Raw genomic sequence first — 72089 nt, 5'->3', positions numbered from 1 at the left:
GTAGGGCACTTTCTGTCCTTCAACTCTGGTCTTGTCTCCCATTGATATCCCTGGGATATGTTGTGTTTTGGTCTCAAGATTAGAGCGCTCTACATTCCTAAGAGTCTTTCTTCTTGGGTAACTTGGATGCCTCTTTTCCTTCTTCCCTAGCATGATCTTGTATCTCCCTGCTGTCATCTCTGCAGTCTGGATGTGATTCCCCAGTTTCTGTCTCTGATCTTCTCTTATTTTTGTAACTGTGCTTCCTGAAAGTATTAGAAGCCATCTGCCACTGGTTAAAAGTGACCTGTTTCTCTTTACCCTTCTAGTTCAGATCCTTGATCATACTTCCTGAGAAGTTAAATGTAATTATTCTGCCAGAAAGCAAGTGAGTCCTTTGAGTGCTTTAAGAGCTCTGAGGCATCAGGATACCATAATGTCATACAACCATTTTGAACTGATCATCCAGTGCAACGCACTTGAGGAACTGACATAGTCTTAATCAAAATAGGCCTCCATAGAGCCAGGCTACTGTGTTCATGTCATGGAGGTGAGAGCATGTGGTTCATTGACAGTTGTGTGTCTCTGATGGAGCAGAGGAAAAGAGAAAAGGATATTCCTTCTCTTCATTTCTCAGTAGATCTCTAACCCTCAGTAGAGTTGAGTGGGGCTTGATATTTTAGACCCCAGGTTCTCATTAGTTTGGAAAATCATACTTGAGCTTGTTATCCTGAGTCAGTGATGTCTTAAGGAAGAAAGAGCTTTTGTTCAGGCTGTGGCAGTACTTCAGACATGTCCTGTGGCAGGTGGCTGAGCTGTGCCCACATCCCCCACCAGACTCACCAGTAGTGCTGGTGAAACTGGTGTTGTTCCTCCTACCTGCCTGAGACACTGATTTTTGCAGTTCTCCACACTTCAAAAAAGTACTGTGCTATCTCAGAGAAAGATTTAATTATAGGTTTGGGTTTGTGGGGTTTTTTTTTTTTTTCTTTCTTTATATTTTTAAGATCCTTCTTACTCTTTCGTACCTGAAGGCTTTGTTCTTTAGAAAGGCTGGGCAGGCTATGGAAGACTGCAGAAACAGTTTCTCTGCCTTCCCCATTTATGTGGAAAAGAAAGAAATGTGTTCTTTTCCAGTGAGCCAGGGTGGGTTCAAGTAGGTAATGTCTCCTGACCTGACTTTGCAAACTGACTTTCTGGATCTACTGAGTCTCATAAGATCCTGTTCATAGATCTTGAAATGGTGACCATTATTTTACCAGTGATAAGAATTGCTCTTCCATCTGACTCTCTGAATCCAGGAGGATTCATGGAAACCACACCTCACATCCAGGATGTGAGCAAAAGATGTTGTTTATTGATACAAAAGGAACAGTTAAAAGATGTTAGCAATTGAATTAGATGGCATCTTATGCTGCTTCTGATGCTGGGAGCCCCAAAGTGACAGCATTGGATGGACCCCATTTGTGGTATACAGCTCTCTGTGCAGTCCCATCTGCAATGAGGCATGGGCTGACAGGGCTTCCCTGCTTTTATTCCAGCACATGCTCTTTTTACGCTTCTTCCTTTGTAGCACAAACAGCTTATATACCATGCAGTTGCACACTGTTTATACAGAACTAAGTATTGCTAAACTAAGCTAAGTCACTAAGCTAAAAGTAAGCTATTTTTGCCTTTTTACATTGACTCTGACTCTATGTAATTTTTGGTGTGTATGTGAGGGAGACAAAGCAAAACTCAGGCTCCCTGGTATTTTAACATTGTGACCATCCTGCCGAAAATATTTTTGACATCGGAACACTTCAATTTCTTCCTGAGGTCTAGTTAACAGATCAACTGGCAGGCTCATCATAATACTGGAGTACTTTGTTTGTGGTAAGAGAAGTGTGAAGAATCACTGGAGGAACTGCAAGTGCTATCCGTCTTTCAGGTTTATTTTAATCTTTGTAGAAGCAATTCTGCTTCATTGTCACTGAAGTTCTTGTGACAGATCCACAACATAAATAAATTCTAGCCCTTTCCATAACGAGCTTTCTTTTTATCTCAAAAAAGCAAGCTTAAGGGAAGATGGTGAAATATTTCATAGAATCTGTGTGGAAGAATGCCTTTTTCTTTGCTGCTGCCAAAAAAGAGAAAGGAAGAATAAAAAACCTTCAACCACTTCACTCATTCCTCCTCCTCACACTTCAGATTTAGCAATAATCTAAATGAAGTTGCAGCCCATTGAACCAATAGGATTTTTTTTTGCCATAGACTGAAGAATCTCATGTCTTGTTTGCAGTTCTTTATATTCTTCTCCTAAAAATGCAAAGAATCATCAGATCTGCTTTAAGAGTAAGAAATCCCTCTTTAGATTCCACCAGGGAGATGCTGGTTTTCAAGTTACTACCACTGCTGGTGGGAAGCCTATGCAATGATATGTCTCTTTGCTATTACACTGGACATTCAGTATAGTGACACATACCCCAGAGCTCAAAATTTCTTTCTTCCTCAGCTGCTGGTAGTTCTTGTGTCAGATTAAACAGGATTTTCCTTAGCTCCAGCAGAGTTCTAGAAACACACACCTTCTACACCTGTACACCACTCAAAATATATAAAGTTACAGGAAAAAGTCTTCTCCAGTCCATAATAAAGAGTATCTGAAAAGCTTGAAATCCCTTCTCTTCTATATCCAGTGGGCAAGAGGGCAGAGACAGCAAAAAGTGTGCTTCTCCTGCTTTAAAATGTATAAAGTTTCACACCTTGCTGGAAGTACTTTGTAGCAGAATCAGACCTGAAGAGAAAGGAAAGAAAAGGAAACAGATTGGGATGCAGCTGATGATAAAGGCACAACAGAGACTCAGTTTATTTTGCAACATATGCTCTTGGTTCCTTTACATGCTGTAATAAAACTGGGGGGGAAAATTACCTCTAATGGTACTTCAAGAGGTCATAAGGATGCAGGAAAATGGGTAGATGTTAGTTATGATTGTGAATGATAGTGAAACCTGTTGGAACAACGCAGGAAATCATGTATTTAAGATACCAGTAACAGATGCATGATCTGGATAATGACCTAAAGAAAGGGCCAAAATCATGTCAGATTAAGATCTCTGACTCCTTATCTTTTTGGTTACCGTGTGTGCTTTTGGTGTACTCCTCTCAGATGGAAGAATAGATTTTCACAGGCTTTGCGAGTGAACTGAAGAAACTTGTGCTTTGGAGATCTGTTGGTCAAAAGTCAAAAAAATCTTCTCAGTTTGATATAATATGGTCAAAGAGTTTCTTGCATGATGTTGCTTTGCACTGAAGGTCTCCCCAGGGGAGACACTAACAGCCCCAGCACATTCCTACTTTGTAGTTTGTTATTTTCCCCTATATAGGCACAAGTTTCAACATGTATAAACAATAGTAGCGAGCAATACCACCAGCTCTGTGTTCTCAGAGTGCTTCTGAGCTCTTCCCATAGGAAGTCCGGATCATACTGGAGCTAAAGTGATTCAATTCTGTTATGTGACCACAAAGAACACAAATAAATTAAAGACTGCTGCATGCTCTGTAAGGCTCCTAGAAAGAAAATGGATTTGTGGTCTGATGCTTATTCCCTGAATTTCCGTTAAAGAATGGATTTTTTCCTCACTTCTTGGGGCTGGGAGAGAAGGAAAAGGGCCTTGTTCAGGTCTCTGTAAGTGCCCCAGAGATGGCTTACCATGGGCCTCTTCTCCAGAGAACTTTGACACGGTTTGGGACAAGCCAGAGGGTTACATTGTAATGGGAAGTGAAATGTTTTCCTCTTCTCTCCCCTTCTGTCTTGCTTCCGCTCGCCACCACCCCCTGCCCCCAAATCCCAATTGTTAAACTAAATTATTAGATTACTAAAATAGTTAGGATAAGACTGTTCTGCCTGGATAACTAGGCATGCCATAGCTGAAAAATACCGCTGAGGGTAGAAATATGATTTCTTAACTTGTGTGTTACCTTGTATTTCTATCATATGATCACCTATTATTTTGTAATTAATACAATGTATTAAGACACATTTTCTGCAGCTTCCAGTGCCTTAATGCAGCAGAACCATATATGACAGAGTCCTTGAAAACAAAGCTGTAGATTAAGCTGTACTTCAAGCATATACCCTACTTTGCCTGGTCATCACTAGTGTAAATCTGTATAACTTATCGTAGAATCATAGAATGCTTTGGGTTGGAAGGGACCTTTAGAGATCATCTAGCCCAACTTCAATAAACTTCAATAAAGCCAGTAGATTTCTAGCAGCAGATTTAATCTATATATATTATTAAATATAAGAATGAATGCTTACTGGTATGCCTAAGTTTGCTATGTAGTTAACTGAGTCCGGATGCTTTTAAGGAAGCCAAGCCTGTAGGTGCATGCTTGGTTAGAGTGGCTTTGTGCTTGCATTCGTGCTACCTACAACTAAATGTTTTGACCTTGGAATTGCCTAGGCTGTGGTTTTATATTTGCACAATATACAAGGCTTTCAAATCCAAATAGTAACGTCCAAGAAAAGGATCTATATGTAAAAAATGAATGAGAATTAAGCAGTAAGGTTCCTATAAATTGCATATTATGTTGAGATAACCCAGACCTCAAAGGTCATTCATGAACCAATTGTCAGTGACCCGACAAAAGAGTTATCTCACATGAACACAGTCCTTGGGGTGTGCTGTTGGAATAATTAACTGGCAACTAGAAAAAAATACTGTGTGCAGGACTACATGTAGATAATATTTTAAGAAGCATAATTTAATTCTCTATTAAAAGTAGTTTAACTGAAACTTTTAAATTTTGCTTAGGGGAAAAAATGTACACAGTTTAGACCAGATTCTTAAAAGTATTCAGATGCTAGAATGACAATGAAAATCTGGCTCTCTGTCCATGTGTTTCTGTGGAAATGCAAATTATGTAAGTTATGTTCTGTTCACTTCTGCATAATTACATATCCCCCCAAGGAATAAGCTTTAGTAAGATCCATTTTTGCATATTAGTTTCTTAGCTAGAACATATAATCATAAAGTTGAGAAAAGAGTAACATTTAATCATATTAGAAAAATGGGAGCTTTAAGAAAGGGATGGTGGGGCATAGGGACACATCACCTAGGGAGCCATTCACCTTCGGGGCACTTGTTCCCACTAAGGTCTCCCTCGGAATAACCAAGAACAGTTTCTGTCTCACAGTGTTTCCTTGCTTGCTAGAAATGAACTTGTAGTCTCAAGCTACTTTTGCCTCAGCTGCGACCTGGCAGCTTCAGAAGACAGTCAAAAGCCTGGCTGGCTACAGAAATAACAGGGCTAGCGAGAGAAACTGGTATTCCCACCAGGGAGGGAAGCCTTGCTGGTGTGAGGGTGACTTGCTCCATTAAACTGCCCTTTCTGCAAACAGCCAGAGGACTCCAGTGCCCACCCACCTTCCACCAGCAATCTTCCTGTGTCAGCTCCTTATTAGGATTAATTTTGTCTGAGATGTCATGCTTACAGTCATGGATGTAAAAACAAAAACAACCACCAGACCATTATTTTTGCCCATGGCCTGTGGTATTGACAGGTAAATGCTGTTCCGTCTTGCCTGTATCCGCTAATCAACAAATGGCCTGTCCTATGCCCATCCTTGCTCAAAACCCTGCAGGCTTCTCAGCGTCACCCCTGGTTTCCCACAGAAATGAGATTTCATACAGTTTATGTGTGGACTGGCACCCTGTGCCTTTGGCCAAGTCCAACTCATATGGCTGAAGGGAGCTATCTTAGCTGTAGTACCCTCCAACAGATCTTGCTAAAATAGTTGGCTGGGTGGAGGAGAGAAAGTGTATGTGCCCTGACTGTGAGAAAGGCTGCAATGTTCACCTAAACAACATACAGAGTCCAAGAAACAGACCATGAGAGACAGCACAAGGAAGACCAAGGACATGCATAAGGATACCCCACTGCTTGCTGCCACTCTTGAAAAGGTTCGTATCTAACGCACATTTTTTCTGTTGTCAGCATGAATCGACCCAAAGACCGAAATCCAGGGGAAAGTAACTTACATTAGCTCTGCAGCTCATCAGTCCTCTGGTGTAATTGCTTCAGCAACGAGCCAGAGACACTATTTGATATGTCTGTGTATATTACATGAGTCACACTCTGAGCTAGTTAAGATATAAGAACTTTGCTTGGTATTTTATGAATCATACTGTTTAGACGTGTTAAATGCTATCAGCCACTTTCTGTCACCAAAGGAGCACAACCTTATCTTTTGATTTTCAGAAATAACAGATCCAAGTGTAATAAAACAAATGTATTTTTTTAATTACTGAGGCTGAGTAAAGCACACTTTAAGGACTCTAGAGCTGACAGTGAGAGTTGTATGAAGTAGAAAAATTTTATTTCTATCATCTTGCTTATATGGCTATGTCACATAAACTCAGATGAGGTCAGTGAAGCTAAGAGACAGAGCAAATGAGCATGAGAAAAATATCATAGAATCATTTAGGTTGGAAAAGACCCTTAAGATCATCGGTGCCATGTAGCGGGTTCTTCAGTCCTGAGTTAGGTTTGATGCCTTTGCCTCAAGGGAAGAAAACTAACAATTTGAAAAATTCAAGTTATGTGAGGTATAAAAGTACTTTTCAACGTGTGCCCTTTCTGCTGTACAACTGAAATGAGGTGGCATTCATGTAATTTTAAATTCGTTGCATTTTGAAGTATGGGTGAAATGAACTGAAACATGGAAGTACGTTTTCTTCTGTAGCACTCTGGAAAATAAGCTGTTGCAGTCAGTCATTTTCTGGAGGAAGAAAAATCCTACTATGCTGAGTTACTTATTTGATGCTGAGCTAGTCTGCTTGGCAGAGTTAATCAAACATTGATTCTTAGACTAATTTTCACTTTACTGTGTGAATGTGTGATAGCAGAGAGAATAGTCTGTACTGATGAGGTATGCACACTGGCTTGCTCTCTGTCTTCGCCTTTGCAAAGCTCAGGAAAGCTTTGAACTCAAGCCATGAGGGAGCTAGAAGGAATTAAGAGGCAAGTCCTGTGATCAGAGGCAGCAGATAGATAGAACTGTTATGTGCAGTCTAGACATTTGTCATGTAAGTATTTAGTCTGGGAAAAACCCCTGTGGCTTGTGTTGCTTTCTGATGTGGATGCCTTTTGGGGAGCTGTGTGTGCTTAGCAGCCACAGCTTTTCCTCTTTACAGGGAGGAGGATAATACTTCCTAAGCAACACAAATTCTTGAGATGGAGTTATTGCAACAGCACAGTACTCTGAGGTCTGGGCATGGCTCTTGGGCTGCAATTGTCAGTGTTGTCCCAAGTCAGGTACATGTGGAGTCATCCAGGTATCAGTTCATTGCTTGTTTCCTATGAGAAGCTGACCTGGGATACTCGGTGTCTGCATCTTCTCAGTGGGTGTGCAACATGAGCAAAACACTGCTCTTTGTGACATATAGTCATATAGACATTTAGTCTGGAGAAGAGGAGGCTGAGGGGAGACCTTATCGCTCTCTACAACTACCTGAAAGGAGGTTGTAGTGAGGTGGGTGTTGGTCTCTTCTCCCATGTAGTTAGCGATAGGACAAGAGGAAATGGCCTCAAGCTGCGCCAGGGGAGGTTTAGATTGGGTATTAGGAAAAAAAATCTTCACAGAAAGGGTAGTCAAGCATTGGAACAGGCTGCCCAGAGAGGTGGTGGAGTCACCATCCTTGGAAGTGTTCAAAAAACGGGTAGATGTGGCACTTTGGGACATGGTTTAGTCTAGTCTGCCCTTGATTGGTTTAGAGTAGACTTGGTAGTGTAGGTTAATGGTTGGACTGGATGATCTTAAAGGTCTTTTCCAACCTAAACGATTCTATGATTCTATATTCTTCTTGTAAATCTCTGCCCCATTGATTCATCATTTCATATTTTTTTGTCATAAGAAAACAAATCCCTTCTCCATCTCTATCTTTTGGTTCATCTTTCCCTCCAAGACACTGTAGCTTTTCATCCTTCAACTATTTTTTAAACTTTGTATTTGAGGCCTGAACCCTGAGTCTAATATTCAAAAGCTTGGGTTTCTGTCCTTCCTCAGTATATTTTGGAATTGGAAGTTGTTAAACCTGAACAAAGTTCTCTTAGGTGGTTTCTGAGTGTATGTTAAAAGAGACAAATTTACAAATGTTTTAATAAGATGTAAAATCAGTTGAAATGCTCCCAAGTGTCTGTTGTATGGTTCAGGAGAGAGTTTGTTTTAGAAGAAATAAATTTTCTCCTTCAGTGAAGACAGCATTTTCAGAACCCTGTAAGGAATTAACTAATAACAAAAGTTATCACTACTGGATGTTGTCCAACTGGAGGTAAATTGCAAACATTACTAATTAGATGAAAAGCAAAGATGACATTTCTTCTCATTTAAAAAAATATAAAGAGTTGTCACTCATAAGATTGAAGAGATAGCCCTTCTCTACCTGTCAGAGCTGATTGCCTTTGTAAGCACAGAGGCTCAAATCAAGGGTTCACTCATGTTCCTTCATTGTAACAAAGATATAAATAAAGTGCCTAGCACTCTCTTTCAGTGCTAATAATGGTAGGAATGTTCCTCCATTAGGGCATGAGGGATTTAAATCCGTAAATAACTTGAGTGAATAGAAATGATTTTCCATCCCTCAAGTGACCAAATTGATTTTTTTATAACTTACAAAGAGGGAAGGTGCCATTAATATTGAACGGGAACATATCTGGATGGATCTCATGTGATTTCTGCAAGAAAAGACATCCCCTCTCTGAAGCCAGAGGATGCCTGCTGTACGCTTAAAACACTTCACAGCTTTTATGTGCTAAGGTTAGTGGTGAGGGCTAAAGCAGCAAAGTCAGTACACTTGGTAGATTATATAAAATGCATTTATTTTTGTAAGAAAGTCAGAGCCTCACACTGCCAATATTTTAATGAAATATCACAGATGTTTTAACAAAAAAAAAAGTGATCCGTTCTGTATCATGAAACTAGAAGCTGATGAAATGAAGAATGAGGTGAAATGTCTTAAGCAAAAAAGTGTTTTATCACACATTCAAATGTAATACAGCGTGGCTTATTCATCCATCTTTCTGGCTGTATATAAGCATGACAGAAGAGCAGTACCCCAGGGAGCTGGGTTTCATAGCCTCTGTTCTGTTCCATATACACAAGCTAGCTGTAACCTTGAGATCCAGATTTTGGAGGACAGTTTCAAGATCAATTTTTCCAATTCAGCTTCTCTAACTCGAGCCTTAGCTGATATTACTTGACTGTCAAGGTTTGTTATATGGGGTCCTGCCAGCTGCTGCATTGGTATGAAAGGAGCTTTAAATGAAAGCTGAGGAAATGCGCTGTATTTTTATTCTGAGGCCATCTGTGTGGAAGGACAGGTAATTAATTCAGCATGAAAATTAAAAGGCATAACTGGAATCTGTTAGAGCAAGTAAACAGACTCGATAGCAGACTGCTGCCCGGGGGGGGCTCTGCAGCCTGACTCTGGCTATGAGGCCACCACCAGTGCAGTGCCTTCGCAGTAAAGTGCTTAGGCACCGTAGATATCTTCTGCTCACATCAGCAGGGAGACCAGCCCAAGATGGAAACCTGCCTGAGAGGCAAGGTCAGTACCCAGACAGTGCTGAATCTGTGGCTTCAGCTGCACTATCGGTACGTGAGCTAGCTAGTTAGGACATACCTGAAAGACACAAATTGTGGGCTGCAGCCTACCGCTGAAAATTGCCAAATCCAGATCTGCCTGCATTGCTCAGTCTGAAAGCAGCCGGTGGCTACACTCTGATCAATTCTGTATTACCTGTGACACAGGGCAGCTCAGACCTGCACGGCTGACCTGAGCAGTGACTCTTCTGGGAGTGATGGGTGCCACAGAGCCGTGTCTTCTGGAGAACAAAATTTCAGCTGATTTCTGCTCGGTGTCCTAAAATAGCAGCTTGCTGCCAAAAGCAACAGTACTGGCAGCTCTATATCTTTTCATTAATTCATAGCTGAGGTTGGTGAGGACAGCTTCTGCCCCTAGGTCTCCCTCCCTGTAGCCTCGAATCCTTCCATCTCTGGGACTGTGCAGGGCCAGTTCCTTCTCAGCCCTTATCAGCCTTCCCACATTGCATGGCAGTCTCGGCTGTAAAATCAGTCCTTTGTTTCCATGAAGATGAAGTCTCAGAATCTAATAAGCAGGAACGAGTGAATACAACACAACACTGATTCACCTTCATTTGCAGATTGCCATTTGCTAGTTTGTTTTTGTTGGTTATTTGAACTACTGTCAGCTCCTCTCCACAAGCAGGCAAAATCCACACACTCCTACTGCTGGTAATGAAGTACAAAACTAGACTAGCTGACAAGGTATTTTCTAACTGAAAGGCTTTTGTTCCAGGGTATTTCTTTAAAATGGAGTTGCACAGAGAGTGACACAGAGACCTAACAATGAGTTTCCTACTACTAAATAACCGAAATGCCGTATGAAATATCAGTGGAGATCTTGAAGTAATTATACCCACTAAAAACCTCCAATTAATACGTTACTTTCCACCAGAGACAATGGGCCAGATTCTGTATCCAAGGTAACTCCATTTTAGAGACAGACTGAGTTTGCCTTCCTCTTCCTCTTCCTCTTCCTCTTCCTCTTCCCTTTCAGCAAAAGATAGTGCAATCGATATTTTTAATTTCCTTTTATAGTAGTAGCCCACCGAGAACCTGGAAAGGACTTGCCAAACTTATTTATATGCTAAACTGAGGTAAGCTGAATAAAGGCATATTTTACAAGCCAAAACCTGTTGAGGAACATCCACCAACAATTGAGATTTCTCATACTGAACAGCAGCATCACTGCTGCAGCAGGTTTATTGGATTCTGTCTGTCATGCTCCTTGTTGAAACTGAAATCACTGCAGTTAGATATTTAAAAAATCTGGGCCATGACCTTTTTTAACTTACTGTCACAAGGAAGATGCAAAGACATAGAAGCTTCAGCCTTCACCTTTAGAGCATGTTCTGGGTGGCAACGTGAAATGCAGATCCACTACAGTTTATTTCTGTGCAGCACAATCCTTTAATTCCTCAATTCACATTATAGCCAATCCAGTAAATAAAAGATATATATAACTAGATGAGAAATATGGAGAAAGAGTGAGAGGAATAGCAAATTTAAACCTATACAAAAGTTATACCCACTTAATAAAACTTACATACTCACTTAATAAAACTCTACACAATGGATGACCTTCCCAAGACACTAGCGAACAGGATATTTTCACAGTCTTGCTAAAGTGGTTCCTATTAACAAATAATTTTGTCAACTTGATGCCAAGTCACACAGGACTCGGTGTCCGTGATTACAGGCAGGGAAGCTCAAGATAATAAGAGGGGGAAGATGTTGGGCGGTTACAGATGTTAAAACTGTATACAGGGTAGAGCTTCCCAGAAAACTACAACTCAATTATCTGAAAAAAATCACAACCTGTGTCACCCTATCCAGTCTGTACTGTGCCCTAGGAAAGTAGCCCTGGTGAAAGGCAAGATTCACCATTTTGGGGCAGCAGAGCACCTCGGACCCAGAAGTGAAGCGCTGGAGGGTGTAGAGGCACAGCTGGCACCATTCGCACTGCACCACATTACAGTAAGCCGCAGAGCTGTGGGTGGACATCTTCAGGGCATGCTTTTAACCTGACACTAGTTAGAAGCCTCTCACATTGCACGGATGAACCTGCACCATGAGTGCCTTTGCAGGCCTGAGAAGTTATGTCCAGTTGTAGTTTGTGTAAGCTGACAACCTCTGCAAACATAGGTGCAAGTCTTAGACCAAAATAGCAAAACCTGCTGTGAGCTGCTACAACTCCCAACAGCTATTACAGTGTGAGACATATTTTGAAAGAGCAGTTTATCCTACTGGGAATGGAAGATAACGGTATTTCTTAGGCCTTTTTTTCCCTTATGATGTTAAAATAGATTCTAACTGTATGTTAGGGTAAGCGTGGCTGATCTGTAATGTAGCTTGCTCTTGTGATGAAAGGTCTGGGACTGAATAGCAGCACCTCTGCAAGGACTAACAGGTATGAAAGTCAAACTATCTCAATTGAAGTATTTCTAGCAGAAAATGCAAAAACCATACACGCTTATAAAACCAGTGCTTTCCTCTTCTCTGTTGACACTACTTTCAGCCAGAGTCACATATGATCCTATGAAACTGGTTGTCTGCAATTTCTTAAATGAGTACTTAATTCTTTCAGTTCTGCCTTTTAACATTCCTTGGTAATATATATAGTTCACATTAGAAGAATTATCTGATCTCATTATTTGAGCCTATGCAGCTGCTTTCTTTCCAATTGCTTCCCTCACCTTTGAATTAGATAATTGCAAACTCTCGTGCTTGATATCCATTAATGACCTACTTGAAGTATTGATCTGCAGCCTTCAAGTCTCCTAGAGATGAGAAATGACCACCTAATGACTTGATTTCTGCAAAGACAGACAACTGGGAAGCATGCCATACTGAGAGTTTTATGTAAGAAATGGCATTACCAGAGGTTTCACCTGCCTCCCAGCTGTGTCTGAAATACAAAAAACATCCTCCAGAACCGCACCAACATACCCTTCTCCATGGCTCTTGGCTCTGGCTTTTGGATCATCCACCATTTAACAATTAGCAACACTACAACACTACATTTTTCCCTTCACAGCTTTCAGAAATTTATACATGAGTAATCAGAATAAAACCCTTGATGTTTTTATTTCCTTTTTATGTTTTTAAAAGAGTTTCATTAATGTGTTGGAATCAGAAACTCCTTTTCTCTTCATATATATACCCATGTAAATAAATCAGGGAGAGACAGAAGTTCAACACATGAACTGTCTCCCACAGAGATCCAATTAAAGCTTGCTGGGTTAGGTTTTATTCTGGAAAAAAAAACAGCCTCAGGTTTTCACAGCTGAATCACATGCATGTACTTTTCATAAAACATATGCATATACTCAGTGCTTTACAACCTAATTGTGGTGTTGGGTTTAAATGATTCGCATGTTGCACTGAAGTCTGCATTTCCAAAGGCATGCTGAAAAAAACCCCTCAGATTCAGGGCAGGCTGGAGAATTAGAAAGGTTATCAAGAACAAATTAGCACCAAAATTCTTCTGCCTTGTGCCGTGCATTATTAAACATTAATAAATGTATTGGAAAGTTTCACTGCTTAATTATCTGTTTTGAAAATTAATTATTAGTGAAACAGACATTTTTAGCTTTAACTAAGTAGGAGACCTTGTGTTGTGAAGACCTCTGTGTTAAGTCACCCAAGAGAGTGTTTTTGCCTGTAGTTCAAATGTAAGTACCTGCCTTTCCAATTATCTAATAATTTGTTTCTGCTGTATAGTCACCCCTGGGTGCAGGACATTATCACAGGTTAGAGACAGAAAACTTGGTGTGCTGGCAATTTTTAAATAAAATCCTGCCTTTGATTTATTCCCTTGCAGCTCAGCTTTTTATTTCCACACTCACCAGTTCAGAGGAATAAGGGAATTCTCCAGGTCTGATGTGTGTGATAAAAAGACAAGGCACCAAAAAATTGACATGCTATGACTGCTGCACTAAATTGGAGCAATGACCTCACTGAGCCAATAGCTTTTCTTTCACAGAAATCAAGCTTTGATGGAAGAGGCCTGAATACAATGGTGGAGAATTAGAGATTTACCTGCTTGCATAACTTCTACCCACTCTTTTCCCTCCACCAACTTGCATGATAGTTATTGTGGGCCCCAACAAAAGTTTGCAGTTGAGGTTAAACCGTTGTAATTAAACAGACAATGCAGTTGTGAGGTTCCTAGTACCTACATCCTATCCAATTGTCTAACATTTTTGTAAGATGCTACATTCTTTCCTCAGTTATATTTGTGGCAATACATTTCATGGTTAATTGTATGTTTACAAAATATTTCTTCTGCCTTTGAGTTTCACAGATGCTCCCTTGAGAGAAGGTAAATAGGAGAATCTAATTTACTTCTTTATATTGCATATTCTTTTATGTGCCAAACCCCTTTCTTAGGTTCCTCCTTCAAATTAATAGCCCCTATTTCTTTACTCACTTTTCACTCTAAAAACCTTTCATCATCATTGTTAGTCTCTGAACATGTTCTAATATCTGCCAGGCCCTTTTTCAGGCAGGGCTATGAGAAGCGCAGATGATGGTTAGATTGTACAATGGGATTATGGAAGGGTAATGAGAAGCAGTGAGAGCAGAGGAACAAGGCACTCTGCGGTAACAAAGGGAAGACCAAAAGGGAGTGAAAGGGTATAAGTGACAGGAGAAAACACCATACAGGTAAGAAAAATAATGGGGCAAGTAAATCATTAGCTACTATTTAATAACAGTACCCAGGAATACCAAGTGACTCTCTGTAGGAGGCAACAATGCCATGTCAACAGCCTCCCTGCACCCTCCCAGGGGCTCACAGGGCCAGGTTTAAATAATTTCCTGCTGGGAATGATTCCCCATTTCACTTTTGGGGAAAGTATTGGGCAAATGGTCACAAGGGGTCCTAACCAAACCACTGGTGGTAAATTAAACACCAAGAACTGGGATTAGGGGTCACAGTGTTGGTGTGTGAGGGGGGATATACTCTGAAGTTGATGAGGAGAGGTTGCATTGCAGTAATTTCTTCATTCTAACTGAAATGCCTTTGCCTCATTTTGTTATGCCAGTGTTATTAAACTAATATGTGTAGATGCTTAGCTGGTTGGCATGGTGTCCTGGGCAGGAGGTGGTGCACCGTTCTCCTGGCCAAGAGTTTTATACCATCAGGTCTCTTACAGCAGACTGCTGGATGGTGCCACAGCCAAAGCCCCCCCAGCACAAATGGCAGTGAGAGGTAATGGAGAGAAAGCTCTGTAGTTGTCAAGTCTACCGTTAATATGTTGGATGTAGTCCCTACAGAGGACTGAAAAAAAAAGAGGGGATTCCACAAAAAACCATGAGTCTAGTTGTGGAAGTCCTTATCACAAGATTACATAAAAGCTAAAAGGTTACATGGGATCAAGAGGAACCACAAAAAGTTCAAGGAAGACAAATCCACAGAGAGTTTTTAAATATATATAAACTTTCTCTACTTGAAGAAGAACCTGTGTCACAAAAGCTTGGAAGCTGAAGACTTTCAGTGGGAATATTATATATATTTGCCCTTTTCTTAAATTCTTTTGGCAGTGAGATGATGTGACACAGTACAGTAACTAATATATTCTGAAATGAGATGAAAATTTGAATTTATTATTATGTATGTACAAAGGATAATTCTTGTGATACCAAAATAAGCATGGATATATGATCACCAAAACTACCAGAAATGCCAAAAGGCAAATTATTTCTTGCAAAACAAGCAATCCCTCTCTTATCCTTATGTTCAGGGTTTAGGAGAGACCTAGACACTTTCAAGACAAGAGGCTGGAATCAAAGGGGATAATTCTAACAGGTGAAGGGCATGGACTCAGAAGAAATAGTAGTTTTACAGCACAGTAATTTTGCTACATCCCTTCTCATGCTAAATCATTGCTATTCTTTTCATAGAATCATAGAATGCTTTGGGTTGGAAGGGACCTACAGAAGGAAATGACTTGTCTCTTTTGCCATTTCACAAATGTTAATGATTTCATCATCTCTCCCCTTGCTAACATTCTCCTGCACTCAACAGGCAGCAGGCACCCTATTTACTTGAATTGCCTGTCTAGTACAAACATAATAGTTAAAATTAGTACTATTGCTCCCAAACTGTTATTAAAGTCTGCTGTTCCTGCTGCAGACCTGAGGAAAGGTTTGTGTGCATGAAAATTTGTCCGTTGTTCCACCCAAATTAGTTCTAAAGGAAAATATTTGTCCCTCTCTACAAGCTTTGCACCAATTAAAAAATACAAAACTTGGAAAAAATACGAAGAAGTGAGGAAACACAAACCCAAAGAGAAGAGGACAGAATACACAAATCATTACACAGCAGATGTGTTAGGTCCCTGTTAGTCTAAGAAAACAAAGTTAAAGACCAATGAGAATGAGACAGATGACTTCATCCTGAGGACTGACAGGGATTAGATATTGTCTCCAAAACTCCCCAGACCAGGCTGGGATTTAGAGGCTGGTATTATCAAATTAAAGGTAAAAAGGGAACAACTCTCCCCTTTGAACACTGTTCAGTCTTTCCATCACAAAACAGGCAGTGTGGGGCAGTTCAAATTAAGGGAGAAGCAGTATCACAGCTTCCTGCTGGAAATTACAGGATTTCTGAGCCAGGGCTACTTGTGTCAAATTGCCACAATGCTGGCATGTACTATCTCTTCCAATGCCAGTTTTTTGAACTGTTGTTGGGCAACGTGGCCACATACCACCAGATTCTGTCATCTCTATGAACAGGATAATCCACATGCACTTGGGACTCTGCAGGCAGACGGATTAGGCTTTCTGGTTGCTGATGCTCTGGTCATGTAGCTGGCAAAGAAAGAAGAGGAACAGGAGGGTGAAAGTGGTAACTTCTAGGTACTTCTTCAGAGCAAGTTCACTCAAGAAAAGGACACTTTCTGAACCATAGGAACCACAGAAGACATGCAAATTTTTCCCAAGTTACTCAAGCAGGAAGGTGCCTGAAGGGAGGGAAATATTCTTCTCCAGCAAGTTCCCTCTATGGAGATCCGATTCTGGGCTCAGCCAGCTAGTTGGTAATTAATAGTGCCAACAGGAGATGCTAAGTAATAAGCAGCCAAATGGTGAAGGCTGTGGCCACGCAGATCTCACTTCTGGACTTCAGAAGAATGGCTTCATGGTTCTGCTTGTTGTGGAGAGATGCTGTGTGACTGGACACTGAGTCGTAGCAGTGGCACTTGCTGTGTCTGCCCAAAGATGGGGCTTCTTTAATCTAATTTTTTATTGTCTGAAGGGTCTCTAGTTTAAACTCTTTTCCTACAATCATTATGTAGTCCCTAGAGAAAGAGGTACCTTTGCAGACCAATTCACTCTTTTGTTTCATATAACTTTCTCAGGATAGGCAGACATCCTCTGCAACTGCCTACCTGTCTCTTTGGCTATAGAGGAAGGGAGCCCGGAGAGCTGACCTAGACCAGAGAGCAGACATTAAACAAGGTGAATCCTCCTCAGTCTCTTGGCAACTGATGATCAAAATGCTCTTTTCTCAGAATTTTAGGATGTTTTGTCCATCTTCTTTTCTCTCTCTGGAATGTTTTGTGAGAAGGCCAGGTATTTTCAAAGTGATTTCCCCCTTGCTAAAAGTTTTCTGTAGCAGAAGTTGGGAGTCTGGGTGGCTGGCAGCCTGCAAAGGGCAGCGGGCAGGGAGGTAAAAAGAGCATTTTTTGTCTCTGTAGCCTGTCCCTGGAGCTGGAGGGTAGGTCTGAAGCAGAGGAACTTTGAGGTGAGCTGACCTAAGTTGTTTTGAAGGAAAACACACACGAGAAGTTGTCTTAAATTTATTGAAAAAGACAAGGTCAATTTTTTGCAGAAGCCTTTACAGTGGTAACTCATGGACTTTCTTCTGTGGCTTAAAAATAACTCAGTATGGTGTGTATCACTGCACCCTGGCATGGAAAAATCAAATTAAATGACAGAACCATGTAAGAAAAGGAAACTGATAAAAATTAGAGAAAGCAGAGAATTAAGATGTTGGTGTAAAACAAGAAAAAAGCAAGTGAATGTTTCCAGGTGAATTGCTTTAATTATGTTGAAAATATAAGTCCTTCCCAGCATAATAATCACTGCTTGTATGTAAGTATCTGCAGTAAGGAAAAGGGTCTCGTGTAATAGCGTGTAACATACTTCTCTCTGCAGAGGATATTGTACCCAAACAGGAAGTTGTAATGACAGAGTTACTTGTCCCTTAATAATTATGAAGAGAAACATCTAAATTTTATCTCAGGTTCTGCAACATGAGGGTCCAGCCCTCCTGCTCTCGATACATCCAAGTGTAGCCAGTGCTGTGGACCTGCACCCTCCTCCTCTTCTGTAGCAAGCTTTTAACAAGTGACATTTGTTATTTGTAACATGTAAATTTGCTAAAGCAGCACCACTTGCATGACAGTAACTGACTATCCACTAGTGGGTTAATTATCCACCAACCACACTGTGGCTTGTAGTATTTCTTCACATATTTTGCTGAGCTGAAACACAGCATACAGAAAAAAAAAGACAAAAAAAAAAGGAAATGGATATCATTCTAACTTACACAAATATATGTAATTATGTTCTGAGCCATTAGCATTAAATTAATTGCTGTTTCTGCTGGGAGATGAAAGCCAGCAAGTTTCAGAGCTGTAGCTATGCCTACTCCATCAGGCAGTGGAAATTTGTGTCGAAATTGGCAGTTGTCTTTGGTGATGTTCATAATGTGTTAATGGCTAAAACAGCCTTTTTATGGTGGATGTTTAAGTATTTAATACAGGAAAATACTTAAAAAAACAGTTTAGCCATCTTCATCATCAACTCAAGGGACTCACAAGGGCTTCTGAGATTATCACATTGGTCACATGCCCTATTACTTTTACCTTCAGATTGATATCCATATTACTCATGAAACCTGCAACTTGAACACTCTGTACTGCTTGGCCTAGCCCAGAATTACTGTAGATGAGCTAAGAAGAACTTAATTTATGCTGCAAATTTCCAACTTACTTATGCGTTTTGTTCTCAGCATTTTTTTAACATTTTGTCTCAAAGTCTGTGATACCAAGTGGTCTTTTTAAAGCCCCTAGGACTTGAATGCATGTAAGTAGAACTATTAAAAGCTCTACAGTTATTGTAAAAAGACAAATCAAGAATTGTGTATGACCTTATGTCTCTAATACTGCAGAAATAAGCACATTTCAGATCTTGACAATATATTCTTGTCTACTCTGTTTTCTATATGTCTGTGAGTTTGCTTCTACCGGTCCTATCACAAAAAATCAAAACTGCTTAAGCTTTTAGTCAGAAGGGGAATGGAATTTAAAAACATAATTTTTAGCTATTGTTTTGCATTTTAGGACTACTGTATGTGAGACAGGACAGGACAGAAATATATTGGCAGCCACTGCTTCAAATTAATTAATGCAAAAATAACCAAGATATGGTGCAATGCACAAGAGGGGAAAGGAATAATTCAGAATATCACCCAATATATATTATTCAGTTATTTAATTTACTATGTTCTTTATCCTATCATGCGGGAGCTATCTGAAATTAATGGAATACATGAAACAGTTTCACGTCCCAAGTCTATAAGAACTTTTTCTTTTCTCCATTCCAGTAAATGAGAAATCTGCCACTGATACCACTGCATCACAGCTAAGATTTTCTAAGACCTAGAACACAGCTTAGTCCCTGTGTTCAAGAGAAGGCCTAATGGAAAGGCAGAAGTTATTAATGGTATTAGCATAAAGATGGTTAGATGGGCTTTCTACCAATCAGGTCAGGGATGTGCTTCCCAGCTGAAGATGATGGTATCAGAAGCATCAGGAGCAGACCTTTAGAGATTTAAACCAAAGGAACCCACAGAGAAACCTGGGCCCCTTTGGTAGAACAAGCACATCATTTTCTGAGTGTTCAACCCTGGAACAGAAGCTGCTTTAGAGAAGAAAAAAGGGTAGGATTCACCTCCTCAAAGATGTTAAAAGATTGTGCATCTGGACCACTCTCCCTAGAACAGGCTCACTAGATGTCTGCAGAGAGAAATTAATTTTGCCTCCTTCTACAGGTTCCCAACTGTCTCTCCAGTTGTGTGTGTGTCTACGGATTGACTCCACTAAATCAGACATCCAACTTTAAGGGATAAAATGAGGTGGGGAAATTTCAGCACTCATTACCCTAGAATATTTGTCAAATATTCAATTTAACAGGTCACACTTCAAGCCTGAATGCTTTGGGAATGCCCCAGAGTCCTTGGAGTTGACTCAATTCATCCTCCATCCTTGACTGTCTCCTCTGCCTGCCATGCATAACCGTCAGTACTGCCTGTGCTCAGTGTGTGTTTCTACAAAATGAGAACAACAATCCTATAAAATGCTTGGAGGTCTGAAGAAAAAAGCTGACTTTTAACATACACAAGGTTATTATGAACATCTTTTGAAAAGTCAGTTTAAATCAAAGGAGCTGCCAAATGAAAACGAAATAAGAAAATTACTGGATATTTCAATTACATACATGACCAACAGAAGGGAAGCTTTCATACACAGAATTAAAAAAATTCATCTGCAATATGAACAGCTAGTTCTTTCAAAGCACACTGCAAAGCTGTTGGATTAATTTCCCACTCCAGATGACATCAGTAACGATTTTATTAGGTAGAGGCCTTTGGATGCTATCTTGATCCCTGATAATTAGTAATAATGATAAATTTATAGTGCTTAGACATTGGCTATTAATTTAACAGAAATTGGAGCACTTCACCTTATTTTACATGCCATGAGGTTGCTTCAGGCTGAGCTCACTTGCTCTTTCTTCCCTCTCCTGTTATGCAGTACTGCAGCCATTCGGAGTTTGTGGCAGAATCAACTCATCATTGATGCTTCCAAACTCATCCCCATAAATAAATACTTCATCAGCAGTTGCTGCTTTTGATAAGGGAGGAAGCCTCTCCTCTTTGCTCAGAGTAACTCACCATGTCATACCAAGGCTGACCTAGGTTTTGTCTCAGCTGGGATGACTGATGTGTTAAATATTTATAAACCGCTGATCATACTGAGTCATCTGCTGTCAGTACTTGAGTGTTTTCCTTTTTTTTTTTCATTGTAACTGTGCAGCAATTACTTGCTCTGTTTCTAGGTGCAATGCACTTAGAGAGTGTGGACTTCAACTGTGTACATAAAGGCAGCTCTGCAGAAGTTGGTGGAGCTCTGCTGGTTGACCCCCACCTAATCATAGAATCATAGAATCGTTTAGGTTGGAAAAGACCTTTAAGATCATCCAGTCCAACCATTAACCTACACTACCAAGTCCACACTAAACCAATCAAGGGTAGACTAGACTAAACCATGTCCCAGAGTGCCACATCTACCTGTTTTTTGAACACTTCCAAGGATGGTGACTCCACCACCTCTCTGGGCAGCCTGTTCCAATGCTTGACTACCCTTTCTGTGAAGATTTTTTTTCCTAATACCCAACCTAAACCTCCCCTGGCGCAGCTTGAGGCCATTTCCTCTTGTCCTATTGCTAACTACATGGGAGAAGAGACCAACACCCACCTCACTACAACCTCCTGTCAGGTAGTTGTAGAGAGAGATAAGGTCTCCCCTCAGCCTCCTCTTCTCCAGGCTAAACAACCCCAGTTCCCTCAGCCGCTCCTCATAAGGCCTGTGCTCCAGACCCTTCACCAGCTTCGCTGCCCTTCTCCGGACATGCTCCAGCACCTCAATGTCTTTCTTGTAGTGAGGGGCCCAAAACTGGACACAGTATTCCAGGTGTGGCCTCACCAGCGTCGAGAACAGGGGGACAATCACCTCCCTGCTCCTGCTGGCCACACTATTCCTGATACAAGCCAGGATGCTGTTGGCCTTCTTGGCCACCTGGGCACACTGCTGGCTCATGTTCAGCCAGCTGTCAACCAGCACCCCCAGGTCCTTTTCAGCCAGGCAGCTTTCCAGCCACTCTTCCCCAAGCCTGTAGCGTTGCATGGGGTTGTTGTGACCGAAGTGCAGGACCCGGCACTTGGCCTTGTTAAACCTCATACAGTTGGCCTCGGCCCATCGATCCAGTCTGTCCAGGGCCCTCTGCAGGGCCACCCTACCCTCCAGCAGATCGACACTCCCCCCCAGTTTGGTGTCATCTGCAAACTTACTGAGAGTGCACTCAATCCCCTCATCCAGATCATCGATAAAGATATTAAACAAGACTGACCCCAAAACAGAGCCCTGGGGAACACCGCTCGTGACCAGCCGCCAACTGGATTTAACTCCATTTACCACTACTCTCTGGGCTTGGCCACCCAACCAGTTTTTTACCCAGCAAAGACTATGCCCATCCAAGCCATGAGCTGCCAGCTTCCCAAGGAGAATATTATGGGAGACAGTGTCAAAAGCTTTGCTAAAGTCCAGGTAAATGACATCCACAGCCTTCCCATCATCTACCAGGTGGGTCACCAGGTCATAAAAGGAGATCAGGTTGGTCAAGCAGGACCTGCCTTTCATGATCCCATGCTGGCTGGGCCTGATCCCCTGGTTGACCTGCACTTGCCTGTTGAGTTCACTCAATATGAACCTCTCCATAATCTTTCCCAGCACCGAGGTCAGGCTGACAGGCCTGCAGTTTCCCGGGTCCTCCTTCCAGGAGGATGCAGTCCCCTGTGCCTCCACCAGCAAAGGTGCTGGTGGACAATTTCCTTGTTGGAGTTTGGTTTAAGCTTTGGATTTGTTTGGAAAGACTTGGTAATGGCTGTTAAAAGACCAAGCTGTGAACAGGGTAGCTAACAGAAGTACTTGCCTAGCAAACTTTTTCTTCTATCAATATATGCCATTAGGCCTTTAAAAAAAAAAAAAATCATCACATCTCAGAAAGACACCTGAGTCCCACACCAAGGTGTGGGCCACCATTCCTGGTGTTTGCTAAGTAATTTCTTCCTAAGCTGCCTCAGGGCTTTGCTGACTGATAAGCTTATTGTTATGTACTGTTGTAAAGCTATTGCTGTGCAGCAGCACTGCTGTTTAACTCACTGCCTCATAAAGCAAGGTGTTTTGCTTTAGGCAGTGCCAGTGAACTTCAGAAAGTAAACAAAAAATTGAACCAAGCACCAAACTGTATGCTGAGGTGGGAGAAAGAAAGGATGTAAATGTCATGGTATTGATATTCGGGGGCACAACCTGTGTATAAATGAGTATAAATTAATAGTTACAAATTCTGGAGTATTTCTTGCTTCCTGTGGGACCTTTGAGGATACCATCACAATTTTGATAGAACACACGTTTGGCAATGCCACTACATTGCTACGTTGACTGATGCTTGAGGTTTAGGTTGGAAATTAGGAAAAATTTCTTCATGGAAAGGGTGGTCAAGCATTGGAACAGGCTGCCCAGAGAGGTGGTGGAGTCACCATCCTTGGAAGTGTTCAAAAAACAGGTAGATGTGGCACTTTGGGACATGGTTTAGTCTAGTCTACCCTTGATTGGTTTAGTGTGGACTTGGTAGTGTAGGTTAATGGTTGGACTGGATGATCTTAAAGGTCTTTTCCAACCTAAACGATTCTATGATTCTATGATTCTATGATTCACAGGAATCATGTTTTTTCCCACAGAGTCAAGTTCTTGGGTACATTTTCAGGTCATCTCTTGGGCTTTGCCCCCAGGGAATGGAGGAGGTGTGACTGACCGCAAGCATCCCCATGTGAGTTTTCATCTACTGAGCACTTGTCTGGTGGCACAGACTTGGTGGCACAGCCTGTAGAGCTTGCTCAGGCTGTTGCATGCATCCAACACAGCAGGGCATTTCCTGGAGTTGTCCACATTGGTACATCCACCCCCACTGGTGTCCTCTGAGCTCTCTTTGCAGCTGTATCCTTCATATTATGCAGTCCTTCTGCTGGGACTGGGGGCACTGGGCCTCCCTTCCCCAGCCCTGTTGTAGCTATTCACCAACTTGTATGCACCTGTTCTCCTACCAGTGCCCATGACCAGCACTCTCAGCTGCATCTCACTTCTGCCCTCTTAGGACATGTGCCTCCATTCTGAAGGGAACAGAAAGCCCAATATGCAGACTGGATCCACTTCTTAGGGAAGTCTGCTGCCTCCCTGGGGCGTGGGTTAAAGATGTGAAGAGAAAGTTTCAGATTACTATCCATTATTGATTTTTAAGGTAGGCAGTGATGAAGTTGCAACAAGAAGTCCACAAGCAATCAAGAGAGACTTCAGGGCCTTGGGACGACTGGTTAAGTGATCAGGAGCACAAGTAGTGTTCTCCTCTATCCTTCCAGTTGCAGGGAATGAGGAGGGAAGAAGCAGGAAGAGCAAGCATATCAATACCTGGCTCTGAGCCTGGTGTCACTGGCAGAATTTTGGGGTTTTTGCTAATGAGTTGGTTTATACAACACCTGGTGACAGACGGGATGCACCTGTCTCAAAGGGGGAAAAGGATCTTTGCACAGGAGTTAGGAGGGCTCATTGAAGGAGCTTTAAACTAGATTTGAAGGGGGAAAGGGATAAAACCAGACTCACTAAAGATAAGCCTGGGGGCAGCATGCCAATGTTTGAGGGACAGTGTGCTAGCAAGGTCCTTTGGTCTGCTATCTCAGTGGACGTAGGGGATGGAGATCCATGTGACAGCAAAGACACAAGGGTGTGTGTGCAAGATAACTTCCTGACACAGCTGGTGAGTGAACCAACCAGGGAAGGTGCCCCGCTGGACCAGTTGTTTGCAAACAGAGAAGACTTGTGGGTTATGTGATGGTTAGAGGCTGTCTTGGGCATAGCAATCACAAAATGATAAGAGTTTACAATTCTTGGAGAAGTAAGGAAGGGGTCATCAGAACTGTTACCTTGGGCTTCCAGAGGGCAGACTTTGGCCTGTTTAGGAGCCTGGTTGACAGAGTCGCTTGGGAGGCAGGCCTGAAGGGCAAAGGAGTTCAGGAAGGCTGGACATTCTTCAAGAAGGAAATCTCAAAGGCACAGGAGCAGGCTGTTCCCTTGTGCTGAAAGACAAGCTGGCAGGGAAGAAGACTGGCCTGGCTGAACAGAAAGCTTTGGCTGGAACTCAGGAAAAAAAGGAGAGTTTATGACCTTTGGAACAAGGGGCAGGTAACTCAGGAGGACTACAAGGATATTGTGAGGTTATGCAGAAAGAAAATTAGAAGGGACAAAGCCCAACTAGAACTTAATCTGGCTACTGCAATAAAAGACAATAAAAAATGTTCCTATAAATACATTAGCAACAAAAGAAGGGCTAAGGAGAATCTCTGTCCTTTATTGGGTACAGGCGGAAACATGGTGACAAAGAATGAGGAAAAGGCTGAGGTACTTAATGCCTTCTTTGCCTCAGTCTTTAATAGCAAGACCAGTTGTTCTCCAGGTATGCGGCCCCCTGGGCTGGAAGACAGGAATGAAGAGCAGAATGAAGCCCCTGTAATCCAAGGGGAAATGGTTAGCGACCTGCTACACCACTTAGACACACACAAATCTATGGGGCCGGATGGGATCCACCCAAGGGTACTGAGGGAGCTGGCAGAAGTGCTCACTAAGACACTTTCCATCACTAATCAGCATTCCTGGCTAACTGGAGAGGTCCCAGTGGACTGGAGGCTAGCAAATGTGAAGCCCATCTACAAGAAGGGCCGGAAGGAGGATCCAGGGAACTACAGGTCTGTCAACCTGACCTCAGTGCCAGGCAAGGTTATGGAGCAGATCATCTTGACTGCCATCATGTGGCATGTCCAGGACAACCAGGTGATCAGGCCCAGTCAGCACGGGTTTATGAAAGGCAGGTCCTGCTTGATTAACCTGATCTCCTTCTATAACAAGGTGACCCACTTAGTGGATGAAGGAAAGGCTGTGGATGTTGTCTAGCTGGACTTTAGTAAAGCCTTTGACACTGTTTGCTACAGCATTCTCCTGGAGAAACTGGCTGCTCATGGCTTGGACGGATGTACTCTTTGCTGAGTAAAAAAATGGTTGGATGGCTGTGCTCAAAGAGTGGCAGTGAATGGAGTTAAATCTGCTTGGCAGCTCATTGTAAGTGGTGTTCCCCAGGGCTCAGTATTGGGGCCAGTTCTGCTTAATATCTTTATCAATGATCTGGACAAAAGGATTGAGTGCACCCTCAGTAAGTTTGCAGGCAATACCAAGTTGGGCAGGAATGTTAATCTGCTTGAGCATAGGAAGGCTCTACAAGAGGGATCTAGACAGGTTGGATTGACACTCTGAGGCCAAGTGTATGAGGTTCAAAAATGCTAAGTTCCAGGTCCTGCTTTTGGTTCACAACAACCCCATGCAATGCTACAGGCTTGGGGAAGGGTGGCTGAAAAGCTGCCTGGCTGAAAAGGACCTGGGGGTGTTGGTCAACAGCCAGCTGAATATGAGTCAGTGGTGTGCCCAGGTGGCCAAGAAGGTCAACAGCATCCTGGCTTGTATCAGGAATAGTGTGGCCAGCAGGACTAGGGAAGTGATTGTGCCCCTGTACTCGGCACTGGTGAGGCCGCACCTCAAGTACTGTGTCCAGTTTTGGGCCCTTCAGTATGAGAAAGGCACTGAGGTGCTGGGAGCATGTGCAAAGAAGGGCAATGAAGTTGGCGAATAGTCCAGAGCACAAGTCTTATGAGGAGCAGCTGAGGGAACTGGGGTTGTTTAGCCTGGAGAAAAGAAGGCTGAGGGGAGACCTTATTGCTCTCTACAACTACCTGAAAGGAGGTTGTAGTGAGGTGGGTGTTGGTCTCTTCTCCCCCCAAGTAGTTAGCGATGAGAGGAAATAGCCTCAAGTTGCACCAGGGGAGGTTTAGATTGGATATTAGGAAAAAATTTATTCATCGAAAGAATGGTCAAGCATTGGAACAGGCTGCCCAGAGAGGTGGTGGAGTCACCATCCCTGGAGGTATTTAAAAGATGTGTAGATGTGGCGCTTAGGGACATGTTTTAGCGGTGGACTTGGCAGTACTAGGTTAACAGACTTGGTGATCTTAAAGGTCTTTTCCAACCTAAACGATTCTATGATTCTATGAGAGAGGTTCTGAAATGGCCCCTTGTCGGAAACCTTTCTTGCATTGGGTGATGTTAGAGTATGAGATGCTAATATTATTATTTTTGATTGTTTATGCACAGTGCTAATTTTAATGATCACTCACATTGTGGTCCCCATTGTTAAAGGTGAATCCAGTGCCAGGTTGCTTTTGACTGGGATGGAGGAGGAGCAGGACAAGTAATAGCCATTTGAATAGTCCTGAGTGATTTTCAGAGTGTTCTTACTGGGATGTGCTCTGGCCAATTCTGATACCACAGGGAAAGCTCCCAGCTCCTACCAACCCTGCAGAAATTGAGGAAATTGAGCACTTACAGGACCAGGCTGTTTGGCATCATTCTTGCTGAGCAGGTCATCTTCTGTAGTTTGCGAATCCCTGAATCCCTCCTCAGCCCATGGAGGGGAGCAGACACAGCAGCATCAACCAAAAAAGACTGACAGCTGTGATTCATACTGAAGTGTTTCCTGCTGGGGCGGATTGTAAGCATTGAAAAAATGCAGGTGGCCTCTTCTGACAAAAAGGCTATTTTTTTTTTTTTTTCAGTTCTGATATGTCCTTCCTGTGGAGGGCACATTTATTCTTATCTCTCCTTGTTCATTAGGCTTGTTGGAGATTTATCTCTAATCTGAGATAAAAAAATCCTGTAATAAGGTTGAGTACCCCAAAGAAGGTATAAGAACCCCATTTGTCATAAATGTTAATGCTTTCCCTACTTGCTGATCCCTCCAAGAACCTAGGACAGAACATGAGTCTCCAGTTTAATTTTGTCTGTTTATTAAAGATTAGAAATACTTGTGGATCATTCTCTTTGGATGTGCTTTGGGAGGTGATTTGGACTGTAGTGGGATTTGTGTGTGTGGAGTTACACACACCTGCTTACACATCAGCCTGCTTGCACACCAGAATCACTGTGGCTTATGGTGTAAGATTTACATCTGTTTTTCTCTAACAGATTTGAAACTGCAAAGCAGTTGAATGGAAGCAGTCTGCTGTGAACACTAAAGCCAGGCAAGTGCACCATGTGCACAGCACAAGCTCTTGCACTCTACAGTCTGATCCCTTTTATTTACACAAAGAGCTGCCCAGCACAATGGAGGTTAGTAGATAGTGTTGTCAAAGAGCTGGTTATTGGCCAGTGTGCATCAACTCAGGGCCCCATACACCACTACATCTCACCCATCATGCCTAGATGCTTATAATACAAGCAATTGCCATCTCTGTGGATGGTGCTTGGAGCACCCATAGTCTGTTGTATCCCCCACAAGTGTCAAACTCTGAAGTCTCTTCCTTTCTATGTGAATTATATTAACCATTTTTTGAGGGGAGAGAAAAAAAAAAAGCCCAAGAAACCAGAAACTATTATGTGCAGAAATGATCACTTTAATCAGTCACCACAGGAATAACCAGCGGTGCAAATCTCTACCCTTTGAACTGTTTCTGGAAGGGGACTGCACAGGGTGCAGAGCCAGGATCACAGAAAGGATGTCTGGGAACATGGGTCTGGTGTAATCCTTCTGAAAGGCACCTGCATTAGTAAGCAGGATTTGAGTCACCCATATCAGAGATTCCCAGCCTGTTCCCAACCATACTGCAAGTGACAGCTCATCTCTCTGCATTTATTGAACCATAAAGTGAGGCAATGATACCTGACTATCTTCTAGGGCTAGGAGATAGCATCTTAATAAAAAGTTCTGTGAAGTACTTTTCAATAAATAATAAGCAGTAAGGGGACAGAAATTTTGAAGTTATCAATCAGCTTGATCTTAGACAAATATATTTTCCTTGAGCAGAAGGGGAAAAATCACTGTCTCTCTCTGACTTACACTATCTGAATGGTATTCCAGAGGGCTACATGAGGTGAAGGTTAACCTTCCCGTGTAGAAATAACGTACTGCAGCTTTGCACAAATGAATAACTTCCGACATTCATAACATATAAGTACAAGAAGGAGTTTTACATCATTGGGTCTGACCACTTTCACAAACCATTGCATTTCATGCAGTCACTCATGTATGAAGACATCTTGTTTGACTAAAGCATGTCTTTCAGAATGGTTAATAAGGCTGAAATTGAAAACACCAAAAAGCAGAGGATCTTGCTCCTCTCTTGTTTATGCATTTTAATAGAAAATCATCCTGACTTTTAAACATGTGCGTGTAGCTCCAGCTTCCAAATATGTCTATAAACTCTTGCAACTATGCCTTTCTCCACTAGATTTAAAACTCCTTGAGTACCCAGATTTTTCTATCTGTAAATGTACTTAGGCACAGGTAGCAAGCCACCACTCATTCTACTTGTGATACATTAAACAGTCTGATCCTGTCAAGTTTCTCACTGTAAAACATTTTCTCTGGTCCTCAAAGGTCTTACAAAAAGCCTACATTTAATATATATGTATAGTTAGCTCTATCGGCCTGATTTCTCAGCCAAACCCCATTCTTCCCTTTAAGGAGGTTGCAAAGCAGGTTTTCTGTAAATCCATGCTGAAAAATGAGGGGCAGCAAACAGAGATTTCTTTTGACACCTGTTCATAGACAGGGAAAAAATGCTCTGGGCTGCTTGAAAACTCCCAGCAACAGAGAGAGTGTCAAAAACTGAGGAAAGTTTGTGTTGGTTTTTGTAGCTAATGGGCCTTATTTGCTTTTAATCATGCACATGAAAATTTTGGTTTACTATATCTTTTTTAACATTTTGGTAGTGATCTGCTATTGTCATGGAATCATAGAATCGTTTAGGCTGGAAAAGACCTTTAAGATCATCCAGTCCAACCATTAACCTACACTACCACGTCCACACTAAACCAATCAAGGGTAGACTAGACTAAACCATGTCCCAAAGTGCCACATCTACCTGTTTTTTGAACACTTCCAAGGATGGTGACTCCACCACCTCTCTGGGCAGCCTGTTCCAATGCTTGACCACCCTTTCCGTAAAGAAATTTTTCCTAATTTCCAACCTAAACCTCCCCTGGCGCAGCTTGAGCCCATTTCCTCTCATCCTATTGCTAACTACATGGGAGAAGAGACCAACACCCACCTCACTACAACCTCCTTTCAGGTAGTTGTAGAGAGAGATAAGGTGTCCCCTCAGCCTCCTCTTCTCTAGGCTAAACAAGTCCTTTTCAGGCAAAGAAGGAAAAGGGGATAACAAGTTCCCTGACAAAAAATATGGTGTGGACAGCGGTGTCTGGACAAGAAAGAAGGGTCTCCCCCTCTGATGGTCTGTGGATGCTATTAGCAGGGCTCTCAGTGCAAAAAATCAGAAAAGAAAAAAGTTTCAAGAATAGGCATTATCTAACTTTGCAAACTGTAATGGTGTATTTTTTGAAAACATTTAGAGCTGAAGCCTTACTTAGAGACCACAAATTGTAGTTTGATAATTGTCCTCAGAATGACAGAACACTTCCTTTTGGTGATTAAAGAACATTATTATAACATTACCAAAACTTTAAATACTTCCTGGTGGAAACCAGATCTTAGTAACAGTAAAAACAGGCACTCTCTCAAAGTATCCCAAAAAATAATACAGTGTTTTCCTTTGATGAAGATGTAAGATATTTTAAGGCAGGAACAAGGGGAGTTTCCTGGCTGGTTAGACATCTACAGTGAAGTCATCTACACCTGAGTTTGAGAGCTTTGGCTTCCCTTGGGGCAGCGGGGGAAAAGGCACTTACAGGACATGTTTTATGTGGTCTATTTTAGATAGCTCCTTTAGGATTAAATGAATCAGAGTCTAGCTGTACCTAGATGACAAGCTCAGACATAGACACCCACATTTTCACTTGTATGTGTTTAGCCCCACGAATCCTACCCTGGTCGTCTTCTCCTCCACAATATGCATACCTTGAACTACACAATTCCCTTCCTTTTCCTCCAAATCCTCACTAAAATGCTTTTGCACACAATCTGTCTCTACGTGACGGTAGTTCTGGCTCATAAAGATTTCTAGCTTGTAGATCTCTATGCCCTTGAGTGTATTACTAAGACATGCATTCAGTGATCTGGCAGGAACAGATACAGTTGCTTTCCTAAGCTGAAGGATCACTTAGGGTGCTGGGGAGTGAGTCACCTTGCCACCATCCAAATTCCTTTTTGCGTTAGTTGTCAGTCCGGGCTCTTTGGATTCAGCCCAGCAGATTCACAGCACAAAGATCATCTTTAACTTTTTGCATGATAGCTTACATGCAGTACTTGTCTTTTTATGATGGTATCTGGCTTGAGTAATTTTCACCCCTTAGTACAGAAGAGTTGCTTGCAACATTCAGCTATGTCACTTCATGCACTTTTAGGGATTTACAAGGAACATGTGAATTTCTGCAGTTTCAGAAAGTGATTTTGCGAAAGCTCCTGTGGTAGTCCAAGTTGAAAAAGTCTGTTCTGTGAAAAAATGTGTTTCCTTTCCATGAATTTTGCTTGCCTGCAAAGGCATTAACAAAGTCACACTTTGAAAAGAGGTGGAAATTGATCAGTGCTCTGCCTGCATCAATCCTCATGGCCACATTACCTTATTAGTATTGCAGAATCTGTTATCTCCACTAAACCCAAGAGTACGTGCTAATTGTAGTTATTCCTGTGGGTAGCAGAATGCATGCAAATAAAATTTGCCTTCCTCTGAGTTGATTGCTGAAGTTTGATTTTCTCATAGTACTGATTTTTTACTAGTTTGAAGCAGAGGGGTCTGCACATAATACAAATAATATTGTCCTATAGGTTAACTCTGTAATTACTCTTTTCCCCCTCTTTTAAAACCAAGAATTCTACAAGGTCTGATTGGGTGCAGGAAGGGAGAGAAACCACAAAGACATCATGACACCTTTTGGAGACCTGAACCTTTGGTTTTGGTAAAAAAAGGCTTATAGTGGTTTTTTTTGGTACATGTCTCAGCACCTTTCCTTGATGTCCTCTGGTAAATACCAAACATTGCATCAGTGCTGCACTGTCATTTGGTTAATCCACACTCAGCAACCCCTGCAACAGTATTAGTGGCAGAGTTTGTTTTCAGGTCCAGAATCATTCTACCAGTGAAGCAGCAGGCATGGTTTCAGCAAGACCTGTGCTATCACCGTCACCTAGCTCTGCTATTTTATTTCTGATATCATCCACCTGCTGTTGCCAGCAAAGGGAATAGGGCCAACTGGGAAAGGCAATTCTTCTCAAATGTGTCTCTGCTTTCTTCAACAGTAACACATTTCTTCCCACCTTGGTCCCACTCCTTTCTGCTCTGAGTGTGAGTTCTTTCCCTGAGTCTTTCAAGCCTATTCTTTCTACAGTTTGGGAGCATTTTAATTTTCTCTTCTGGCATCTTAGTATAACTTTTTTGTAAGGAAGGATCATTATTGAGGTGGTTCTTCATGATATCTCTCTATGTTTCCTCCTTACTTTATGGACTTTCAGGAGTCATCACCACAGCTGCCTGATCTGTCCTCACCGGTCTTATCTAATTTGCTTAAGCATTTTGAACAAAGCTTCACCAGTAGCTGTTATCTTTCTGAAATCTAAGTATCTCAATACTTACTTGAGTTATTTTTCTTTCATATGACACTAGGCAGTTGTCTAGCCTGTACGAGTCCCAGTATAATGTCCAACCCAACAATGTGGGAAATCCAAAACCCGTTTATTTTCCAAAACACCTGCCACTTACATAACTGAAGGACACTTCAAACAGGTATGTGATTGAGGAATATGTAAAATTATAAAGAACGGAATTGAAATGTGCTTGGCAGTTGCCACAAGTATTGCTTATAGATTTTATGCTTCTTCAGAGCAGGTGTCATCAGGGGTATGATTATCCTCCAGCTAAGGAATAAATTCTTTCTATGCCAGTCTAAGAACAGCTTTATATGTGCCTGTGGAACAAAACTGCATTGTTAAAATACTGTCCTTCCATCTCCCCTTGGGCACATCTTTGGGGTATGATGCCAGTTCCTATACATATTTCTCACAAATCTCCATCTTAGGAACATTTATCAATAGTAAAAAAAGTATTTCAAGTGATATTAAATGTACCCTTGCAAAACAATATTTCAAACACAATGCAATATTCCAATGCTTTTTTTTTTTTTTTTTGCCTTTGCAATACAAATCTTGTTCTACGCACTTGAGCTACGTTTGGCTAGAGCAATGTTCATATGACCTTCAGTGACTGATGTATCATGTTAACAGAGGTGGATATTTTTTGTTTCAGAAGATCTGATAGTTTAGAATTAGCCTATGTTAATGTGGATCACTGGGACATCAGTGCAATCAGACTATTCAACCCAGTTTGGCCTAGAAGTATGGTTGTAATGCAATTGTAAATTTTGGATGTAAGCAGGCAAGCATTCAGGTGAGACTCTTCTGCTCCATATGTTGTTCTTATAGTGTCGTCCTTCTGAATTGGTAATGTGGGAAGTCTAATGGCAGACTTGACAGAGCCAATGACGTCATGTAAATTGTTTTTCTTGATTCTGTTAATGCAGTGCTGTATTCCTCATCTGACTTTGTCTCCTCAGCCGGTACCTGCCTTTGATTGAATTTAGATGACTAAGGAAAGCACTTACATATGAACTAGCCATATATATTCCTCTTACAGTTTCCTTTTATATGTAGCCTAAACGATTCCAAGACATAATTCTCCTCATACATAACTAAGCTCTAAAATAGGTCAGATAAATGGTACCCTAAAAGTGCCTACTTCTGTCCACTGGCCATAAAGATAGTTTAATGTGAAAGGCTCAAGTGTGGATGTGTATGCCTACTGAATGCATTCCTGAAGCCTAGCTATGCTGACCCAGGTTAGGGCACTGTAGCTGTGATGACAAATGTTCACTGGCAGCATAACATCTTGATTTTGACCATAGTTTATGGATACAGAGGATAATTAGTCCCTTCTGTTATTCAATAGGACAGAAAATATCTTAATCTGTTTAGCATTTAAATAAACTCCACAATAACCCTTAATGATTTCACAACAAATTCTAGGAAATTGTGCCTTGAGAAATTTTTTTCTATATGTGACCACCCAAACAAAGTCTTAGCAAAAAAGAAGACATAATCTCATCAGCCAGAGTAGAGCAATTGATGAATTTCTTTAGCCAAGACACAGTTTGGGAAAAGTCTTCTTTTTCATCTATTAACATTATAAGAAATACAACAGAAGCTGGTACATTGACCTTTGATACTGGTTGGGGAGGGAGAGAGCCATGACTCATCCACATAGAGAACTTTGATGTCATCTCTCATCAATAAAGCTGCTCAACTCAAAATCTCTTGCACCACCCATTGCTTTTGATCTGGCTGCTTTCAGTGCTGTCATTAGCACTTTATTACGTATGGAAAGCTCATCCATTAACAGGCTGTCTTGTTGTTAGATACACATTACATTTCCTTTTGTCATCATGGATGGTGTGTAATACTTGTCCAAATTCAACCCTTGGTTTTTGGTGCATGCACTTTGTGGCTGAATCTTTTCTTTTACTGGCTCCCATGTGGCTTCAGAGATACAGCTAGTCCTAACTGCAAAATCAGTCATCATTACCACTCTTTGCAAAGAGACTACTTCTGAAGAATTCAAACAGGCCTTGGTATACAGAACCTTTTTGTTCTAAAGTATGCAGTACCTGACCCATCCACCTTTTATAGTTTTGCACTGTTATTGTTGTCCTTTTCATTTCTGAAAGGATAACAGTAACAAAACTCATGAAAATGAGCTGCTTCATTCATCATCTTTCACCTGACAATGGCAAGGTTCTTGATGCTCACCTTCTTTGCTGCAGCATTTTAGATACGTATGTCTGTATATCCAGCACTTCACTGCTCCTCTGTCTTTGTAAATACTTGTTTTGTTTCTGCCTGAATCTGCTGTACATGATTTAGATTTCTCAGACATTTCCTAGAAGCTTCTTCTCTGCCAGAGTCATTGCTGTTTTGCTTTCTTGACAAAGTAGAGTCAGCAGTTATTTCACTCTAAAGCTGTTGTGACATTTTTATGATCAGTAAGTGCTATATCAGCTTCATTCAAATTTCTGGAAACGTCAAGAACTGGAATATGATGGTGAATTGAGGCAGCTCTCGGAAGAGTATCCCTTTAATACATATCCTGGAGGGACAGCTGTGTGGCACTGGATCTCCTGAAGCTGGTAAAGTACGTATATTTTTTTTCCTTCTTTGGCAAAATATCCATTGGCTCAGCCTTCTTTAGGGCTTTATATTTATAATGACTGTTGCCTGTTTATAGTGAACTGCTCATCATTCCTCCCCAAGATTGTCATCAGCATCTAAATAAACAAAATAAACAATAGAAACAATGTACAAACAGAACAAAAAACAGCCTCAAAATTGTCACATTCCTATTAACATAGAAATGTTAGCACTAGAAAGAGGGCTCTATCAAACCACACAGATAGATATTCAACTAATAATTTGCCAGGTGCCAGTTCTCCTCTGATCCAGGAATGCTATATAGAGTCATTCCACCCACAATGAGCAGAGCACTGAGGCAGCCTTTCATGGGCACACAGAGCTGCAGAGATGGAAGAGTGACTTGAAGATGCAGGAGGTGCTGTTGGGCTTTGAGCTGTAGCAGAGATCTCTCTGAAGCACTCTGGTGAGGACCACAGTGCTGACTGCAACATGAGTGGGTCTGGGACAGCACAGCCCTTCAGAGCCAGGTCAGACCTGCTCAGATTTTGAACCCTTTTAGTTCTTAAAACAAACTGCAAATGAGTGTAGCAAAAGGGGAAATATCTCCTATTAGCACACATTATCTCATTAACTAAGTTCTGAGAACAAGACCAAAATTAGGACAACCTTACACAGGCCATGTCTGTAAACTAAACTGTAGCACTTCAGCCACATATTATATTTGTTTTAGGAAAAAAGGCTATTCCCAGTGAAGATTTTTTCATTGCTGGTGCCACAATGAAAATACACTTAGCAAAATTTTTCTGCATACTAATGAAGCAACCACTCATTTTAGCACTTTTAAACTTAATGGTGGTCATAAATCTTCTGACTAGCCTTCCAAAGTATCAGGGAATGAGTGTTTTATTTGGTCTTCTCTCTGTGGAATAGCAATATTTGTGATCTTCCAGTGGTGTGTAAGTCTATCTATCATTTCTTAATGAGGGAAGATGAGAGGGTCATATTTTGATCAAATCATTTATGTCTTCTACTCATGAGGGCAGGAAAATAATCATCTCAGAGGACTTTCCACTTCAGTCATTACAACACAATAGAGCCTTAGTTTGTGTCTGACTGAAGCCTCTCAGGGAATCCCTTCATGGCCATTTTCTTTTCCTGAGGAATGGCTGATCTTTTCTGACATGCCCCCACAAGGACAAAGCAGAATGAGCTCTCTGAGCATCTGCTTTACCCGAGTGGCTCTCACCCTGGCAAACCTGTGTGCTTGCAGCTGCCCGGCACCAGGTCTTCCCACTCTCCCACTTCTCCTGGCTTCAGCATCTGCAAATTTTTTCTCTAACTTGAGTTTGTAAAATTAATCTATTTAAAGATAGTTTATTCTTACTAATTAAACTCCGAAAGAGAGGTTTTCTTTTTAGCCTAGATTCTCAGCTCCATGAGTTTACATTGGCACATCTGAGGGAGGGTTGATTTGGATTAGGTTGGAAGCATCAGGGATGGAGAGATGGGAAGAAGGTATTTCTTAGGTCCATGCCCCCACCAAGCCTACTATTTCATGGAACCACATGCTCTGTAATGACCCAGCCATTTTCATTTACTCTTTCTGGGTTTGTCTTCTTGTACATTTGTTGCAAAGTTTTTTGCCCCAGGTGTTTATGGGATGACCAAAGTTAGTCAGAGTTGCACTGATCCAAACAATAAATGAAGCTTTATTGCCCTGAAGAAATGTTTTCGTTTCAAAACAGCTTCTATTGGCCTTGTTTCAGTGCAAAAAATCCAATAAAATAACTCCTGCAGCTGATAACTTTTTGCTTTACAAAGATCGTTGAGACCCTTACAAAAGCAATTGTGCAAAGTAATAAATCTTTAGGATAGAATCATAAATGCAGAAAATTCTCTGATGATTAAAGACAAATTTCCCAAAGATTAAGCAAATTAAGAAAGTATAGTCTCTTCAAGATCTGTCTTTAAAAGATCGTTATTTTGATTGGATATGGAACTGAATCTCATGAACAAAGTGGTTCTGTTTATTCTTTTGGCTTTCTAGAAAGAGAAACTTTCAAATTATATTTATTCACTAAGGCAAAACAAATTGGATACCTATGTCCTGTCATCCTGTCTGGCTTATATGTATATGATACATATATGTGTCTACAATATGCTTCTGTTTTTACTAATTACATTTAAGATTAATAAAGTTCAGATTATGACCTGGTGACCCGCCTAGTGGATGAAGGAAAGGCTGTGGATGTCATCTACCTGGACTTCAGCAAAGCCTTTGACACCGTCTCCCACAGCATTATCCTAAGGAAGCTGGCAGCTCATGGCTTGGATGGGCATAGTCTTCGCTGGGTAAAAAACTGGCTGGATGGCCAAACCCAGAGAGTTGTGGTGAACGGAGTTAAATCCAGTTGGCAACCCGTCACGAGCGGTGTTCCCCAGGGCTCTGTTTTGGGGTCAGTCTTGTTTAATATCTTTATCAACAATCTGGATGAGGGGATTGAGTGCACCCTCAGTAAGTTTGCAGATGACACCAAACTGGGGGGGAGTGTCGATCTGCTGGAGGGTAGGGTGGCCCTGCAGAGGGACCTGGACAGACTGGATCGATGGGCCGAGGCCAAACTGTATGAGGTTCAACAAGGCCAAGTGCCAGGTCCTGCACTTGGGTCACAACAACCCCATGCAACGCTACAGGCTTGGGGAAGAGTGGCTGGAAAGCTGCCTGGCCGAAAAGGACCTGGAGGTGTTGGTCAACAGCTGGCTGAACATGAGCCAGCAGTGTGCCCAGGTGGCCAAGAAGGCCAACAGCATCCTGGCTTGTATCAGGAATAGTGTGGCCAGCAGGAGCAGGGAGGTGATTGTGCCCCTGTACTCGGCACTGGTGAGGCTGCACCTGGAATACTGTGTCCAGTTTTGGGCCCCTCAATACAAGAAAGACATTGAGGTGCTGGAGCATGTCCAGAGAAGGGCAACAAGGCTGGTGAAGGGTCTGGAGCACAGGCCTTATGAGGAGCAGCTGAGGGAACTGGGGTTGTTTAGCTTGGAGAAGAGGAGGCTGAGGGGAGACCTTATCGCTCTCTACAACTACCTGAAAGGAGGTTGTAGTGAGGTGGGTGTTGGTCTCTTCTCCCATGTAGTTAGCGATAGGACAAGAGGAAATGGCCTCAAGCTGCATCAGGGGAGTTTTAAATTGGAAATTAGGAAAAATTTCTTCACGGAAAGGGTAGTCAAGCATTGGAACAGGTTGCCCAGAGAGATGGTGGAGTCACCATCCCTGGAAGTGTTGAAAAAAACAGGTAGACGTGGCACTTTGGGACATAGTTTAGTGGACATGGTGGTGTTGGGTTGATGATTGGACTGGATGATCTTACAGATCCTTTCCAACCTTAAAAATTCTTAGTTTTTACTTTCATTAAAAAATAATCAAGCCACCAAGCCAGGACACATGAAATTACTACTCTACCTTTAATTGGTTTAGTGTTGGACGTGGTAATGTTAGGTTAATGGTTGGACTGGATGATCTTAAAGGTCTTTTCCAACCTAAACGATTCTATGATTCTATGTTTTTCAAATAATTTAATTTCACTGTTTATATTGGGGTAGGGTAAATAATTTGTTACAAGGAACTTACCTGATTAATATTCTTTCTATTCAGGAGTTCTCTGTGAACAAAGCCTAATTCTTGCCGGTGTAATTGCCATTCATAATTATTTGCTCAGTAATTCATGCAAATAATTTGCAGCCATAATTCACTCTTAAGCAGGTTTGATGAGGCTTCATTCTTAAGCCCATTTGAATTCTGAGCTATGATGGTTAGGAGTGTGATCATTCTGTATGTTTCTATCCTTGACAGCAGAGGCAATTGAATCAAACTTTTCATTCAGCATAAGCACTCTTCTAAATTGGGATGGATTTGTGTGTGTGATCTAGTACCTTTCAGTGATGGAAGCAGACTGACTGCAACTCTTTTAATCAGGTGTCTGGTGCAACCCAAAACTTTTGATGACTAAATTCTTGAATTCTGTAATTGGTCTGATACAAGTTGTGCTATTAATCATCCTGAATGTAAACTCTTTGCTGAAAGATTGCTAAAAGGCAAACCAATGTTTTAAAAAATCAAAGGAATATTTGGAGGGGTTGTTTTAGTATGCTGTTGATAACAGCTATATAAAAATGTTCTAATTAGCTCAAGAATATGTACCAGTGTACTGTACAGAAAAATCATGGGGAAAAAAAAAAAGACTCTGTTGAAATATTATAAATTGGATAGTCTCTGAAAGACATCCTCCTCTTCGTGTGTGTGAGAGAGACAGAGAGAGTGATCCTTCCTCTGGTATTTTCAATCTCAAGGATTTCAGCAACCGAAACTGCTTGAACTGGGCAGAGGAAAAGGGAAATTTTAATTAATTTCTAATTGAGACAACAATTCTTACTCATACCATTACTGCAAAGCTCTTCCAATTTATTGGCAGATAAGACAATAAATAAGCTGCTTTAACTATGATATTTTTCAGCTGAGATTTGGCCAAGTTAAAAATAGTGTAATGGTGGAAGAGTGAGTCCCGGTGGAGAGGTACAACTGCTTGTCACAGTAGCAGTGCTGGTATAAGTATCTGAAGGTATAAACACATTGGGATGACTGAGTACTTACAGCTGTGGAAGCAGAGCGTAAATTATGTGTCCTGGTTTCGGCTGGGATAGAGTTAATTTTCTTCCTAGTAGCAGGCATAGTGCTGTGTTTTGGATTTAGTAGGAGAAGAATGTTGATAACACGCTGATGTTTTTAGTTGTTGCTGAGTACTGCTTATGCTAGTCAAGGACTTTTCAGCTTCCCATGCTCTGCCAGGTGCACAAGAAACTGGGAGGGGGCACAGCCAGAATAGTTGATCCAAACTGACCAAAGGGCTATTCCATACCATATGACGTCATGCTCAGTATAGAAACTGGTGAGGGTTGGCCGGGGAGCAGCGATTGCTGCTCGGGAACTGTCTGAGTATCGGTCGGATAAACCATGACAGATGGATGCTAAAATGCCTGACTTGTGGCAAGTACCTGCCAGCTTTCAAAAGGCAAAGTAATTTTTTAGTTTTTGCAGTCTAACACGAGGCAAAAACTCTGGCAAGTGGTTGCTCACTGTTGTTATGATATTTTGAGCAATTTGGGAGCCAAATTGACTCTTCAGAAACTGAGACCTCTTTGAAATTGCAGGACACCCCTTGGAGAACCTGCACTGAAATGCAGGGAGAAGACCAGCATCTGCACTGCTGTCAAAGGGGAACAGAGGCACCAAAACCCTCCTCTGCCAGGTGACTGCAGTCTTGCCTGGCAGACCAAGGAGAGACGGTGTTTGTCACAGCCATGATCCTTCTTCTAGTGCCCCAAAAAGACTGGATCAAGAATTCCTGCATGCTGATGGTAGGATCTGCTAGACACTGTCGAATATGTGAGGGTGCTGCAGCACTACATCCCCAGGTCCAGCTGGCAGCAAGGCTGAGTGTGTGCTCCTGGTTAGCGCACACAAAATGCAGACACAGGCAGGTATATAGCTGGCTACGCAGATCAGCACAGACAGAAAACACCCATCACTCACACAAACATGAATGGCACAGACAGCCCAGTCCTGTTCCTCCTCTTCTGCTGATCAGGACTGAAGTCCGCTAGTGGAGCATGTGCACATGTATATGCAAACACAGTATGGATCCCTCCAGCAGCTGGTGCTGGATGCTCAGTCCATCCTTTAACCCTTCTGGCACTTAGACCTGTGAGCCTTCCCCAATGAGCGCACACCCCTGTGGGCAGTGATCCCTGCCTTAGGCAGGGTGATGGGGCAGAACCTCTCCTGCGGCCATGCCCTGGGGGTTTGCCAGGTCCAGGGGCTGCTCAGCCTCCTTGGACACGCAGCAGTAGCCGGGGCTGGTGCTACCTTGGCACTGCTGTGTTAGGGGGTTCCCACTGCTGTTGCTTCCCTGCTCCTTCGCATTTGCAGCAGTCAGCCCTTAGTCACAGCACCTAACATGATCCCACTGATCTATTACTGGTATGCTAAAGGTGGTAAGTGGCAGTAAAAATGACAGTCACGTCCCTGTTTGTTACATTTCCATGTCCCAGTTTATATCAATTTTCCAATAAACCTTTTAAAACTGACTCACATTTACAGTAAATGAGCTAAATGTGACTTCTTTGCTCATCAATAGCCGCCTGAGTGCTGCTGTGGGCAGAGTTGTCCCACACTGACAGGGCAGAGCTGATGGAATTTAAGTTCATAATTAGCAATTATTTTCTTGTTCTGGTTCATCAATTATTATTTTTAATCTTGTCAATAATATAAAGCCTTGCTCACAGGATACGTGCTATAGAAATGAATATAGAGAAAAGGTTTAGCTAATCATCTTTAAAAACCAAAGAGACAACTATGGCAAGGACCATGAGTAGAGAAGAGCATGTGTAGCAGATTTCTATAGCAAATAATTCTCATTTTAGTAAAAGCTTATGTCTGGAAGTTTCAGAGGAAGTTAAAGGATTCCAGCTGGGGTCTTTATGCTACCGAGTGGAGGTGGACCTTGAACACCTGTATTTCACCTAACATTGAAAACCTGTTCTCCAGATTTGGATTCTCAGGCATTCAGGGAGCCCACTCATAGCTGCTGGTGGCAACTATATTTGGCTCTGGGATCAAACTGGGCACATGGAATTTCTGATAGTTTTCTTAGCCATTTTTCTGCAAAAGGTATGCTCCTATCAATGCTGTATTTTCACACACTAGTCTTCCTGACCAGTCCACTATTAGGAATTCTGTTTCTGGCTGATCCAATTCAAAGAAATCATGCTTCAAAGAGTTTATCAAGCAACGTAAAATGGAGACTGCTCAACAGTATCAGATATCCTGAGCGAGCCTTTTCTGTAGATTTCTGTTTGCACTTGTGACAGCAGCATCTTTAATTGAGGGCTGGATACTGCCTTTCATGTTGTCATTCAAAGAACATTTCCAGGAAAAGCAGAAACGAGCCAAACAAATACAATGTCAGGGAAAAAAACAACACTTTTTGTTTAAGGACTTACTGTTTAGTAAACTAGAATCCTGTGTTTTAAAATGGACTGATCTTCAGCATCCTCTGACTGTTGCAATGCAAATTTACAGAGTTCAGTGTGTTGGAGAAAACCAAGTGTAAGTGTGAGGCCTCAGGATTCATTACTCTAGTGGATTGCTCTGGTGGAGGCACATGTCCACAACAAATGCTTCAGTAAAAATTCAATTTGCTCTTATGTATGTGTGGCAGGTGACCAGTCTTAAAGAATGCTGTAGGAGAAAGTGCTGAAATCCTCCCTGACGTCCTGCAAAGGAGCTGAGAAAGGACTTCATGCCTTGTCCACTGATAGGAGACCCAGGAGCTCGGTGACTACCGCCTGCCTGATTTGCTGTGTTTTTGGAAGCACAGACAGAGCCTTCTGGACTGGCTCTGGCTACACAAGCCCCAGCTGTGCTGGTCGCCTCTCCTGTGGATCCGCAGGGAAACAAACCAGAGGCCAAGTTAGCAGAGGTGGCCACGTGCTTAATGTGGTAAATGACACACAGATGTTTTTAAAGGTATTTAAGTATCTAATTCTGCTGAAAGGCTGAAAAACATTTTCAGAGGTTCACGGGACTCTGGCTTGGGCATTGCATTATTTGCACCTGTGCTATGATGATTTGGTGGTTTCTAATCACAAAGTATGAAGGGATCCTTAAGCCAAGGCAAATGTCTGCCATCAGGCTCTTAGGCCCACCAGTGCCCATCTGAAGTGCATCAGCATTTTGTACAGGCAATGTACAATGGGCAATGTTTGGTAGAAGAACCTTGAACTGTTTCTATTGGGGATGGATTTCAACTTGCCATCTCCAGACCATCTCACAGATTTCACTGTCTATTCTGGCCATTTGCTTCCTCTTCCTCCTCCCTGTTGTTAAGACATGGATTGACATTCATATTTTCTGGCAATGTATTGAAACAGAGAGAACTTTTTTATTAAACCCAGAATTGGAAATTGTATTATAATCACTGAGATGCTAAAAATTCAGGTTTTCAAGTCCAGGAGATTTTTAAGGTTTTGAAAGTCTTTCACTGAATCTTCATGCTCCTGGAGAAAAGCTTTTAAAATCAGCCAGATATGTATAATTTCCATGTATATATGTGTATATTTATGCACATATATATGTGTGGTTTTGAGTTCTGCCCACGTCTTCAGTTATTCTGTGGAACAGTGGGTATAATCCAGCTCGGTCTTCTCTTGCAGCATTTCCAATCAAACAGAATAGAGAATAGCTGTGGCCTTAAGCTACTGTCTATAAGAACGCTTGCCTACATAGCACAGGACTTGAAGCAAAATCTGTGTCTGATGGATTTCCCACTGTGCTCTGAAGTGTTTCTTTATCTCTTGTTCCCCACTTCTTAGGAGTTACAGACTCACAATCCTTGGTCTCTAATTGCTGATACTGCACCTTCCTTCTCCCCACTTCTCTTTGAAACCAGCCAAGCTGTCAATCAGCAAAGAGGAAACAAAGCCATAAACATTAGAGTTGACAAAAGCCAGGTGATTCTTGCTGCTCAGAAATCAAAAGGTGTTTTTCTTATTAAGAGGCATTTTAGATACTGCTTAATTGCTTCTGAAAAATATTTTGCTGTTGATACTGAATGCTTTGATAAAGAGAGGGTTACTCTGCTGAATGCACTGCTGGTATGGTTCACTGGTTCACTGGCCCTATTGAAACATTGTTCTTCACTTCTTCTGAAACTCTGCTTTCTAATTTTCTGTATTTTTAATCCTCTGAGTATCCTGATACACATCCCTAAGCTCTTCACAGAGAAACAGGCACTCACTGGGAACTTTTTTTCCTTTTTCTTCAGTTTCTGGGGGACAATAACCTGAAGCAAATGAATACTCACTACTCATTCTTGCAAAAGAAAATATGCTACTCAATATCTTCATTTTATCCTTTGCTTTGTCCCCAAAGTGAACATCTGGGCATCTTTCTGAGTCACATGCAGCTGTCTGTGGGAGACCTAAAAATACAACATAAAATACCTCACTTGAAACAGATCCTTCAGCTATACTTTCTTGGTTTCTCATTCACTTTCATTTCAGGGGAAAAAAAAAAAAATCTTTGAACTGAAATCTTAGTTTCTCATATCTGTATTCCATAAAAGCTGAATATCTTATGTGAAATGACAGAAAGAACCAGGGCACTAAATTATTCAGAGGCTTGCTGAGAAGACATGGGGCTTATCATAATGAAGGTTAAATCCCTGTCCAGGTTGCTACTTGCTGAAAATTGCTTCTGTCTGCTTCAGTAGCTGAGGTGAGGTGTGTTGATATTCTCATTGTAGAGCCTCTGTCATCAGTCCTCTATCATATGATATGTCTATGCTGTGCAACGTATATAGAGTCTTGTGATACCTGCTGCAGTCTGAAATGAAATAGTTTGAGCATCATCAAGCTGTTTGGCACAGGAATGGGGGTCTTCCCAGAGAGACTGGAAGTCTGGATTCACAAAGCTCCTTGGTTTATCGTGGGAGGAAAATGATTGGTGCCATTTACTAGTAATTCTTCCAGCTTGTGAGTTTATCTGGGGAAAGCTCTTATTTTTTCCATGCAGCCCCACTGATAGTAGAAAAAGTCCTGTTGTTTTTAAGTGCAGAGTTTTGTGGAAACCATAGCCAGTGGGTGGACCTGGAAGGATAGCTCCCTTGGAGGGGTTCCAGGACTCATGATCTATGTCTACGCTAGTAAGTGGAAGACAGCCAGAGAGGCAACTTGTGGTCTTGAGGCCAAGGGGCATCCACTGGCTCTTGCCCACATGGCTTAGAGCTCACCATAGAGCAGAGCAGAGCAGAGCAGAGCTATGTCTACACTACATTGCATTTGGCTTTGAGGATTTCCTAGGTCCCATGTAATGCCCTGTGGCTTTAATGCATGACTATACTATTTTGTACATTTTTTTCCAGTTTTGAGTACTTTATATTGGTGTTGCAGATCACCAAAATACTGCTTCTATAGCCTGAAACTGAGGACAGGTGTTGCATACCTTGGCATGGGGCGGGAAGGACATATGGGAGTGCTTGAGTGTGCACAGGTACTTGGGATAGCATTAGAGGACTGTGTAGGGCATATGGAGACAAACCTGGTGTAACCTCATCCATAATGTCTTTGGAGAGCTGTTCCTGGAGTGAAGTATACCCCTAATTTTGCCCAGGAGAGAACTGTGTGAAGTGGCCCAAAGCCCAGCAGGAAATGAACTATTAATTAAGCAGTATGGCTGATTGAGGTGTACTGTTCAAGCTTTGTTCCTTGTTTGTTCTCATTAGCAGTGTTAATGTAATTACTGTTTCTAGATTTTCAGGTCTCCTATGAGCTCTTGATGATCTGCAGAGTTTATGGAGGTATCTGTTGCTCATCTTGCAGGGAGGCAACTGTGGGAGATCTCCTTTTGACCTCTTCCTTCTGTGAGTTTCATGGCAGGAGAAGCATGACTCAGTGACCACGCAGGAGCCTTTTGGCTCCCAGGTGTCTTTCTCTTGGTATCTAAGAGTTCTTGGTATCTAAGAGTTCTTGGTATCTAACAGTTTTAGTTGCCCAATGACATGGTACGTGCTGTCTTACAAAACAACAGCTTCTTCCAGCTCCAGTAACAACCCTTTAGTGGTCCAGCCCATCATGGGAAGGATCAACCTGCCTCTATGTGTTTGATGAGAAAAGGAAGTCAGGATTTGTTTTAGCTCTGCCCTACTTTACCATTATGAGAGCCAAAGCCTTCAGACATAGCTGCCTAAAGCAGGTTGCTAAACCCATTCTGAGACGCCAAAATAAAAGGTGCCAGATTTGCAGATGTTCTGGGCATGGGAATCAGAAGAAACTGTACATCAGCAACAGTCCTGAAAATAAGGCCATTCTTAATGCAGTAACTAAACCCTGCTCTGGGCTTGTAATGTTCAGAAAATCAAGCAGTAAATGTCAAGCTTCTTTCTTCATTTCATTTTGCAGTAATACTTAGTAATACTGATGTGTCTTTGTGCTGATTCAGAATCCCAATGAAAAGAGTGGAGTGCTTGAGATCGCTAATGGCTGCTTACCCATTTGCATGGAGAGACCTTTAAGGCTTCCCTAGGACAACTTTTCAGGTGCTTGCATCTTGCAATCCACAACAATCTTCCAGAAATGCAAATTTCTCAATTTATAGGTGCCCTAAGATGTTAGATGTTTCTCTTTTGTGCAGAGAGATATATGAATCTTTCTCCATCATGGCAGCCTCCAACTTCCAGGGAGCACTGCAAAGCCAAAAGTGTTGAAAATCACCTCAGATAGTTACATTCCTTTTAGCACCTTGCCCAATTTAATGAACTTAAACTTATTTTCTCATTTAACTGTCATGGTCTATTTTAAAATGCAATGCAGTGAAGGCAAGATAAGCAGGACATGTGGACCAAATTTCACCTCTGCTTGTGTTGTGAGTTTGTCAGCCTTACAATAAGTGCTGCCATTATGAGTAAAGATAGCAGAACTGGGATGAAACTCGGAGGTGTTTTAATCAAATGACCCGCTTCAGGCACAAGCTATGAAGAACAAACCTAGTTTATTTAGCACAGCTCTCACCACAGTTTTCTGACAAAGCTTTTGTTCTTAGTCTCTATTACTAGCATTCACCTTCTGTCTGGTTCCCAAAGTTGCAAGTAGTTGCTATGGCATGTACTTTTAAAATGGCTTCTTTCTTAGTTTCTTCTCAAGGGAGAGAAAGATCATTTTAAGGGCAAAAACTGTGAGACGCGAACGTCAGTTTTAACCCACAGAAATATTTGGGTATTTTGCATTCAGCCCATTGCAGTAATAGGTAGTGCAGCCCAGTAATAGAACTGGAAAATGGGAAGCTGGAGACCTCAGCACTTCAGGGCTACTGCGATTGTAGTACGAGTATCGATTCTGGGTTACTTCCTCTCAGCAGGAACTTAAGGAAAATGCAAACATTTCCAAACAACACAGATTTAAGGTGGAACGGAACCCTGAAGAAAAAATATCTTCTTTAATTGTTGTTGCTGAGTATACAAAGAGAACTCGTAACAGAATTTAATAAAGGGAAAGGAAAAAAGTTGTAAATAACTTGAAGAGCTTTTTTTTAAGTTGTATTTGTTGGGGTGAGTCATTATCTTTAAATTTACTTTAAATCTGAGCTTCAGAAGTTTTGTCATTAATCAATCTGCTGCAGTGTTTTTTGCAGAAGAATTATTTTTATAAAAATCTTGGCTCAAACTGTAACAGACAACAGATAGCCTCATGACAAGTCTACATCTTGCAGGTAAAATTCCACTAGCAAAAGGTCAGGTCTAGTAAACTCCTCCAGAATAGGTTAGGAAAACAAAGACTCAGTCTGTTATTCAATCAATTCTCAGCTAGGATTCAAGCCAGAATTACTACAGGCACTACTGGAGTAAGGAAGAACTGTGTGTGCCCTATGTGCAATCTTAACATACTGGGTACAATTCTACTTTGGTTAATGTAATGCTTTGTGCTATCTTATTGCTGACAGTGTAAATTCATGCTATCTCACAATCTCTGTTTTTAAATGCAGTTTTATTAGTAGTCATTTGCTGTGTATCAGTTCAAAGACAACCAAGTTTTCTAGACTCATATCTATTGTTACCTTACCAGGTCAATATTAAATAACTCACTGAATAATTCAAGTTTGAAAGGTTTTGACTGCTCCTGAAGGCAAAAGAAACTAGATGCTCAGGTACTTGCAGTGCAGACCGCTTGTTCAGGGATCTAACTTCTGGTATGCATTTTTTGAGATTATTGGCTTATACAATCAGTGCTTTGCAAAGCCACCAGAGAGGTCTGTCTCTCTTATATGGAATCAGAGAGGGCTGATGTGAAAATATCACAGTATTTGAATAACAACTTCTTAAGTAATCTGTAGTTTTGTCTACAGGGGAAGGGAGAGGGAATGGAATAGTCTCCTTTCACATCACTGTGGTGTAAATCTGCCTTAACCTGATCTTTGGTTACAGCTGCAGTGGTAAGGAAAAGCTGCAGTTATCTCACTTGCACTTGCAAAATGATTTCACCTGGATGTAGTCTTACAGACTTAACATTTGCCCAAGCGGTCCATTTAATCCAGTAGCTGCTGTCTCACAGAACTGTGTACCAGGTGCTTCGGAGACCAGTGCTACAGTTGGGATTTCGTCTACCTCACTGGAAGCTTCTCCACGATTTCTGTCAAACAGTAACTGGATTATCAGAAGTATCAATAAGGATCATTTTGTGGAGGACTGTCTATTTATAACTACAGATGTTCTTACAGTCCACATAGATGAGACCTTGGTCTCTCTCATCTCCTGTTTCAATGAATTCCACATGTTAATTATACAGTGTGCTAAAGAGAAAATACCAGAAATCCTGTTGCATTTTCTTGGAAAGTCTTTCAAAGGCCTCCACTCAGCTCTTCAGGCATCCTCTGAGAAACACATACCAATGTCAAAGGTCACGTCTTTTGGACTATCTATTGGAAGTGAAACCTGATATGAACAGGAGTTTATCTAAAGAAAAAAAAACAAACAAAAAAAACCCAACAAAAATATAGCTCCCATTGTATATGGGTTTGAATCCAAACTGCAAACTGAATCCTGCAAACTGTGTGGGACAGGCTTGAATCCAAACACTAATTCTAATTTGGCATCTGGATCAGATGGACCAAGTCAGAAATACACACTCATGCTTGTCAAGGAAAGAGGTGGCTGGTGAAGCCAGATGGGAATGATGGACATTGTGAGGGGAGGGTTTGCAAGCTGAAGAGAGGGGACTGGCAGATGGGAGGTCTCAGCCCAGAACCTAGCTCTGCTCCAGAATTTCTGGGTCCTTTAACTTAAATTTGCAAGTGTTCAGTCATTTTGAAACAAAAACTTTGAGGCCCTCTATATGAGGCTTCATTTTTCAAAGGTCTGCTCCTGAAGCAAATAGGGACAGTGAAACCACAGATTTGGCCACTAAAATTTCTTGTGATATTCATCAGCTAATTTTAGCAAAAAGTGTTTTGGATACACTTGAAAATAGAAATACTAAGAAACAGATTTTTTTCCCTGTCCTATGCTGCTTTTTTTTCTCCACCCATTTTTATACCACTGAACAAACATAGCTGAATCTTTTGTTTCCTTGTCTTTCTCTATATTGGCACTGTGATCATTAACTGTGTCTTTGTGATGCACACAGATTCTGGAAACTTTGCACCAGCAGACTGCATGCATTTCACAATTCTCTTGTGTACTGTACAAAAAGAGAGAGGGTCAAATTATTACACTGGAGGGCTTTATTACACTGGTATAAAAGTGTTACTGTGTTTTCTGTGAGCTAGTCTGGATTTCCATGGCTGGGACAAGGATGAGAACTGTTCTTTGTCCATAGTATGTGTAGGTCACATAATCTTCAGAGAAGAAGGGAAAGTACAAACAAGTATATTTATTATCCCAAGAGGATGGGATTTGGCCACCAGTTCTGGGCTCCAGTAAATGTGGAAGACTCCATTGCGGTGTTGAGTTGGAAGGATAATTGATAACAATTTGGGGGAAAAAAAAGTAGTTCTTGAAAATCAAGGGTATGAAGCTCCCAGTAAAAAGGAAATGTGAATTTTGTATTTAAAAAAAAAAATACTGATGAGTTGGGAAGCATTTATGCCCAAAACAATGAGAAATTATTCTAATTGTTGGACAGAAACTTATGATATAGCTGCTGTCTCATAAAAAATTCAGCAGCAACATGGTCCCCACTCCAGGTAAATTACTGTCTAGAAGACCAATGGGCAAAAGAATTCATCACTGAAGAAGCTTTCTTTTTCAGTTTAGTAGTTGTTTCATTCATTACGTTTATTAGCATTATGAAAGGAGCAGTTCTTTTGGAAGGCTATGAATGATTAAAGGTCATCAGATGAAGACAAAGAGATCTTTTATTCCTATGCATATACTACAGACCGCTACCAGAGAGAACTGTCAGGGAGATACACACCTTTTTGCTGAGCCAATGCTTTGGGGGTTTTTTTGTTCTCATGCACATGAGCAGCTGCCATCAAGAAGGCATGTGAATGGGAGGAGGGACAGGGACAGGACTTAAAGTTTCATCATCAGTTAAGACAGAGATATTTAGAAAAGTACTCACTTCTGGAGGAATGGGATATTGGGAGGCTGATCAGTATCTAGAGAAACATTAGAGACATTTTATTTAGCTTTAGAAGACCAAATAGAAATGTAAAAGAAAAACAAAACAGTGTTAGATTATCATAGGTAATGTTGTGATTAGTATATCCATCCCCAAGAGGATTAAATTCACTCCAATTTCATTCAGTCACATTTCAAATACCCAGGAGAGTGTAGGAATTCATCAAATCCCAGCTGAATGGGGCAACAACAAAACTTAGCTTTGTACATTTCTTAGAAGCATAGGAAAGTAAAAAGGGTATAGTGAAAGAGCAGGAATTGAAATGCTTCGAGTATTATTAATTGTTTAATTGATCCTTTCCAAATTCTGTAGCTACATTATAATATAGACCAGAAAAGTGGTTCTCTGTGAATTTACAAATTTACAGCTTAGATATTGTTGGTTCACTTTGAGCTCAAAGGCAGGACTGAAGTGGTTAATAAGATTTTGAAGGAAACACTCCCAGTGTATTTTTTCTTTTCAAATGTGTAAGATTTCTTCCACTTGGGAATAATGTTATCTGCTTACATACTACATGGGGAAAGGACTTGGGCCAGGAAGCTTCACAGCACAGAGAGAACAACTGGTGGACAGTGTCCTAATTGCAAAGAGACTCAGTATTTTATTGTTTGCAGGCATTATTGTTCACCATATTTGCTACATCAGTCATTCTCTGAAAGGTACTTTGGTATTGCAATATGAGAGCCTTTCACACACTTCCATTTAATTAGCCACAAAACTCCCTCCTGCAATTCAGAGAAATCACATTAACTGTATTTCCAGCAGAGAACTGAAGCACAAAAGGCTTAAGTAACCTGTCAGAGATGACACAGGGAGTCTGTGGTGGAGAGGGAAGGGAGCAGCATCCAGGGCTTCAGCCACAGCTCCCACCTCCCTTCCCAGCTCCCTACTCTCACCACCCACCCCTAAAGCTGCCTTGTGCAACCAGAGTTAATGCACTGATAGGGATGCTGGATTGGTTTACAGCAGCGTGTAGAATTACTGGAAGCGACTTTATTGCTTTCTAATGGCTCAGGTCATTCATCCTTCAGTATTCATGTGGGAGTAGGCATCCAGTGAGCTGAAACACTACTGTTGCAGTTAATGCTAAAGCTGAAACATGGCTTTAGCAGCGCACTTGGCTTACATCAACGGAGAAGCAAAAACAGAGCTCCTCAACATCCCCACAAGGTTTCTGTGAATGTAAGTGTGAAAAAAAAACAGTCTGAACAGTTCTCAGTGATTCTCTTTTCCAGTCCATATTTATAAAACTTGGCTTTTGATCTTCTTGCTGCTGGGCTACTTAATAAGAAAGGTTAAACACTATGATAGAAATCAGAGTTGCTATAATCTTTAAGTAGGCTCTTCTAGGGTCTGTTGGTGAGATTTAATGGTGAAGGTCATGCAAAGGTCACTTTTTATGAATTGCAATCACCTTGTTTCTTCTTATCGCTCCCCCCCACTTTATCCTCAAAAAAAAAACCAAAAACAAAACAAACCCGAACAAAAAAGCATAGGGACAAGTGATTCTCTAAATAAACTAAGAATCTGAGTGCAGGATGAGCAAGCCAAGATGTTACAGTCAGTCATTTACTTTTCTAATATTGGTCTGTGCTTTTGCTCCTGTAGCTTTTTGTGTTTACTGCTGACTGACTGTGTCCTGCTGGTCCTGCATAAAATTTGTTGTTATCACAAGAAAAATATCATAGCCCAGATGACTGTTATACTTGCTACACATCTAGCAAAAACATAGATGTTCCAGAGAAGGCCTTCTTAGCCTTTTGACTGAGGACACTTGTGAAATGGGACAGCTCTCCTGTGAGCCACTGAACAGATAGTTGATAACAACTGGCCAACCAACCTACTGAGACTCAGTGAAGGAAGCCTGAAGCTTGGCTTTGGTATCTGGGATCTACAAAGGGTGAGCCTTTCTGCTGCAAGAGGGACAGTCTGGTTGCGGCCATGCCAAAGGCAGAACCTAAGGTCTGTGTTTTTCTTCTGTGTCTTTAAAATGGCTTGTCCCTCAGGTCTGCTAGGAGGGATTGCAGAGACTACAGTTGTACCTGGACACTTTCAGTAGACATGAACACAGGACTTTGTTTTCCTTTTCTTCATTGATGGCTGCACCCTACATCAAAGGGTCAATAGCTACACAAAGCACACTCCTCTGTGAGGGCATGAAGATACTGAAAGGTGCAGAAAGACTTGAGTATGCCCTTCCCACACAATTTTCCATGGTATGAGCCAGCTCTGGGGATTGAATAACCCTGTTGTATAAACTACAAAGAAGAGGTTCTGTCTGTATCTATCTACAGAGACAAGCCATGACTGTCTGTGACCTTGCTCGTGATACATTAAATAAGCACTTCAATCACAGTCGCTCTACTGCTTCCAATTCGATTCATTGCTTGAGCATGAATTTTTCAGGACTAATTACATCTAATCATGTGTGGTTTGAACACGTGAGCAAACTAAAGGTTCAGCAGCAAGGCATGAAATGAATGAGAAATTGGTTCGCAAGGTGTTGTGCTTTAACCCCACTAGGCAGCAAAGCACCGCACAGCCACTTGCTCACTCCCACCCAGTGGGATGGGGTAGTAAATTAGAAGGGTAAGAGTACAAAAACTCATAGGTTGAGATAAAGACAGTTTAATAATTAAAAAAAAAAAAAGAAAGAAAAAAAACAAAACCAAGAAAAACAAGTGATGCAAAAACCCCTAGTTGCTCACCACCAATCAACAAATGCCCAGCTAGTTCCCGAGCAATGGCAGCCCTGGCCAACCTCCTCCCAATTCTCCCACCACTGCCCAGTTTTATTACTGAGCATGACGTCATATGGTATGGAATATCCCTTTGGTCAGTCTGGGGTCAGCTGTCCCAGTTGTGTCCCCTCCCAACATCTTGTGCTCACCCAGCCTACTTGCTGGTGGAGCGGTGTGAGAAGTAGAAAAGACCTTGACTGTGTGTAAGCACTGCTCAGCAACAGCTAAAACAATCCTGTGTTATCAACACTGTTTTCATCACAAATCCAAAACACAGTACCTATGAAGAAAATTAACTCTATCCCAACATAAACAGTACACAAGGGTAAAAAGCCGGACTTCAAGCTATAAAGAGGTAGAGTGTAGCCAGTCCCAAAGAGATAAAGTAAAGCACAGCCTGTACAGGGAAGAGGTAGGATATGCAAGACCTATTTTTAATACGTAGTTATGAGAGGGAAGGGTCTGCTCATCTTTGTTTTAAGCCAAGGAGAGGACGGGATGCAAGGGACCATGCCATGATGGAATTGCTTCACTTCATGAGGGAGGGCAGCAAGGTGAGATGGGCTTTGAGGAAGCAAATTTCAATAGACTCAGGCAACTGGTGAGTAAGATCTAATGGGAGGCAATCAAATTGGAAACGGAGTAGATGGCTGTTTCTTTAAAGAAATGCTCTTAAGAGCACGACTGCCAACTGTCCCAGAGGGGAAGTGGAATAAGAAGTTTAGTAAGAGGTTAGTGTGGTTAATTACTGAGGTCTTCACTGACCCAACCTCAAGGGGGCACATAGAAAGAAATTAATAGATTGCTGAGCGCAACTCTAAAACATAGGGGGATCAGGAAAAGAAAGGCACAAAGTGAGATACCTTCTATCGCTGGTCATAGCATGATTTCTTGTTAGCTTCTGTAGGAACACCAATAATAAGGAGACAAACAGGAAATGTGTAATCCATTATCAGTAGAGGGGGAAAGCTATTAACTGATTATGCTTAATGCCTTTTGTTTGCATCTGTGTTAAATGCTTTTTTTTTTTTTCCCCCTTAGTAAAAAGGTTAACTGCAATCACTTGACTAATCATTTCATACCCATGACAAAGGTGCAAGATGCATCTCAGGGTGTATCGCAGCCACAGCAAGCACAGAGCCGTGGGAAGCTGCTCAAGGTGTGAGAGCCTGGGAAGCTGGGAAAGCCTGTGCAAGAGGGCAGGGAAGATCCAGGCAATTCCCAATCTTCAGGTCCCAGAAAGAACCTGCAACAAATAAGCTTTTTGGAAGCACTTAGAAGAAAGCCAGGTGTATCAACTCACATGGGTTTACTGAGATTACTTAGGAATAAACATCCCACTTCCCACTCCAAAAAGACAGTTTGGTAGAAGATGGGTTGGGTTACCATTGCCAGCTGAATATGGGGCAGGAGTGGCATGGTTTTGAAAAAAGGAAAGCAGGCAAACACCATCCCTCAACAGGAAGATAGCCTGAAAACAAGGCAAGGAGTTATCTGCTTCTCTTGGCTGTGGGAAGGTTGGCTCTGGATTCCTGTGACAAATTTTTGGTGCTGAGGAGAATAAATAAAATGGTTGGAGGAAGGGGGAAGACTTGGTTTGTGAGGAAAGATCAAATTAAATGGAGTTGTTTAGCCTGCAGAGGGGAGACTGGTGCATAGCTATGAGACAGAGGAGAGGTAGCTGCCAAAAGGAAGAGAAGAAGCTTTTCCCTGCCTGGAGTGGGGTGGGTGGGAAGTTGTGGGCTTGTGCTGCTGCCAGGAAGCTGAGAGCTGTCAGGAGCTGTTCAGGCTGGGAGGATCCTGCCCCCTGAGATGCATTTCAGCTCTGTGTCCTCTGTGTCTCTGTGGAAACCACAGTCCAAAGGACCTGGCAGCCAAACAGCCCCGTGGAAATAGTGTGGGTGGGTCTGGGTGGGCTGGATGAGACAAGATAGAACTTCACAATCAGGGTTCCCTGATGGCATTGCAACCACTTGAGGATGGGCTGTGTTTAATGAATGCAGCGACAAGCTGAAGGGTCTTGCAGGCTTTTCTGGTACAGCTCCTTGGAAACTTTGGTGGGCACTGATGTCATTGAGGTAATGCAACGTCAGCAAGCAGCACTCCAGGGCAAGCCAAGGACCCCTGCTCCCTGCAGCTCCGCACATGGCAGGGGCATTGGAGCTGAGTCCTTACTGCACTCCCCAGAGCTTTGCAGCTTTTGCCCCAATCACAGCAGTGACTCTGAGCAGCTCCCAAATAGAAAGCCCACTTACATAAATCTCTGTAAAGACCTTGTGACTGCTTTTCTCATTTGTCATGAATACAGTGCTGATGTAGGGATGGAAGGAGACGAGAAAAGCAAGGGACACGTTGCAATCTGTGGGAAATATCTATGCAGTCAAATCAACTGCTACATGTGAGTCCCCATGGAAATAGACCCTTGTCATGACATGCTAATGCCAAATTTTAGCTCTGATTATTGTAGTTCAACCTTGACAAATCAGCTCAGTCAGTGGAGCCGCATACTTAGCAGACAGTGAGATCGGTTCCCTGCACGAAAGGCTGGATCTCCGCACTGCAGGTGGACAGAGCAGCGACAGAATGAGGACCCTTCTGCAGCAGACACGTCAGCGCACAGAAACCATCCAGCTACCATTCAAATGGCTGGAGTCTCTGAAACATTAAATTAAATAAAATTAGAAAGGTTTGTTGGGCAAGCGAAAGGTAGCTCTGAGGAGCTGTGGCTCAGTGAAAGCCTGCAGCAGCAGCTTACAGGATGAGTCCAGCTCAGGAGATATGCATGAAATAGCTCTAAACTGAAGAGGTAGCTCTGGTTCTGGTAAAAGGCCAGATGTAACATCCTAGGTCTGGTGTGGCTAGTTTCCAAAAATCCTGTCTGCATTTTAGAGGTTTCATTGGCTTCTGTACTGTCCCTACCTTAGCAAGCTCAGAAAGGATTTTATTCACATAAAATGCAGTTTCAGCATAGGTATGCTGTGAAGATAAGACCAGAATGCAGAGCAGAGTATTGGCAAATCAGGCATAAGATAAGACCAGAATGCAGAGAAGAGTATTGGCAAATGAGGCATAATCTTTCCATGTAGCCTTTGACACACGGTGGTAACTTTTCATTTTAGTATGCCAAGTTTGCCTTGGTCAAACTGCTGAGCTGAAAAAAACCACATATGCCACCCTCAAAGCCCGAAAGAAATATTGACAGTTTTACAAGTGGTTAAACTAAGCTGCGAGGACTCTTGCTTTCTGAGACAGGGACTAACCATCTCTAATAGTTCCTTTCCATCTCCAGCTTCTCTGAAGCTATGAGTCTTTGAAGACTGTGACTGACAGGCTCATTAACACTGAACAGACTCAAACGCACACAGAATAACTCAGCAGCTAATTAGAGGAACGCTGGGATAAAGAGACCATGACAATAAAGTATTTCTGACGTTAATTAGAGGAAGAAAAAAAGCAAGGCTGAGCTTCCCGAAAGAAATGTACGTTGAGAGTGAGAAATCCTGCAGGATGCCAAGCACTCAGGGTGGCTTCGAGGCGCGCTCCCGGGGGGCCGTTGCAGCAGGGCATGGAGCTGGAACGTGGGGCTCCCCGCACGGTGGAGGGATGCAACCCAAGCAGACACTTAGTGAAGGAAAGGGAGGGGGAAAATAGCTTGCGGAAAATACCTGTCTGAAAGAAAAAGTGATTCCTTTCTGCCTGTCTCCAACCTGATATGTAGGTTTTAATTCAAGCAGGCTAAGGTGAAACACAAAGTAAGGGGGAGGAAAGCAAATCCAGCCCCAAAATAAGTAAAATTCAGGCTAAGAGTAAGGAAGTATGAGAAATAGAGAGTCGATGCAGGGCTTAAGTGGTATTAACATGTGTTGCCGTGTGTCTTAACTGTCTCCCACAATGTTTAAAAAGTGCAGTAATTTTTTTCCCATTGCTTTCTCTACTTGCTTCCAGTTAGATGTCTCCAGGACACATTTTTCCCAGGTGTGCTCCTACAGTTTCACATGCTCATTTTTCCTTTCCATGGGGCTTGACGGTGGTGGCTCTGCCCCTGCGATGGTCGGGGTTGAGCGTAACAGACATTCAAGCTGGAAAAGAGTTACCTGAAACTGCTGGCATCAGCTTTGGAGAAAGCAACATGGGGTGATTGCTACTGGAAGGGTCTCCAAGGGTCTCGATGTGGTGGGAGCACAGCAGCTGCCCTGCCCAACACCTCTGATATTCTCACTAATGAGAAATGGAAACAGCTTCATATGTCTTGTCTTTTTTAAATAAGAGAAAGCAAAATGCCAGTAACTTTCAGACACTAACCCTATGGATGTAAAGAGGTCAGCAGCGGTCGCAATTTCCGTGTGCATCTAGAAAGGTGGTACAATTTCACCTCCTACAGGTAACACAAGAGGGAAATGATGTGTTTGCATAACTGATTCGTTCTTCCTCATATCCACTATCTCATTTGACCTCAACATGACACATGGATTTTCTTATTTTGGGCTTACCCTTAAAAATTTTCTTTTCTCATATAAAATCAATGGATGCAATTTTACTTACAGTGGTATTAAAATATTCTTTGTGGCATCTTTGTATGGTGGCATCTATATTTGTTCAAAGGACAAGGAGTTGAATATCATGCTCCTTTAGTGTGTAAAGCATTCAACTTTTCTTAAAATTCTCTGGTTTTCCCATAACAACTGATTACAGCATTTGTCATAATTTTTTTACGCTTATTTCTGATGAAATAGCTTAGAAGAGGCCAACAGCATGATTCGGATACGGATTAGAACAGTATAAATAATGGAAAAATCACCCCAAAAAATCACCAGGAAGAATGTGTTGGTTTTTCTAAAGGCTTTTATCACCATCACATCTGAGTACTGTTTTATATTTAATGACCAAAGAAAAAAGAGTTGTGATCCTTCATGGCACGGTATATGTGTTGCATAAGACTTTCTGAAAGCACAGGAGATGGTCCAGCCAGCTGTCAAGGTTATATTAAGAAACCTTGTCTGAAGAAATGTGTTCTGCGTAAAGCTTAAAAGCTGGTATTGTGGCAGCCTTCTGATGAGGGTTAATTTCAGCAGGAAAAACCTGTCACCTCCTGGCAGCTGCGACGTGGTCCTTCCCAGCCGGGGCAGCCAGAGCCCCCCTGTCAGCTCCAGTCACTGCCGTGGAATTGCAGGCTGTTCCTTTTGGGGATATAAAGAAGTAACTAAAACTTTGCATTTTTGCATCTGCAAACCAAAAAAAGTCCAGAGTTCAGACAAAATGGTAAGAAAACTTGACTTGGGGAACCAGATGAAGAGATGACAGTATTTTCATTCCTTTTTCTGTATTACTCAGCTGTTTCGCTTGCAAAGCTCTAAGAAATGGGCTCTCGCTTTCAATCACAACTAGGAGCATGAAAGTTTTAGCATACTTCCTCCTGGGTAGCCGCTGTTTTGAAATAATAATAAAGAGATTGTTGATTTTAACAGTAGGCAGGGGATAAAAGTCAGGAAAACATCCTCTGCCAGTGTAATTTGTGCCTACGAAACATCCTGTTGCTTCCCTGTGTTTGTCCGCAGGCACATGTGGATGAAGAGCTGCGTGGTGGGAGAGCAGGAGCACGCTTGTATCAGCAAGGAGGACACGGAGCCCCAGCCACCGGAAAAAGGCTCCTAAGGCAGATCATGCCAGGAAAGAAAAATAAAAATTGCATAGCCTCCAGTGGCATGCGCCACAGAAACCAAGCAGTTTTGTTTCTCTCAGAGCTGAAAAACAGCACCTGCAGGTCAACACAGGTGGCTAATGGCAAACCAGTTCAGTGTTTAACTGAGGAGGAACAAAGAGGAAAAAGTAATAAAAGTCACTTCTTAAGAGAAAACTTAGTCAAACAACACGCTCCAGGATTTTCATGTGCAAACATCTCCTGACTTCAGGCAGGCCCCAGGAGAAGGGCAACTTTAAAGAAGACAAAATTCCTCAGGGAAGGCAGGCACACCAATTATTTATCTCTCAGGTACAAGGAGGGCAGTATCCTCACCACTATGTAGTCAAAGCACTCCTGAGTCTGTTCATAAAGAAGCAAGCAGCAAAACACTGGCAGTACTGAGCACCTCAATTATTTACATATCCTGGCTTTTTTATCTCACATTATTCTTTTTCTCAGAGAGTGGTTCATTACTTTCCTTATTTTCCTTACTTTTGTGGGAAGTTTCCTACCTGTTTTTTACCTCCACTGCAATTTCAAAAGACATAAAGAGCCGTAAATACCTGCTTTATTGCCAAATCATAGGAAAAACCTCACATCTTCAAATAATCCCAGAAGCAAATAGTGAAATATGAAGCACAGAAACACAAACACATATTCCCACCTCTCCCTCCAAATGTGAAAAGCCAGTATAAAAAGGAAACCAAAAGCTGTGATAAGTTTCCTGTATTTTTATCACTTTACTTTTTGGAGCTAAAACCAGCCTTTGAGATGAGAGGTTCCAAATCTGGGAACTTCGAAACCCTCACCCAGTAATTCTAGCAGATTCATTTATTGGGTTGGGGGGGCGGGGGGCAAGAAAAAAGGCAACAGCAGCCTGATTTAATTGTTTAAACACATGAACTATTGTCTGCAATTATTTGGGGTTAGTAACATTTTTTCTGAAAGCCCTACGAATCATGACTTTCTTCATTCAATAAAGGACTACTACTCTGTTTCTGAAAACCAGGGGAGCAGGACAAGCAAATGAAGGAAGATGTTTCAAGGGATTTAACAACTGAACTGGACAAATTTGATTATCAGTGTGTTTCCAGCCACTTTCTGCTGAAGAGAGACAAAATTTTTTTTAAGATAAAACATGCACAGTAAAATGTCCTAAAAAATGTATTAGAAAATTATAGTCTTTCTACACTTTTTAAAATAGCTTATACATATGCATATAATGAGTCCTGTCCTGTTCACAGCCTTTAATTTCTGCTAGAGTATGAATTGAATACTCAAGAAAGAACAGAAATCCTTTATGCACATTTATCAATATCATGCATGGATATTAAATGTTGATTGAACATTATAATAATCTAAGTCAATATATATTGACTTCTCCAGGCTTTGGGGATGATTTTTACAGTTCTCCTAAAATGTGTCAAAATTGCTTTTGACCTCATTTGTTTCGCTGAAGCCTTTCCATGTAAGAAACAATCTAGATAGGTGTATATTTAAGGTTTTCCGTTTATCTCCATTTTTTTGTTGTTGTTCTTCCCAACTATGGTAAGGACATTGATGTTCATCCACACTATGAAGGAAGCTCTAAGGCTTTTTGGCTGTGCTAATTCAGCTGTCTCAGAGTGGCTGCCTGTCAGCAGGCTCACTATTGACTGAGTAACGCTTAATAGCTTTTTATCTACTTATGTGTAGGTGAAAAATGCTAGTTTTCAGCATATGTCAGATATAGGTAGAAAAATTAAGGATCGGGAAGGTAGTAAATAGTTTCACAACTGTGTCCTGTAAACAAAGAAGCTATAGACATATAGATAATGTGATTTCACTCAGCCATCTTGAATTGTCCAAAAAGTTTTAAGTGGGCTTTTCCCCCACTTAACTGAGCTCTCTAAAAGGTTGTTTCTAGTCAAAGGTAGTTGTCTGGGCTTCCTCAAGTCAGAAGAGAGAGTCAAGTGTCATCAAAAGCTGGTTTCTCCGTTTGGCTGAAGTGCTGGCGAGCACGCCTTCTCTCCATTGGCACCATGGAGCTGGTTCTCTGTTTTTTGTGTGGTTAAAGGTAAGGGAGATCCTCACTCATGGCGATACACCAGCTCCCTCCTGTCCAGCTTTGCTTTGTTCTTGTCTGAAATGAATAATTTCATCTGAGAGTGCACAAGGACATGCCAAGAAACACGTGCAACATGACCTCCTTCCACAAATAAATGCTCATAGGTAAATGCCAGCTGCTCCGGATTCTCTAAATTTCCACCCATTTTTACATTTGCTAATTAGATAATTGGCAACTGATTAGGTGCATTTATTGTACCCTGCTCTCTGCACAACATCCTTTGTCTTGTGCTAGAGATTAAGAACTGTGTGATTGCTACAAAAATAACCATGATTGCAATTCATACTCAGGGAGTTTTACAGGTATCTTATCTAAGAAAAAAGCTGTGAAAGAGGTAGTAAAAAAAAACATGTTAGGATTTTTAAATAATTAAAGCCCAGACCACTTTGCTTGTCTCCCTCAGACTGGACTTCAATTATGGAAGCCAATTATCACTTTTGTTTTGCAAGGCCTCAAGTTCTGGCCATTAGCTCCTAATTTACCACAAAAAGTCAGGAGAGAAAGGTAGCACTCTCTTTCACTGACCTTTGAAACAATACTTTTATAAAGCAAAACCTAAGCAGCAGCTTGTCATCCCTTTCCAATTTGCAACTTTCTTGACCTGGCAGGGCAATATATCTATCAGATTTTAAAGGCATCATCTTTGGGAGGGTGCCAAAGAATCACTCCCATCACCTATTCTTTTACAATATAGATGATGTCATTTAAATATTTATTTCTCTGTGGTCATATATTCCACAGTGCATTTGGGGAACCTCATTCCACTGGTTAAATATAAATTTATTTATATTACAGCATTTCTACAGTAAAAAATGATTGGGGTTCCAGTGAACTCACAAGTATGTAAAGCACCACCCCAGTTCCCAAATGGCTTATCAGACCACGTCATTCACGCTAAGCACATCCTAACCTAACAGTTATGATTTTATCACTCTCTCACCTGATTAGCAGAGACAACCAAGCAAAGAGAACAGATTTCCTCTCTGTTAAAGAGCATTTCTCCCATTTTTGTTACGTAGTGTATTCCTAACCCACCCAGTGTCAGGGATCCAGATCCTTTCTTCATGCACTTTTGCAGCTACCAACCAGCTACAGAGGGCCAGGATGGCCAAAGCTGTCTCTCTCTGCTCGTAGACATATTACTATATAGGGCTAATTTCTTCTTTGCTTTTCAGTAACAATTGCTGGCTCTCAAGTTTCTAGAAATACCTGAGCATCTGAGTTCTATCACTTGCTTTGATAAAAGACAGATTTAGCTGTAGGTAAGGATATTTAAAAATTAAGTAAATTAAGCCCAGCTTACTGGCCATGAAATGACCTATTTATGTGGTGAGCTCTTCCAACTAAATTTTCCCTGAATATTTTATATATATTCTATATAAAATGTAGGGTTGAACCCAGACAGCCTAATTGCCTGTCCTTTAACCTCACCTGTCAATAAAAGACATCGGTCTGGATGCATATGTATACCCTAGTAATATGAAGGAGAATGACAATTTACTTGTCTTCGCCATGGTTTTGTGGATTTTCTCTGTCTTGGGATGCAAAAAAATGTTATCTGGCTAAACTTCAGCACCTGAGTCACAGTTCAGGGTATGACTCCAAATCTGCTTAATCTATTTTTTCTCATAGCTCATCATAATTTGGCTACTCCCTGCCAGTGAGCTGTGTGTCTACATAAAGCATGACTTTCAGTGAATATATTCTGAATTCTCATTCACAAATTGATCACTTCATCTTCCAATAATTATACTATGAAAAAAGGTTAGATTTTACCCTGCTTTTCAACCAGAAGGGTATGAGGTACTTTCATTTCTTTGCATTGAATGACATAAAAATATTAAAGATAATTTGAGGGCATGCTCATCCTTTGAGAAAAACACCTGACTTTGTCAGGGTAACTGGTCTGTCATGGCCTGGTTTTAAAGTAATTTCAAAAAAATAGCCTAATAACCTACACAAAAGCTTGTATTATATATTGGTATTTGATCATTTACATTACTCACAAAAGTGGAAAGTTACTTGAGCATATCTTCTTGGCTAGAAGCCTTGTTTTGGGAAAAAAGGAGGGTGTTACTGGTAATTAGATGGTAGGTGAAATAAATAAATTATGTTGGAAAAACAACTTTTAGGTGACAATTTCTTTTTCCAGTACAATTAAAATAAAAAGGCTATGGCCCTACTGTTAAATATTTACAGCAGCTGCAAAGTAGTTGTGATTTTAAACTTAAACCTTGAGAAAGGAGATATTTCTTTGTTAGTACAATAACTTTCTTTACAACCAAATCAGAAATTAAACAATACATAGCATAATCTTCTTGGTGGTAATATATCACATAGCAATCCCTGAGTTATCTAATTCATGTAGCGATTAACACCTCGTATGATATGAATCCTGTGCTACACATCAGGATACCCTATTCTGTTAGCTAACCGTTACTTAGTTCACATTTACATCACCATTATGGGCCATAATGTCACCTCTCATGACATACCAGTAAATGTCAGGCATTAGGAGTCTGTGGTGGGTTGACCCTGACTGGATGCCAGGTGCCCATCAAGCTGGTCTATCACTCCCCCTCCTCAGCTGGACAGGGGAGAGAAAACATAATGAAAGTCTCATGGGTTGAGATAAGGACAGGGGGATCACCTGGCAATTATCGTCATGGGCAAAACAGACTCGGCTTGGGGAAAATTAATTGAATTTATTACCAATCAAAACTGAGTAGGGTAATGAGCAATAAAAACTAAATAATAAAACACTTTCCCCTCACTCCTCCCTTCTTCCCAGGCTTAACTTGGCTCCCAAATTCTCTACCTCCTCCCCTGCAGCAGCACAGGGGGACAGGGAATGGGGGTTGCGGTCAGTTCATCACATGTTGCCTCTGCCACTTCTTCCTCCTCAGGGGAGGACTCCTCACACTCTTCCCCTGCTCCAGTGTGGGGTCCCTCCCACGGGAGTCAGTCCTCCATGAACTGCTCCAACATGCGTCCTTCCCATGGGCTACAGTTCTTCACACACTGCTCCGGTGTGGGTCCCTTCCATGGGGTGCAGTCCTTCAGGAACAGACTGCTCCAGCGTGGGTCCCCCGTGGGGTCACAGCCTGCTATGGGTGGATCCACCTGCTCCAGCGTGGGGTCCTCCCCGGGTGCAGGTGGATATCTGCTCCACTGTGGACCTCCCTGGGCTGCAGGGGCACAGCCTGCCTCACCGTTGTCTTCACCACGGGCTGCAGGGGAATCTCTGCTCCCGTGCCTGGAGCACCTCCTCCCCCTCCTTCTGCACTGACCTTGGTGTCTGCAGAGTTGTTCCTCTCACACATTCTCACTCCTCACTCCAGCTGCAGTTGTACAGGTTTGGGTTTTTTTCTCCCTTCTTAAATATGTTATCCCAGAGGCACTACCACTGTTGCTGATGGGCTCGGCCTTGGCCAGCCTTTGGTCCATCTTGGAGCCAGCTGGCATTGGCTTTATCAGACATGGTGGCAGCTTCTGGCATCTTCTCACCGAAGCGACGTCTGTAGCCCGCCCCCCGCCCCCAAACTTTGCCATGCAAACCCAATACAGAGTCAAAACAGCTTGAGTCTTTTAAGTATCTTATCAGTTGTCAGAAATGAAGTTATCTCAGCACCTCAGCCTAAGCACATTCTGGTATTAACACATCAGCACATCAGAGGGTTTGTCACTCTGTTATCTAATGAACAAAACAAAGCTGCCTCTTTTTTTATCCTGAAGGTAAAAATATTCATGTTCCAATCTCTTCTATTGCAACTATCAAAACCCCATTTCAGAAATTAAGTCCCTTTTGACTTACGTTACTAAAATTACTGGAATCCTAATGGAGAGGAAATAGATCCTACAGCTTAATGGTTAACAGAGAAAGACGAGGGAATTAATTTATTTTATGTGGTTTTCTCTTATCATTAATCTCGGCAATAAGACTATGCAGAAACCTACCTCTTGAGGAGTGAGGGTTGACAGATTCACTTAAATGCAGGTTTTGGTGTTTATCTCTATTTCAGGAATTAAGATTTTGGTAGAATTATAGAAGTGCCAAGCAGAAGGACTAGCAACCTACTGTACTGAGAATCAGGCATCCTTAGACCATACTTGAGAGATGCTTGTCTACGTTTCCTTAAAGTGCCTTAAATAAGAAAGATTGTCATCCACTCCTAGACCACGGAAAGGATGGCAAGAGCAAGAGTTGGCTTAGTATGATTAGGTGGAGTCCATCTGACTTGAGGGGTAGGCAGGAACATGACAAGCATGGGCCAAATTTCATTCTTCAGTTGTCTAGTACAGCACATGATCAGACTGCACTGTGCACAGGGTAAGTTACCTAATGGTGAACTTACTCCCCAGATGGTTTGTATTCATACTAGGCTGTGGTATGGAAGCAGCTAGCAGTGAACTACTGGAATTTTGGGGTTTGCACGTGATCATATACGAGATGCTTGTTCTGCAGGGGCCAATGAAGCACAGCCTATGTGCTAGCTAGAGTTAGTACAACTATCTTTGAAAGTTTATCAGCACCTGACTTACAACCATCAAATCAAGGCAGGGGGAGAGAGAGATCTGCAGCAGTGCAGTTAAATGTTTCAAGTGCCATAAACAAGTGGCATATAAATATGAGCAATTCTGAGATCTAGTTTTGGAAAAAGTGAGGATGTGAGTGCTGCAAGCACAATCCCCCTTTTGGTAATATATGCATGTTTAATGCTGATGTTGAATATTAATGAATACTAATTGATTTGACTTAGTTATCTGGGATATAAACCCACTCATTTTTGAGCTGCAGGAGTTGATAAGCCAGATAACATGAGTATCACCTTTGAGAGCTGTCACTAGCTTGTACCTACCAAACTGTTTAACAGGGATTGTAGCCTAACACTAAAAGGTTGCAAGGGGACTCCTGCTGCATAGCATATACCTAGCATAATCTTGCTGCCACATACATTGAACAACTAGGGAAAAAATACTAGCTATAGCACGATGCTTCGATAACTAATTGACACAGACTTAATACAGCGCTGTGCTACTCTATTGGTACCATGACGTCCAACACACCAAGAACCAAGCAACAGGAAGACAGAAGAATGATATGTGCTGGCTTTTCATAATCTAATATGATGGCAGGAGACCAGCATTCACAACTGGACACAATTAACAAGTATAAGCCCTTGTAATCCATTTGGTCTTCCCAAACACTGCACTAAGGCAAAGGGAAATCAGAAACAGAAGAGAAGGTGGTGGGTGGCTCAGGTATGTCTGCTGTGATTCTCGGGATCCAAAGAACCCAAATAAAAGACATGGACATGGAAGTTGCATGGAAGCTTAAATGAAGAGAATAAACAATGAATAACAGCAACGAGCAGAAATTGTAGCTCAGGTCAATACAAATTTTAGAAAAATGAAAGAAGAAAAGGAAGAGGAATTTTCTCAGGTTATATGCAGCTAAGATGAAAGCAAAAATTTAAGCTGCAAAAGCAGGACAAGGCAAACAGGGAGCACCTGACTTATGTCCAGGTGTAGATAAAATTGAGCACAGAGTGTAAATAGTCTCTTTGGCTAATCAAAGCTGGAGAGTGCAAGAGAGCTTCTCGCAAATAGAAAGTTATTTATCATATTTGGATGAGAAAAAATACTGTGAAAATAATGTAATGTTTGTACTAATCCTACAAGTAGCAAGGAGAGCGCTCTTTTTTTGCACTTCATCAAATAATAGAGCACAGCCTGCTCTGCCAGTTGGTTTAACAGTCCCTCAAACCATTTGCAACCAAGCTTAGTTCTGGTTAAGGGAAATCTCTCATAACAGAAAGCACACTCATAATTATTTTGGATAAATTAAAGCAATATTTAATTTGGGCAAATACACAGAAATTCAAAACAACTATAAACCAAAGTACTAGTTTTTAGTATAATTTCCATCAGCTCTATAGGATTCACCTGCACTTCATGGTTGATCTCTGTGACTGATGGAGCTAACCTGAGTGATAATAAGCTAAAATATGCCACAGATAGCTTACTTGCTGAAGTGCAAGAAAAGTCTGGACACAGAAAACCTTGCCTACTGCACACAGGCTTGTTTTTCCCCAGAAATGTAAGCTAGTATTGTAAGTGTTGGTTGCATTAGACTCATTTTTCCATAGCAAAAGAAGCTGCCTCTTATGATTCATGTATTGGTAAAACAGGTCCATGGGAGTCGATCTGCCAAAGTGAAATTGGACCAGGGAACACATTTTACAGGGAATCTGACAGTTAATACACAAAGTAGAAGAGGTTTCATATCCCTTTCTGTCCTCAATCACCAAGCAAGTAGAAAGTCTGATCTGCACCATCAGATCTTTGTTGAAAAGGTTTCTCATTATAAAGGTGAAGGACTGGAACTGTGCAAGTCCCTGAAGCCTTCTGAAAATCAGAGCCACACCAGTGAACGTGACAAATAGCATTTCCATCAAAGTGATAAGGCAGTGAAGAAACAGAAATACTTGGTCACCTGGGGGGAACACCACACGCTAAAGAGACACATGTGGATGTTTTCTTGCAAAAAGTATATGCTTGCAACAAAATATTTCTATTTTATGCAAAATAATTTGAAATAGGAGATCAGCTTTTGCTCTGGTCTTCTGCATTGCAAAGATAATTTGTGTCATAAAAGATTGTATCCCCATTTTCTGTTTTAGGCAAATTGAGTTCATTCATATTTTTTAGAAATGAGGCACTCAAAAGTAATAGTAACATTCAAACAAATGGAGGTGATCAAGTTTTTTTTTGTGATGTGAAACTATGTTATGACCCAGGCCATAGACTGTTTGATGTCAAAAGGAACCACCCGCAAATACCTGATCAGGATATCCTCTTCATACAGCGCCTCCCATAATTAGTTATTTGGGAAGAGGATTTTTGATTATGGCAAATAGAAAGGTGAATGCAAGTTTCACTGAGTAGGAGTAGGTGTTGGGAGATGCATCTATAAAATTGTCTAAATTAGCTCCAGCTGATATAAGGAATTGAAACACAAAAATCTGCTTGATGTTAGAGAGAAAAGGAAAACTCTGGTAGTAACAAATAAATAACAAGTAATTAACAGGGGTCCCTAATTAACTAGAAATTAGTATTTGACCCTCAACAGGAAAATACTTGCAGGAATTAGTGTTTTATAAAAGGGAAGAATAATATTGCTTAGTAACTGTTATCTTAAAAGATATATGTCGTCTTGCTTATAATGTCCTTACTCCAGATATCATTTTCACTCTCCATATACAAGACAGCATGGGATAAGCTATAATTATGCCTTTTCCAATCTCTGAAGTTAATCCATTATCTAAAGGGATGTGAGAATGAATTTGACATGGTATATAAATAAGTCAGCTTTTGACGTAATATACAAACCTACTAGCCTTAAAACTGAGAGTATTATTTGATTACAGTGATGGCTGTAATAGTAAAATAAGCAATTAAATGCATAAAGTAGAAAAATCTTGAATTTATTTTGTATGTGATGTTGATTTAGAAACATATCTCTAACACGTGTATAAAAATTAACTGTAATGTTCTGAACAGACGGTGCTACCTTGCACACCAAAACACTCTGAAGTTGTAACACCACTTGAATTAGTGAAAGTTTGTATTATTGCATCATGGAGTTAGTGCAAGCTGTATAGCAGCTATACAGCTGAGTTTTTCAGTTGGAAGTCTTTAGGTGCTAGAGTAAATTAAAAGGGAATCATAGAATAGTTTGGGTTGGAAGGGACTTTTAAAGGTCATCTAGTCCGACCCCCCCCAATGAGCAGGGACATCTTCAACTAGATCAGGTTCCTCAGAGCCCCGTTCAACCTGACCTTGAATGTTTCCAGGGATGGGGCATTTACCACCTGTCTGGGCAACCTGCTCCAGTGGTTCACCACCCTCATTGTAAAAAATTTCTTCCTTAGTCTGAATCTACCCTCTTTTAGTTTAAAACCATTGTCCCTTGTCCTATTGCTACAGGCCCTACTAAAAAGTCTGTCCCCATCTTTCTTATAAGCCCTCTTTAAGTATTGAAAGCCTGCAATAAGGTCTCCCTGGAGCCTTCTCTTCTCCAGGCTGAACAATCTCAACTCCCCTAGCCTGTCCTCATAGGAGAGGTGTTCCATCTCTCTGATCTTTTTTGTGGCCCTCCTCTGGACCTGCTCAAACAGGTCCATGTCTTTCCTGTGCTGAGGGCTCCAGAGCTGGATGCAGTACTCCAGGTGGGGTCTCACCAGAGTGGAGCAGAGTAGAGAGGTAGAATCACCTCCCTCGACCTGCTGGCCATGCTTCTTTTGATGCAGCCCAGGATATGGTTGGCATTCGGGGCTGTGAGTGCACATTGCTGGTTCATGTCCAGTACTCCCAAGTTCTTCTCCGCAGGGCTGCTCTCAATCCCTTCATCCCCCAGCCTGTATTGATACCAGGGGTTGCCCTGATGTAGGTGCAGGACCTTGCACTTGGCCTTGTTGAACCTCATGAGGCTCACGTGGTCCCACTTCTTGAGCTTGTCCAGGTCCCTCTGGATGGTATCCCTTCCCTCAGGCGTGTTAACCGCACCACTCACCTTGGTGTCATCTGCAAACTTGCTGAGGGTACACTTGATCCCACTGTCTATGTCATTGATGAAGATATTAAACAGTACTGGTCCCCCTGAGGGACACCACTAGTCACTGATCTCCATCTGGTCATTGAGCCGTTGACCACTGCCTTCTAGATGCATCCATCCAACCAGTTCCTCATCCACTGAGCAGTCCACCCATCAAATCCATATCTCTCCAATTGAGAGAAAGATGTTGTGGGGGACTATGTCAAAGGCCTTACAGAAGTTCAGATAGATGACATCCATAACTCTTCCCTTGTCCACTGATGTAGTCACTCCATCACAGAATGCCATTAGGTTGGTCAGGCAGGACTTGCCCTTGATGAAGCCTGCCTCTCTATATCTTTTCAATGTTGGCCAACGTCAGTGAAAAAATCTCAAAGTTACTAAATCCCATTAACTTCATGTAAATTGGCAATGTGGTGGAGGGAACAGATTTGAATTAGTTAATGGACTGAGGGAAAGCCTGTCATGTGAGGTCAGTCACATTATCAGACATTGGAGAATCCACAAGGCAAGAAGCCATGTAGATGAAGGAGACTGTTTAGTTTTCTGGTATAGACCCGAACTAAAGCTTTAAGAAACAGGCAGCCACTGATTCAGTAAGTATCTGTCCTGTTGTGACACACAATTACTGACACTTTAGACCCTAGACTGGCAAATAACTAATATCATGATGTTCTCACCTTCCTTTTTACATAGGCAACACCTTTGTAACACAAATACATACTGAGATTTTTGCACTTACCCATGTCAAGTCTAGTCTTTTTAATATCACTAATAATGATCTGTAAAAGGAAAGAATCCAAGCCATGCTAATGAAATCTGTTGATAATATTAAAAGAGAGAACAAATACTGTCTGAAAATAAAATAATCTGAAATTGTTATATTCAAGAGAAAGGAGAACATTATAAAAGGGTTCTGCTCAGAAGAGAGCTTCGGATGAGAAGATTTGCCAGAACACATACAAAAGAGCAAGCAGAGCACTTAACCTGCTGCGTTGCACTGAGGGTACAAGGAATTCAGAGAACAAAAATTACTGAAGGTCTGGAGAAACTCTTACACTAGTTGAAATTGTTGGCACAATTTCCTCTGTCACCGTTAAGAAGATATACAAGATACATTACCAAGATGTTTTGGATTTCAGCAAATGTAATGTCTCTTTTCCATATTCAGTTGATTGAAAACACTAGCAGAGGCTCCATTTTTAGCTTTAAAAGTCATTAAAAAACCCTGATAGTCAGCAGAAAATATGAAAGAATACAAATTTTAACAAATGAATAAAAGCAAAAATGAGTCTGTTTCACATAATTCAAAATTAAGAATACTTCACCACTTCACAAAAATTCACTTGCTGTGTGTATGGATGTACATGCAAATGTAGCCATGGAAAAAAGACTCTGTATGCAACCTCTTTTTCTGGATTTCAAAAAAAAGCACCAAAATATGTTAGTATGGGCTAGAATGGTATATTCACATATGCATATATATTATTATTAATATATGTAGTGCTCTTCAAGCACTACACGTGCAAACATAAATGTATATGTGACATATGTACACTTGAACTCAAACATACAAGTATTTATAAATCAGACATTATTATACTAATATGGATATTTTTTTGTGGAGGGGAAACATGATAAAGGTCCAAATATAAGCCAGACTGTAAACCAGCAGAAGAAAGCTCAAACAGCTTTAAGCTCTTCTGAAGCCCTGGTTAATATTTGTCAGATTTTTTGGCACCTGTCTGTGGGACTAAAAGTTACCACATACCTTTGACACACAACCTGCTGCTGCCATGGTTTTATTTCTGGAGAGTGCTGCTGGGGGTAGACAGTGTTACCTGCAAGAGATGTGGAAGATGCGGTGCCCATGAAAAGGTGATGAGACCACTAAAACTCTGGAAGCAATCGCTGCTGGGTCAGCTGGCATTTGCATCCTTGCAGGACGGGCGCAGCCACTCCTCTTCCCCTTTGCTAACTCCCTTCTCAGATCTATGTTTATCAGATTTATCAGACACTTTTCAGCTCTGACCTGAAGTTTTCCTTAACTACATCCAGAGAACGGCACAAATCATCCTACCCCAAGAGCTCTACTACTAACAGGCTGCTTTTTAGCCTAAGAGAAAAAAACAAGCCAAAACAGAAAATGGAAGGAAAAAGAGAAAAAGTCCCATGCACACAAACATTGCTTTTGCTCCAGTTGTTCAAATGGAGCTCAAGACAGTTAAGACAGAGGGGTTATCACCTCGGCTGAGCCTTAGTGGTAGCATGTAAAAACCTCAGCCTGATTCCTGGGGGCTGATGGCTAAAAGAAAAAAAAGCTAAAGTGCAGATCAGTCAGTGTGCTATATACCAGCAAGAATAAGAGCTAATGTATAATTCAAACAGTGTGTTAATTAGTGGAACATAAATTACAAGCCCTGGGAAATGACAAAAGAAATATTTTCTCTTTGAATTTAAAAGCATTGTAAACTTGGGCCTAAGGATTATTTAACAACAGATTTCCTCCTATCAGATAATAATTTATCAGTTTGAAGAACAGGAACATTTGAAAATTTTTTAAGTATGAACATCTGACTCAACTGGTTTACTCTAAAGTTCTCCACACGCCCTCAAATGAAAGCACTTTGGTTTTCACAGCAGAACAAGGACACCATTGGGAAGAAAGGGAAGGGTTCACTTTGGAAGAGGAGGGTGTTCCAGAGCTCACCCTCTAGAAGGATTTAAAACTCAGTTCAACCACATTAGGTGCCAAACGATTCAAACAAATATTTCCATATTTCCCCTTCACAGATTTTAGCTGGACTTTTAGCTGCCTGCTACCTGAGTTTGCCAGCAATTCTGACTGACCCCCAAACAGTAAGCACAATGTTACTGGCCTGCGAGATGTCCTCTGGTTTCTGTGGGCATTTCCTCGGGTCTCAAGGTCACACTGAGAACACTTTTCCCAGAAAGGCCACACTCTGGCAGTG

This window comes from Pelecanus crispus, chromosome 1 (assembly GCF_030463565.1).
Source record: "Pelecanus crispus isolate bPelCri1 chromosome 1, bPelCri1.pri, whole genome shotgun sequence".
Lineage (NCBI taxonomy): Eukaryota > Metazoa > Chordata > Aves > Pelecaniformes > Pelecanidae > Pelecanus > Pelecanus crispus.
This window is presented reverse-complemented; position numbering follows the sequence as displayed.